Raw genomic sequence first — 72,089 nt, 5'->3', positions numbered from 1 at the left:
TGGATGAAATAACAGATTCATCTGTAGATCCAACAGACGAAAATATCCTCTTTAAAACGCTTCAGAAAAATGCCTACATAGTTGTACATTATTTTGATCTCAGAAATCAGTCATACTTCAAAAACGTAATGGGACCTGTGTTTGGTGTTGACTCCTTCTACTGGTACAGGCAAGAGTTTGCTAAATCGAGAGGTATGATCCACTGGCATGGACTTCGTTGGAGGTCAGATAAGCAGCCTCATGAATTGATACATACTGCTATTTCAGCTATTTAATGAACAATGTACTGTAAAGCTTTCTCAATGGGCAGCTGAAAATTTTAGTATGACTGCCTCTCATCCTCCTGGTAAGGATGAAAATGGTTCTTTAAACAGATATTTGTGGCCTCCACGTGAAGGTAATGCCCTCATCCTCCCGAAGGAAATAACCCCCTTTTTAAACTTCTCCTGGATGTAAGTATTTCCCAAGAAAGCCTTCTGGAAGATCACTTACTTTTTACTAATAGATTCAAGGTGCATCGTTGTTCTGATTACTGCCTACGAGAATTACGACCAAATAATTCACAAAAAAGTTGTAGAATGGAATTTCCAAAACAAATACGTTCATTACCAGCAAAAGTGAAAGACCGAAATTGATCTCATCGCCTAGAAATGGAAAGAGATCATCCAGTTCTTGTTAAGCACTCTCGCTTCCATACGCAAGGCTGGAATGCAAATGGGGATATATCATTAATTCTTTCCAAAAGTGATCCTGAAATCATTGCAACTGAAAAATACATTACAGGTTATGCCTGCAAGGTTACCAACTGGTGCTCTTTCAGATCTCTTCTCTGATATAGTTAACTGTGCAGATAAACTTCTATAACTGGTAAATCACTTTGTACTAAACTTTTAATGGGCACAGTTAAAAGGGACATTTCCTCTGTTTTAGCATGATATAAGCTTTCTTTAATTCCTCTGTATCGATCAAATCACTGCTTTCAATCAGTAAGTCTATCAGGGTGTCGGGTACTTGAACAATCTGGAATGGACAATAACAAAGAGTACAATCATTCATTAGTACATCTCCAGAAATCAAAATGATACTTCTTCACTTTATCAATATATATATATCAAGAGGCCCATGGGTCTTATAGGTCACCTGAGCATTATGCAACAACTTTCCAGTTATTGAATTCGATTCATGTTTTAAGCAAGATGCTACGGCTTTCACAATTTTGAAAGAGGCACCATTGATCATCATAACAATACACTCAGCAGTTGCTTAGCTTGGTTACTTAATACCCATAGGCAGGGTAGGGGAACAAAAAATGCATTTCAACTAATCAGTAATATTCAGCAATAATCAGTAGTGCCCATACCACACATGAACCCCTGACCCTTAGGCCTAGATCCACACACTGCACAATTTTTGAAAAGGCATCCTTGCTTTTCAAAAATATTTGATTAATATCAAGGAGCAGATTTCAAACAATTTCATACCACACATGAACCCCTGACCCATAGGCCTAGATCCACACACTGAACAATTTTTGAAAAGGAAGCCTTGCTTTTCAAAAACATTTGATTAATATCAAGGAGGAGAGTTCAAACTATTCATTCATTTTCAGTATACAAGTACAGCCCCCACCCTCTATGGTAACCCTGATCCTGAAGCCTTGAAATTCACAATTCTGCAAGGGCCCTTGCTCATCATAACTATATAGGTAGTTCATCTGCTTCATACCCAGAGACAGAGAAGAAGATTTAATGCATTTTCACTATATAATCAATAGAGCCCCGCCCCAACACCTGACCCTGGGGCCATAAAATTCACAATTTTGGTAGAGGCACTCTTGCTCATCATAACTACGCACTTAGTTAGTTTATTTAATACCCAGGAGCAGAGAAGAAGATTTTCAAAGAATTCATGTATTTTCACTTTATAATCAATAGAGCCCCGCCCTAACACCAGATCCCCTGACCCTGGGGCCATAAAAATCACAATTTTGGTAGAAGCACTCTTGTTCATCATAACTATGTACTTAGTTGGTTTATTTATTACCCAGGAGCAGAGAAGAAGATTTTCAAAGAAATAATGCATTTTCACTATATACTTATTTAGCCCCGCCCTCGCACTAGAACCCCTGACCCTAGGGCCATGAATTCCACAATTTTGGTAGAGGACTCAATGCGGATTACAATCATGCAAACAGTTTGACTGCTTGATGTCCAGGAGTAAAGAAGATTTTTAAAGATTGCATTTATTTTAGTGGTTTTGGCCCCACCCCTCAGGCCCCAGGGGGGCAGGGATCATAAAATTCACCATTTTTGTTTCCCTTCACCCATAGATGCTTTGTGCCAAATTTTGTTGAAATTGGTTCAGTGGTTGCAGAGAAGGAGCTGAAAATGTTCAAATGTTAACACACGACGGACGACGCACGACAATGGACGAAAACGAATAGCAATAGGTCACCTGAGTTTACTCAGGTGACCTAAAAATGGCAAAGTCTCTGTTATATCTGGTCCTACTTTAGCCAAGTAGTCTTTAGATGAAAATTATTGTGAAACTTCTTTATTTCTTCATTGGCTAAACTGGAGAATGCTTTCTGTAATCAAAGATCAAAATTTGTCCTGGACATTAAAATTTCTTTCCTTCTTAGAACTTGATTCTTGCCCAAATAATACAAAATCAGAAGTTAATAGAGCCAAGTACAAACAACTTGATGATTCCCCTTTTGAAGAAGATGTCTCTACCAATGATGTGGACCAACCTGAATGGATGGAAGTTATACGTCCAGAGCCATATTTTGATGAGTTGTCCGAGATTTTGAAGATGGTGGTTCTGAACATGACTGGAGTAAAACATCCAATGATTACCCTGCTTACTTCGGTGCAGAATGTTTAGACAACATTACCAAAGCTGCCAGCATAGATGAATCTTTAAATATACCCCAGGTGGATCTGGAAACTAGAAGTCTGTCGAGATGTAAGCTCTGCTCGTTCTTACTAATAGCAAAGGAAGAGAAAAGTAGCAGTTGGGACCTAAAACTTTACAACAGCAATAAATAGAATAACGATCCTTGATTAAGTCTCTTTATGTTCTTAGTGTAGTCTACTTGCATGCCACATTGTATTATAATCAGACTAAAACTGTATTTGGAATAGCATTTTGAGAGCATTTAACATAAATTTCTATTTTTAGTAACCACGGCAACACTGTTCATCGAAATCAAAAACGGATACATAGAAATATGAATCTCAGGGTAGTCTACTTGCATGCTACATTATATTACAATCAGACAAAAACCGATATAGAGAATTATATATCTTGGTGTAGTCTACTTGTGTGCAAAGTTATATTGAAATCAGACAAAAACTGTAGGAGGAGTAGCATTTTGAAAGAATTTCACAGAAATTTCTATTTTCAGTAACCATGACAACACCATTCATCGAAATCAAAAACATATATAAAACTATGTATCTTAGTGTAATCTACCTGTGTGCAAAGTTATATTGAAATCATACTGAAACTGTAGGAGGAGTAGCATTTGGAGAGTATTTAACAGAAATTTCTATTTTTAGTAACCACGGCAACACCATTCATCGAAATCAAAAACCGATATACAGAATTATGTACCTTAGTGTAGTCTACTTGTGTGCCAAGTTATAGTGAAATCAGACTAAAACTGTAGGAGACGTAACATTTTGAAAGAATTTCACAGAAATTTCTATTTTTAGTAACAACGGCAACACAGTTCATCGAATTCAAAAACCGATAAACAGAATTATGTATCTTAGTGTAGTCTACTTGTTTGCCAAGTTATATTGAAATCTCACTTAAACTGTAGGAGGAGTAGCATTTTGAAAGAATTTCACAGAAATTTCTATTTTTAGTAACCACGGCAACATCGTTCATCGAAATCAAAAACCGATATACAGAATTATGTATCTTAGTGTAGTCTACTTGTTTGCCAAGTTATATTGAAATCTCACTTAAACTGTAGGAGGAGTAGCATTTTGAAAGAATTTCACAGAAATTTCTAGTGTAGTCTACTTAGTGTAGTCTACTTGTGTGCCAAGTTATACTGAAATCAGACCGAAACTGTAGGTGGAGTAGCATTTTGAAAAATTGTTTACAGACAGACGGACGGACGCCGGACGCATTACTATCGCAGAAGCTCTTCTGGTCTCTGACCAGTAGAGCTAAAAATGAACGAGCAAAGATTAGCTTTCAATATTATGAAAACACTTTTTAATTATACCAACAAAATGGATGATTATAAGTCCCTTTGTATGATTGTAATTGGTACAGCAGATTCTGGAGAATCTTTTGTTATAAATTGTCTTGTAAAAACTATACGTCTTTTCTTCCAATCTAATAAATCTGTTCAAGTAATGTGCCCAACAGGTAGTAGTGCTAATTTAATCTCTGGAGTTACACTCCATACAATGTAGCTTCTTGAAAACACCTATTCAGTTAAGAGGAAAAAAAATTAAAGCACCCGTCCCGAGGCTTCTACTGGGGAAGCCTCAAGGAGAATCACTGGTTGGATCAACAACACTTGCAAGGGTGGATATAGTTTCACTATAGATGTTGCACTTGCGTTTCTGATCAGACTTGGGAAGGTATCCCAGTAGTTGTTTTCTTAGGTGATGATGTCCAACTTCCACCAGTTTTAGATAACCCTGTTTCCCATTCTACAAATACATCACCAGCATCTATGCATGGTGTCCTTGTCTGGCAGAACTCTCAAACAGCTGTTGCATTTAATACAATTATCCGTCATGGAGAACAAGAAAAAGGGCTTAGACATGTTCTCTCCAATCTAAGCCAGTATACAGTTACACCATCTCAGGCTGTATGGTTACAACAGTTTTAATGGAACAATCTAAAAAAGGGAGACACTTTTCTTAAAATGCTCTAAGACAGCGAGACTCTTTGTTTTTCCAACTCATGATGAAGAATGGTCGCACAATCGTAATTACTTGAAGTTAACAAGTTGTTCCCGGTTGCAAAAATAACTGCTGCTTTAAATTTAGAGTTCTCATTCTAAATCTGATGAAAGTGAAATGGCAGGTGGTCTTCTTCATACGCTTTACATCTGCTTTCAGTAAATCAGTGTAATAAATTTGGTCTTTTTAATGGTGCTTTTGGCATTGTTGAAGACATTTTGTATTGTAATGAAAGGAGATCACTTCCTTATGTTGTCATAGTACGTTTACCTAGCTATAGTGGTCCCCCATTTATACCATCTAATCCAAAACTTGTTGATTCGGTGAGGGGGAAGTAAAGATATATTATCATAAACCCTGGATCGAGGGCTTTTGGATCAAGAAATCCAGGTGCCCTTTTTGATGCTTTATCCACCTCATGGGTAAGTGTCTATCCTTTTCAAACCTGGGGGATCTATTGGAAAATTAACTCATGAGACTCAACGCTTTATCAAATCTTCCTCTGATAAAACTGCACCTTGTCATGTGGTGCTCATTGGAGGAATATGTAACTTAATTGACAAACTTAAACACCAATCTGGAACTGAAATCGTCAGACAAAGTTGAAACACTGCCTCACTTTATTGAAAAATCATTTCATCAAATCTCAAATCTAAAACTAGAATACATACCAGGGTGCTTTTTAAAGAATCATCTCTATCAGTTAATATCATCATCTCACCTGTCACACCATAAAAAACAAGCCAAAAAAAAAAGAAGTGTCGTTCACATAAGTAATTCAATGCAATAGAAGTTAGAAGCAAGTATGTACTGACAACCATTACATTAAATATGTAACAAAAAATTATTTTACAAATTGAAACAGTTTTTATGTTTATAATCATACATTTGTAACCAAGACACACATGTATATGGTATATATCATCGTGTCGATCGATGTCTTGCTGCGCTCGCCCCAACGGTTGCACCATATGACACATTATTTTAGTTATATAATTATTCTTATACAGATTTGCATTTTTCTTAATTAGGTGGAAAATCAAACACTTTCAATCGAGTGATTCAGCCAGTAATAGACAACATTCATCGCCATCGCCATTATGTTCATATATCTGGAAAACTACACTACAGCTGGCTCTGATTACCGGTGACGGGGGTCCTCACTTCCTTTCCTTCATTTGTTTGAATCAAAGCAAAGGCGAAGCTGAAAAGGCATTTTCATGTTAACTTTGGGGAGGTCGTTGCGACAGCAACATACTTGCTAAAGTGACAAGATGGTTTGGCAAGACATCAATGTGGGTCTGTATTTTTTTTTATTCAGTTAGAATCACTATTTCAGGAATTTAAGAGGGTTTTTTTTTTATTCATCTCTTACAAATCATTCCACCAATAGATCTAATTCTATCACATTTAATATACATGTGTATAGAATTAACATTAATTTCCATTTCTAAAAAAAGTGCATGAGGAATTACTGTTAAGAAAAAGAAAATCAGACATGCTTACAACTATAAATTTATTATTTTGAAATTTGTTTAACTTTAAAGTCTTCTTTTTTGTTGCAGACTATAATGAAAGAAATAGATGCTTGTAAGCTGACATTGAGAAAACTCCACTATGAGCTCCTTGTGAGTAGACAAAATCACTTCTTCATATTATTGTACATAAATTAATTTGATTCTTATTATATGATTAAAAGATATTCTTTTAAGGGTTACATTTTTTCCGTATATAAAAATAGAAGAGAGGAGAGCAATTCAAACAATGCGGGACAAACTGCACGACGAGCTACTCGTCCAAAAAATCAAATTCGACTTTATTATTTACATCCAATAATTAAATAAATTCGTTATCTAGCAACTGAAAGCTATTTTATTTGTGAATGTTTTACATTTATTTTTTATTTTGCTTAAGTTCAAGGTTTTTTTTTCTATTTCAGACAAAATTGAAAGAAAGTGAGGCTCTTAAACTGACAATGAGAAAACTCCACAGAGATTCATGGTACATATATTATTATTTTCTATTTCATAATATGATTAACACCGGCCGGGTACATTTATATCGATTATCTTTCAATGTTATTTTTCCTTGGGTAAAACTAGAAGAAAAGATGGTTTCAACTGATGCTGCACAAACTTAATAGTGAAAGAAATTCGTTTTATAGTAACTAGAACCGTTTTATTAGTGAATGCGTTTTCAAAGTATTCTCTTTTCCAGAACAAAAGCAAAGAGAAGAAAATCCGTCATCAGCTTTTCAATTTGTTACTGTTACTCGAAGAAATACCGGTAAGAAATGTAAAACAAGTATATTTTTCTTTATTTAAACATTCATTCATTTTGTAATTGTCTTCAGTTTGTTTCTTTTCTTTCAGACAAAATTGAAAGAAAGGAAAGCTCTTATACTGACAATGAGAAAACTCCACAATGGGCTCTCGGTAAGTAGATCTTTATCTATCTTTAAGTCGTGGTACATTAATTATTATTTTCAATTTTATAATATGAATATATTGATATTCTTTTAAATTAATTTTCCGTGGATAAGAAAGAAGATAAGAGGGTTTCAACTGATTCTGCACAAACTGCACGACAAGCTACTGGTACATTAATTTAATCATACTTTAACATTTACAAATAATGATTTAAAAAATTAATGTTTAGCATAAATTTGTAACTGAAGTCTTTTGTGAACGATATCTAACAATATGCTCTTTTCCAGAACAAAGTAAGAGATAGAAATCCGCCATCATCTTTTGTTACAAATACACGACGAACTCCTGGTAAGAAAAGTAAAGAAAATTGCTCCTATTAATGTATTTTTATATATATCCATTTATTGTATACAAGGAAATTTTCACCCCTTTCGCCCTACCCTCATTTGGGCGAATTTAAAACGGAGCGAATTCAAAGAATACAGTAGTATTTCTTAAACAAAACGTTGACTGGGCGAATTAAAAACGGGGTAAAATTGTTTGCAAGTGTGAAAGGCGAAAATAAGACGGGGCGAAAATAACCCTGTATACAGCACATACATATACATGTGTGTATAAACTGTATATCGTTAAAAATTCAAAGATCATCTCTTTCCAGACAAGTAAAGATGGTACGCCGAAAATGTCTTCAAAGGTTCACAAAGAAGTTTGATAAGTGATTAAATTGTTTCTAGCAGACATACCTGCTTAATAAGGTGTGGACTTCAATAAAACTTCTGAGTTCAAGAAAAAGTGAAAATCAAAGAGATTATGAAAACAATTTATAAAGAACTACTGATAAGCATGTGTCGTTATAAAAATGTGATTATTTATCGCTTTCATTGTAAACTGTAGAGTACAATAAACGAAAGAAAGGTGGTGCCAAGTGATTCAGAATAATCCCGTTGATGTCACAGAAAACAATATTATGAGTATAACCTTCACTGCAGACTTGGTTACACGTTCTTTCAATGGTGATGGCGAGGAAGGATGCTTCCAAATTGAATTTTGTTGTTTACTTTCTGGTTCATAGAAATGTACCTATAATTCATTGCATTTAAATTTCCTGATTCTAGTAATGATTTCTTAAATTTCCTATAATTCATTGCATTTAAATTTCTTGATTCTATTAATGAAGGAATTTCTTTCTTAAATTTTACATATCTTCTAACGTTTCAATTACTTATTCAAGTTATTGTACTTTTTGGCACACATCACCCATCGTACTGTCCTGTTCCATATGGGAAATCCAAATACATGTACCTGCTGAAATATTCGGTTGGTTGATAAAATTACAAAACTGCTTGAATGCAGGCAGAACTTCCACCGAGTACTTTATCATTATTGTTTGTATACATGTATTTGAAATAATAGTATAAAAAAAAAGAGACTTGTGTTTTACAGAGCCGCCATGCAAAGAAAGAATCAGAACGAGAACATTTTGTACCGAGAAGACTGTTCATGTTCAATGTTGTCACAAATTCAAGACTCCCTCAAAGGTGTTTTATATAAAATTTTAAACCATTTGAAATAACTACAAATGCTTATCATTGAATGACTGTCCAGGGAGATTACTTTTACTTATGAAAGCCAACAACACTGTTATCAGTAAATTTAGTGTTCCCTAAAATATAGTCTATAAATGTAGTAGGTTAAATGGCAGAGGAAGAGGAACAAAACTTGAAAGTGAAATAATTGTCATTTATTTATTTTAATTGTCGGCATATTAATATTAAGGGCCATTTTATAATTTTTTTTTTCCATTAAATTTTCATTTCTTCAGAGTGAACTGAAAATAGAAGGAAAAGAAAGTAAGCCAACTGGGTAACGTAATGATGACAGAACAGACTGAAGCTGATGTCAAAGGAACAAATGAAGTACCACATGAGATAGATAGCAGCGCTTCATCTCATACACAAGAGGTACAAATTTAAACAACATATTAAGTAATATACTAATACATTATAAAATCATACTTAGCAAGATAATTTTTTGATGCTGGTGTTCTTGTAGGCAAGAAAAGGAAAGATGAACCTGAAGAATCGATTTAAAAAGTTCCTCAGCTTGAGATAAATACCGACAGAAGCAAGAAACCAGGATGTTTTTTTTTCTCAAAAACATTGTTGAATGCAAATTTTTGCCATTTAAATTGAACATTAATTAATATTGCATTTTAATCCAAATCATGATATACGAGGGGCATTTCAAAAGTTCTGAGAACTGGTGTGCGGTAAATTATCATAAATTAGAGGGAGGGATTCTTTAATAACGGCATTCAACCAAAAATCGCATGGCGCTAGGTCAGGACTGTAGGGTGGATGTGGTAAAACGACAATACCATTTTCCTTTAAATAATTGGTTACTACCTCTAATCCATGTGCAGGTGCATTGTCATGGAGGAGCTTTATTCCTCTAGTACCGGTTGTTGGTCGGGTCATTTTATAGTGCTCTACAACCTGAGACAAGACATTCTCTGCATAAAATTGACCAGTAACACTGCTGTGTTCTGGAACCGGAACTTGAGTAACAGGGCCTTTAGAATCATAAAATAAGGCGTACATTACTCTCCGGACAGAACGGTTTCTGCGTGCAATTTGAGGCCTTGTGTCATTTTCACCGATCCAAACTTTATTATCGAGCTTAGTTTCCGGTTCACAAAAATATATCCATGTTTCATCACCAGTTACAATCTCATTTATTCGCCTTTGGTGACAATGTTCATAAATTGTTAGTAACTGTGAAGCCATTTCTACCCGGATGCGCTTTTGCTCTTCCGAGAGAAATGCGGCACCCATCTAGCGCAGACTTTCCTTAGCTTTAAGTCTTCCTTTAAAATACGAAAAACTGCTGACGAATTAATATTAGTTAAGTTTGCTACTTCCTCAGCTGTATATCTAGCATCATCAGGTATTGTGTTTTGAACAGCGACGATTTCTTTTTCGCCATATGCACAAACTGGACGCCCCGAACGGGGGTCATCTTCAATTGATTTTCTACCCTCTTTAAATCGAACTACCCATCTTTCTATTGTTCGATCTATGTGAAAGAGCATGCTCTCTATATACTAGTTCTAAATCGGCTTTTATGTCTGTTGCCGTAAAGCCAAGCAATGAGCGAATTTTGCAATACGCTCTTTGCTCAACAAAAAAATTGTTCTCCTTATCAGTCATTTTTATGCCCAGTATACAGAGTATACCTAATTATGACGTCATTTTAGCAGACCTATACGTCATTTTGAATGTAAAATAACGTCACTACGTAAGCATACTTGCCTAAGCTTTACAGTGGTATATAGAGTAATTTTAATCCGTAAAGTAGTTAAAATTTAATATACCATTTCTCAGAACTTTTGTTGAAATGCCCCTCTATTTTTAGATAAAATAAATAATTTTTAGAATTTTGATTGATTGTTTTGATTCCAACACCGGGTTTAACCTACGGATAAATTGTACATAACGTAAGTGTCACCCAAAAAAAGAAAGACGTCTATACCTCAATTTAAATAGCTGGTATTATTTTTCCGCCCAAATGCATTAAATTACCCAATAAAACTTTTATTATAGATAAGTCTTCAAAAACTAAAAATGATGCTAAATCGCTGGAGAATTGTGGAGCTTTTGGACGAGAGTTTTGACAAGTTTGTATGTTGTTTAACGCCCCTCTTGCCATTTTATTATTATATGTAGACATCACTACTTGCCTGTAGAGAGCTGCAAATTTTGTGCTATGCTCGGCACTTATGAGCATCGAGCAGTGAGGAATCTTTTGCGTGCCAGCATCTACTACGACACGGGACCTCGGTTTATACGTCTTATCCGACATCCGGACCGGTCTCCACGTCCAACAGTGGGATTCGAACCCACGAAGTAAGGAACATACAACTCCTTACTTCGCGACTCAAGAGTAAACTCTATTATTTATCTTTTATTTAAATGGCCTGTACTCGACACTTCGGGCAATTGAGGAGTGAGGTATCTTTTTCTTGCCAGCATCTACTGCGACACGGGATCTTGGGTTATACGGCCTCATCCACAGGACCGGTCTCCACGTCCAACAGTGGAATTCGAACCCAGGACGTTAGGATCAACTCCGTACGTCGCAAATTCAGAGCAGACTTTCTAACCACTGTATAAAAAACCAGAAGTCTCTGTCGAGACTGAAGCTCTACTGGTTTGTACTTATAGCAAAGGAAGAGAAAAGTACTTTACTTAAGCAGTTGGGAGTTGAAACTTTACAACAGCAATAAATAGAATAATGATCCTTGATAAAGTCTCTTTATGTTCTTAGTGTAGTGTACTTGTGTGCCAAGTTATATTGAAATCAGACCAAAACTGTAGGAGGAGTAGCATTTTGAAACAATTTATAGACATTTTTATTTTTAGTTACCACGGCAACACCATTCATGGAAATCAAAAACCGATCTACACAATTATGGATCTTAGTGTAGTCTACTTGTGTGCCAAGTTATATTGAAATCAGAACAAAACTGTAGGAGGAGTAGCATTTTGAAACAATTTTACAGAAATTTCTATTTTTAGTAACCACGAAAACACCGTTCATGGAAATCAAAAACCGATAAACCTAATTATGTATCTTAGTGCAGTCTACTTTTGTGCCAAATTATATTGAAATCAGACCAAAACTGTAGGAAGAGTAGCATTTTGAAACCATTTTAATGAAATTTCTATTTTTAGTAACCACGACAACACCTTTCATGGAAATCAAAAACCGATACACAGAATTATGTATCTTAGTGTAGTCTACTTGTGTGCCGAGTTATATTGAAATCAGACCACAACTGTAGGAGGAGTAGCATTTCGAAAGAATTTCACAGAAATTTCTATTTTTAGTAACCACGGCAACACCGTTTATCGAAATCAAAAACCGATACACAGAATTATGTATCTTAGTGTAGTCTACTTGTGTGCCAAGTTATATTGAAATTAGACCAAAACTGTAGGAGGAGTAGCATTTTGAAAAATTGTTTACAGACAGACGGAGAGACAGACGGACGGACGTCGGACGCATTACTATCGCATAAGCTCTTCTGGTCTCTGACCAGTAGAGCTAATAACTCCATGCCGATAACTATGGACAGAAATGGTCAACAGTGTGAATACATGTAGTTTAGTCAAGTCGATTATACACTAAAAGTCAAAATTTCATATGGATCCTTTTTGTCCCTTACGAACACCGATAAAGACTGAGAAATATATATATATATTATTTTTTTTATAAAATATCTCGGTTTTACATCACAGAAACAAGTTGTACAAATATATATTTGGTATACTAAACAATGGTATAATATTGAATAAAATCGCAATATGATAAATTCATTTGACAAGGTAAAAATACTATCTTCTACCAAATTTAGAAATTATTCCATATAAATTTGCAAACTATCTTATAATAATTCCAAATTTGATAGAGAGTGTTTCCAGTAAAACAAAGCATGTATGCAACAAATGGAGGAAGTCAAAATTGACCGTAGGCATTTGGGGAAAGTTATGAGTACACGAATTATATTAGGGGTAGTATATATGTATACACAATGTAAATGTAAAGAAAATGGGGTCCCAAATTCTGTTCAAAAGAAAGAACAATAAAGATTAAATAGGAAAAAATCCATAAGGGAATAAATGTTTTCAAACACAAAAGAAATATTAATTGAATTAATTATAAGAGACGTATCTATGAAAAATTGATTAGCAAGCATTTAACCAATCAGAAGCACTAGGACAAATCTCGCATTTACACTGCTATCATTTAATACAATAAATGGTTTTAAAATTCTATTATATATAATTTCTAACATGATGTTTGAAACTCTTTCTAAATCAAAACTAAATTTGTGTCTTCCTCTTCACAATCATCAAAAATTCAAAGAAAATAGGAATAGCACCTTTTAACAAACTGGGTGATTTCTACCATTTCTATATAATATTTAAGTATTATCCTAAAAAGAAAATTAGGGCAAAATGAGAAATGAAAATTACTAGTAGTTACAAAATCTATTTGTTTTTTCACATTCCAAATTAAAAAGTTTTTTTTTAAAGAAATATTCTTTTAAAATGCTGATTGAGTTTTAGTAAACTGAATAAAAATTCCAATTTTTGCTCAGAAGCAGGCATACAAAAACATTTTTATCTTTAAATTAAAAAAAAATAATTACAAATAAACCAATTTTAAAAAGAATTTCTGCGAGCTTTATATTACGGGTATGTACTTGAGTTTTAAACTACGAATGTAATTAATTTATGATAATTCATACACAACATCATGTAAAAGAATCATATCCTACCTGTAAGAAAAATATTCAATAAAATAATATTGAAGTAAACAAAATGTTAAAAGACATTGTATGCAATAATCTAGACCAAAGTTTAAGCACTTTCAAAATTCTTCATTTGGCAACATCTAATACATGTCTCATGTCTCTTGAATATCCGCACATGCATTTGAAAACTTCTACAACACATCATTTTCTATACTCTTCCACGTCAGTAAATTTTATGAATGAAGATATCTTTTTTCTAAGTACTAAGTATCTTATATTATGGAATTGGAGGGGGTGGCGGTGGGGGTGGGGGAGGAGGGGGTGGTGGGGGTGCTCCGCTTTGTGGAATATTCATGGAGGTCCGTGGACTATTTGGTTCTGATCGCGGGATGATTTCCGGTGGCGCTGCTGAGAAGTTTACTGCGCGTGAATTACTCGGGTCATCATCATCATCATCGTCTACGGAAGCCCCTCTTTGCCTTTGCTGTAATTCACGAAGAACCTGGTTTGAAAATGCTGCCTTCATATCTGGAGGTCCTCTCGATTCTGTAGGTGGGGAGAGCGGTGACTTTTTCTCCTTTGTTGACCTGTCAGTTTCAGCGTCAAAAGGAGGCGTAGGAGGTCGCTCTGTTGTTGAAACACGAGGCGTCTCAACAGCATCAAAAGGGGGTGTTTCGGGGCGTTTGGGGTAAACGGAAGACCTTTCTGGTCTGTTGAAGGATTCTCTCGGAGTTACTGGTTCACTGGGTATATCAACTGGCGGCGTCACGGGCCGGTCTCTCGTGTAATCTCGATCAAATGTGAAATCATCTCGATCGTCCCTATATGGTCTAGTCGATTTTGACAACTGAGCGCTTTGTGAAAAGCCTCGAGAAGAAATGTCACGTCTCTCTGACTGAGAAAGACTGTAAGATTTTCTAGGATACTCTGAAATATTTCTCACTTCTCTATCATCGTCTTCATCATATTTTTTGTCAAATTCTGTAGATTGACCGTCATGTCTGCTTTGAATAATATCTTCCAACTGGTCCGACATGGACTGTCGCAGAGGGTTTCCTCTACTTCCATCATATCCAACGGAAGTTGTTGGTTTGACGACAGAAGCATAGAGTGCCGCAGTATCGTCTTCCGTTGACCTCCTAATGTCTCCCACTGGTTCGCTTGGTTTTATAACCTTAGCATATTCAGTAGTGGAATATTCCATCACCACATTTCTTTCCTCCTCTGTATATGATTTTCTTGGAGTCGTCTGCTTCGATGAACTTTCACCGCCATCTCTAAATATGATGTCTCCAGGCGTTGGTTCAGCATTCAGTCCGCTGAACATGTCATCAATTTGTCTGACTTCGTCATTGGATTCCTTGGACATCCTTGGGGACAAATCTCGTCTTGCTGACTGTCTCAGAGATGGAACATTTTCGGGAGATTTGGACCGAGATCTCCTCTGTTCTGTCGTCTGCTTCTCGGGAGATTTCGATCTTCTTCTTCTTTCAGGAGACTTTTTACTTGTCTCTTCATCAGAAAATTTCATCTGTAATATATATGAATGCTAGTTATCGAAGTTAAAGGTCCAAAATCATTCTTCTGTTACATGTGATGAGTATGATTTTGCATTTTAAAAAGATATTTACCTGCTCTTCAGCACTTTCAACTTCCCTGGAAGAAAATAAATAGACTTTGATTAAAATACATGTAAATTATACGAACTTATTAACTACTGAAAAAAATTGAAGTGTTTAGAATTACATAATCGAATATACGGGAAATATAAGTTTTCTCTAAATAGTGACTAAGGGTTAGGGTTCTTATACTTTTTGACATTTTTAAGCTGGTTTATGTTTTGTTTATTGTTTTATGTTTTTTATTAAAGTTTGCTCCATATTTGAATGTTATCATTTACCAAAGCGTGTGTCTCAATCCACCCCACCAATAATGAAATATATAGAAAAAAAATGAAAACCAATAAAATAATAAAACCTTCAGATCATGAATTCAATTGTATGAAATCATCACTTGATATTTTGGTCCAAAATGAAGACGAGTATCCTTAAAGAACACGGACAGTATACTATTTTTTGTCCAAAATTTCAGTATTTTTTTTTCAAATATCATCTTTTCAGGGTAGGATTACTAATGTGTCATTTCAACTTACAAGAAACTAACATAAATTGTAAAACTTTCACTTTGGGAGGTTCTTGCTGACAATATATTTCAATTTCAATCTTTTAATCTGCAATGTTATATATAATTTACACAATTGTATGTAGGTGATTGTAATTATTAATGCTTTTCTTCTCACAAATTCTCCATGATGTTAAGCAGGGATATCATGAACGAATGCAGGCTTTAATGAATTATAATGTCTCGCTGTCTAGAAATTGGTCGACTGTATGACGTACCAATAAAAACACGACCTAAATTCGTGTACTCTAAGTACAGACATTAGCTGAACAGAGAAGTCTCTCACGGCCTGCAATAATCCTTGGGAGAGTAGGAAAATGCCTGCAATAGTCCTTGGGAGAGTAGGAAAATACCTGCAATAGTTCTTGAGAGAGTAGGAAAATGTTTCAGACAATACTTGCATTGACTTATTTGAAATCATTCCATTGCCTGCCTTGGTCCTTGAGTGAGTCTCCCAATACCTGAGATTGACCTTTAGATTTTCTCCCAATGCCTGTATAATTGTTTCACAACACCTAATACCTGTGTTGATATACAGAGTCTCTCCCTATGCCTGTATTGATGCATGAGAGTCTCAATGTCTGTATTAGATCTGGAGAAAGTCTCCCAATGCCTGCCTTATTCCTTGAGAGAGTCTTCCAGTGCCTAAATTAGTCATTGAGAGGGTCGCCTAATGCTTGTCTCTGTCCTTCATAGAGTCGCCTAATACATATCTTGGTCTCTAAGAAAGTCTCCCAATGCCTAAAGTGGACCTTGAGAGTGTCTTACATTGGCTACTTTGGTCCTTCAGAAATCTCTAAATGCCTGAATTGGTCTTGAGAGAGTTTGACAAAGCATGCATTGTTTCTTGAGAGAGTCTCTCAATGACTGTATTGGGTCTTGAGAAAGTGTCCCAAGTCCTGAATTTGTCCTTGAAATAGTCTCCCTATGCCTGCATTGGTGCTTCAGAAAGGTTTCCATATGCCTGCATTGGACCTTGAAAGAGTCTCTCTATGCCTACATTGGTCCTTGAGATGGTCTCTCTATGCCTCCATTGGTTGTTGAGATAGTCTCCCTATGCCTACATTGGGCCGTGAAAGAGTCTCCCTATGCCTGCATAGGTCCTTGAGATAGTCGCTCTATGCCTACATTGGTTCTTGAAATAGTCTCTCTATGCCTACGTTAGTCCTTGAAAGAATCTCCCTATGCCTGCATTGGACCAACCTTGGGAGAGTCTCCCTATGCCTGCATTGAACCATCCTTGGGAGAATCTCCCTATGCCTGCATTGAACCATCCTTGGGAGAGTCTCCCTATGCCTGCATTGAACCTTTCGAAAATCTACCTATGCCTGCATTGGACCTTACGATAGTCCCTCTATGCCTACTCTCTATGCCTACAATGTCCTTGAGAGAGTAGGATAAAGGATAGTTATTTTACCTTCTGAACTTTATATAGGAAACATTTTAACAGAAGTATAATAATATCTTAAAGAAATTTTCTCAATGCGATTTTGGAAATACTATTACATGCAAGTAGTTAAGACAATGAAGTTAATAACATTTTTCACAGTCTTTTAAAATTTCATTCCCTTTGATAATAAAAGCAGATTTCTATATTACTCAAATCATTTATCTAATATTGAGACCAATAAAAAAATTGGAGTTGAATTCTTATGAATGAACAAAGGTCTTCAAAATGTTTCTTTTAAGTCGGAGCATCCTTTTGTCTACATAAAAGATTCTATGTAATAAAGCAACAAAATCATTCAAAAACCCACACCAAACAAGCAAAACACGGGTAAACAATCGTAAAATATTTTCATCAATAGTTTATTTCTCATGCACGGAGACTCATAAGCGAACACAATGTTGTATAGAAATAGTATGATCCTGTTTCTTAATAACCACATTCATTATAAGCCTCTCCCAAAACCGCTTGCCATAACAGACTTGAACAAAACCCTATAACATAAACATGCAATAGCCTATATACTAGTATACCCTGCAACGAACTGAGGACAAACAAAAACAATTGCCTAGGAATGTTGCGCTTTCTGCAAATGTAGCAAAAGCTGATATTTCGTCATCAGAGAGTTGGACATTGATCTCATTTCCAAGATACCGACCATATACTGCATTCCTTCTCCTGACATGTTTTGCACGTACATAAACTTTTTTTTACATTTTCAAACACATTCACCGATTCCTTCACTCCTCGGAGCTCAACAACAGTTATAAAAGACATCATGCAGGCACGTGCAACATGTACCACAACCAAGGAGCATACGACCACCGATCTTACCCTTCCTTATTTGTGGAGCTAGAGGAAGAACTAGAGCTAGAACTAGAGGAGTTTGACGAACTAGAAGAACGACTCGACCCACTAGAAGTTGAATCCCGTCTTTGTTCTTCCTTTGTTTCTTCTTCGATGTTCCTGGGTTTTGTATTCTTTTCATTCTGGTCTCTGTGATATAGCATAATTTTATTGTCTACTCAGAATCAACCGTTGATAAAATGGATTTCTTATTAAACTCACTCGAGATATTTTGGAAAATGTCCAAATTAAGATACTTTTTCGATGTCCGAGTACATGTAACTTGATTAAATATTATCAAACTCTAAAGGACAACGTATATCTGATGAACAGAACAAAACAATCCTCGTCGTATTTTGTGAACTACCATGCAGTGATTAAGGCCTATGTACAGCAAACCAGTCAAGAAAAAAACAAAGGCAACGTTCTGAAACTAAAGTTTGTGCATAGAAACATTTGATATCTTTCATCACATTCTCTAACTTTGTTAATTATTAGCATGCAGGTTAACAAATCACCATGCACTGTTCACACCCACTTCACAAGAACCCTAGGCTTACCGAACTGACCAAGCTATTGAGCTTGTGGTGCTAGACCTTGGCGTTCTAGCTTTACGACTAGTGCGTTTTTGTTTTGTTCCTTTTCTGAAAAAGTGACAATGTGGTGATATACATTTTTTTAACAAACGATTTGTGCGAGGAATCATGCTTGCAGCTTCACACATGCGCCTAGAATGGAAATATTTTATTGACTCTCTATATATTTTCTAGAACTACATGTACATGTAATAAACTAATGCATCACTATCAATGATTATTATACATTTATATCTGGTGCAAGAATGTAACCATACCGGGCCAAATTATTGCTCGCTTTTGAAAGAGAGCTCGAAGAATTGGATTTAGTTTCACCTCTGGCCTTCTCCATAGTCTCTCTGTAAAATGATTCTTCTATTTTAAACGTCTACGTCTTCAATGTTATGTTACCAAGGAAACATTTAAAAACAATGATAAACTCAATCTAGAACGAAGTGAGATTCAACAAAAACAGCAGCACTAACATGCAACACACGGATCTTTGTAGCGTAGCTTTGTGTGAAGCTCTACAGAATCTTACCCTGGAGGGTTTGAATGAAGAAAATCGCGAAGTTTTGGATGTGGTCTTCTAGACCTTTTTCTGCAATTAATATATAGAGCTGAAAACTTGAAGCTCTTCTTTACTTTATCGCTGACAACCAAAACATTTTGAAGAGTGCACAGAGTAGAGTAAAAGATCAGAGATAGTCAATTTTAGCATGGATATAATTAAAGAATTCCGCAGCCACAACTTTATTACACAGATTTTTACCCGTGAAAATGAAAAAAAGATTAGTTAAGTATTCAATTTTATGAACACAGTTGTATACGTACTTAATCTCCACTTTGGACGAGGCATCTTTACTGGCTGAAAAGTATGATCTTCTGTATCTCTTTTTGTGTTCTCGCATTGTGGATCGAACCGAACGATCATCGTCATCCGACTCGTCAATGTAGATGATCTGCTGATACGGAGGATGCATGAAATATGGCGGCATCATTGACCTGTAGAGACCTGGTGGGGCAGCGGCAAACCTTAAGGGACCGGGGGGTCCTCTATGACTCCCTATCTGCCTGCTGAGGTTGCTTCTCTGTGTTCCATGCGGGGACCTCATGACCCCATTTGGCACTCGTGTTTGCAGTGGAATACCATTTGGCGCGTTCCCGTTCATGTCATATTTTGGTTTTGGTGGCGGTTTCCTGTGACGGGGCTTTGCAGGTTCACTTGGTGGTGTCAACCTTTATAATGAGAAGGAGCCATTAAGTCATGCAGATAATAATGAAAAAATGTATTGGGGCTGTTCATAAATTCTCGAAGTCTGAGAATACGGACAAAACAGGTTTACGCAATATCAGTTTATTTTTTATCATCATAAAATGACTTACATGGAACACGATGTACAATCGAACATAAGATTTATCTATGTCAATTTTTGTTTCTCTTCAATTAGTGGGGTTTATTTTTGTCAATATTACGAGAAAGATAACAGGGGCCCAATCTGTTACATACACTGACGCATACAGGACTTTTTTGACATTAGATTTGTTGGAAATCAATCTTTTGTGACGACCAACATCAGGAAGTATTTCACTGGTGAAAAATCATCAATTATTGCATTATTATATGAATAACCACCCAAAAAGAATTCAGTAATTAATTAGGTCTTTTCATACAAGATTTTTTTTGGTATATATACATGTATTATTATTTTCTTTTTAAGGTTTTTCTTTCTTAATTATTTGTGTGTTTCACAAATAAAAAATGTGAACGGCTGCATTGACATTAATGTTATCTATTCAAGCAATACTTTAAATGTCAAATAAAATCAATTGCACAGAACCATCACTTCCTGGTCTAATGTTTTGCTGCGATCCACTTATTAAACTATTTGAGTATAATGCAGTTAACCATTAAAAAAATATACTTTGATAATACATAATCATCTTTCATTTTCAAGGTTCCATGCAGTTACTGTAACAGAATGGCACAAATGAGTTGTTACATATCCAATTTCGACGGTGAGAATTGTTTTATGGATGGAATTTTTTAATAACATATTCTAATTTAATTTTACATATCTTTCTTTCATTTACTTCATTCTAGTTTTCGCTATAAAGTATAAATTATTTTTTAACTAAATTGATTTCCTCTAGCCAATGAAACTTATCAATTTAGTGCAAAACCAATACATGTTTTTTTTCTGGTCACATTTTTGTTGCAATACTAGTAAAATGTCATTTTCGAAAATATAAAGTAAATTAAGGATCATACAAATTCTGATTCATTGAGCTAATTACATATTAGTAAAAAAAAATAGAATTTATATTGTTTTTAGGAAAATTAACTTCCAAGCCATGCATATATATTTTGATCACTTACATGTAAATTTTGAACTATGCTGCCGATGCCTTTGCAAAAATTGTACTCACCGGTAACAGAGAATGGCCGACACGATCACTATGGCAACCAACATGAGGCCCGCTGCTATGGTTGCCCCTATGATGCCATCTAACCCGACATCCAGAGCAGAAGCACCTGAGAATTAGAATATAGATGTTAAAGAGGGGAAGCTGCAGACACCAAAGCAACCAGGTGTGTTGATGGCTTAAAAAAGTCCTTTATTTAACTATAATTTAGTACTTAGTTTTGTATATAGCACTAATAATACAAAATGTGAAGATAGCATGTAGTAAAATACTGAAAAGGCAATTTAACACAACAAACTGTAAAATCATGGATGTTTCATCCGTAACTTTCCCGGAAAACTCTTTGTTCGTACTTTTTTTCCAACTTGGATTGACAATACACTTGGATTGAAATTATTAAGTTATAAACTCTTTCATTTCAACAAATATTCTTTCGCTCTTTAAAGATGTGTTTTACAAGTATAGAACGTATAACATACAATATTTTTTACTGGAGAATTTAAGAGAAATTCATGACAAATCGGAATACTATGGGTCAAATAAGTTTTATTGCAACAATTAGTCAAAATTTGAAACATTTGAACAACAGTCATCAATTTTTATGGACATTTTATGAAAAAAATGTATGATGCATTATCCGATTGAAATATATAGCGATGACAAATAAAATTTACCCAAAAAGTAGAAGCTTCTTCATAAAAGAAAAAAAAGGATCAGGGTTTAACTTTTATCTTTTTCATTGGTCTGTACGCCTACATGGGATGACTATCGTTTCTCTAACAAGTATCGACAAGATTGATTGATTGTGCATTGTTTAACGTCCCTCTCGAGAATTTTTCACTCATATGGAGACGCCACCACTTGCCGGTGGAGAGCTGCAAATCTTTTCTTATACTCGGCACTTACGGTCATTTAGCAATGAGGGATCTTTTTCGTGCCAGCACCTAGTGCGACATGGGACCTGGGTTTATACGGTCTCATCCGAAGGACCGGTCCACGTCCCACAGTCGATTCGAACCCGCGACGTAAGGATCAACTCCTTACTTCGCGACTCTAGAGCAGACGCTCTTACCACTGCGCCACGCGGGCGACACTATCGACAAGAAACAAAACAAATCATACTGAGTACTTAAACAAACTGGGCAGGTACGAGAACTGGGATAGAGCAACGTTTTGATAGATTTCATTCTTTGTCTTGAAAACACTGCATCTTTCGGAGGATAAAATGGGGACTTTCTCATGATTTTATACCTATACATTTATAGCACATTATTTATTCAAACAAATTACATTTTGGATTGACTCAGACCAGAAAAGAGGAGAAATAAAAGTTTATTCTGTACAACCTCTTGGAAAGTTTTAATAGAATTTATGAAAGATTACTTTCCTTATAAATCATATCTTGCAATTCATATACTACAGTATACTTTCGCATGCTTGGTTAAGTCCCTGGTATGTATAGGCTTATAATGTCATTGCAGTCTTGGAGTTACTTCCAATTGTGTTCGCATAAAGATTTGAGCCTTCATCAGATGACCCTGAAGTTCTGATTTACTCCTGTATTTGCATTAAACACATTACTGTATAGTAAAATATCAAAAGAGGATTTCTTGTTTATCGATCACTTTTAATTTGTACCTTTTTTAAGATATTCAGTATGCTGTATATATTATATATTTTAATAAGATTTGTATATCCTTAGATTCTATCATATCAATATTATTCTTTCACGTTTTATGTAGCAAATAAGCACGTGTATGCCACAAACTTATATGCAAATTGTGGTTAGAAATATTAACATAAAAATGCAATTTAACATAAAGTAGAGTATTCAGTTTACTTAACTGTAAATTGAACGTTAATCTAATTTAAAAATACAATTTATCTATGTAGCTACATTTACAACATGCAAAAGAAAGAAAAGTGTCTGAAGTTTCGAGCCACATGAAGCCAGGCGCAAATTAATATTAAACTATATATCACAAAGGGTGTATTAAAAAGTTTCTTTTGTAACAAATTAATATATATTTCTTCCTGGTTTCCTCTGATCTATTTTTACTGGGGGATAGTGGAATTTTCCTATGTCTGGTATCATCTCTACGACAGCTCTCATGAATAAATCACAATATCAACGCAACGCCATTAAGGAATTATTCATAAGTAAACATACACATGTAAATCATTTTAAAAAAACCGGTTTTCTTCTTTTCATTATCTTAGTCCTTGGTCTATGATAAGAATCTCTGAGATGACCATTATTTATTGATCTAGATCATTATTTCTGCGGTTGATCAACTAAATCCACGAGTCGGTTATGGAAATATTTCGCACCTGTTGATTTTAACAAAAACTTGATCAGAGGAATTAAAGAGACGTAGGTTAAACCTCATCAAATGTGGCTTGAAGATGCATAATTCACGTTTTAGTACGCGTATATAATGAATTGAGTCATGCATAACAGATAAATTATATATGTATACATTACTTTAAATCCTTTTGGTCTAAAATTCTACTTAAAGAAGTATTGGAAATGTAATTCAAATCGTTAAGGAAGTGGCTTGCACTTATAGGCCAAATAGTGCATTTCTGAATAAGAATACACATGCAATTGCAAACTGACCTGCATATTTAATTTAAAAAAGTAAACTGCACAATTTGCCCAAGGAAATAACAATTCAAAAATTACGTGCAACTTTGATTGCAGAGTTTCGATTTTTAGGAAATTAGCCTTAAGGGGGGAAGTCTGCGCTGAATAGTGCATAAATTGATATAAAATATTGAAAGTTTGTTGCAGTTAAAACTTTCTGGTATTTTTCGAAATTACTGATGGTAGGCTATAGCTACCCGTGGCCATATTCAATACATGTCCATTCAATCCCCTTCCTTACAATACATTTGTGTTTCTTTCCAGGTAATGAATGCTTAAGGTGTCCGGATAAAGACCTGATTTTCCGGTCATTAATTCCTGTTTATTAAGGTGGTTTAACACCTAGTTGTGCCATACTGTAAAAACAATTAACGCTTTTCTACAATAAAAAAGAACCACAACCAATACTGTAGAATCTGTGATATACAGTCATAATTTTATGCCCTCTGCTTTTAAAGTTCAGAAAGCGGTTTTTTGCAGGACGAACGACACTTGCACTTGCCATTGTCCGAATAATGTCGTAAAACTCCCCTTTACACGCTGTCCGTGCCCTAAGGTCCCCGCCGGTCTGGCAGACATAATTAAAGAGAAGTAAACCAAAAAGGCCCAAAATGGAACTTTTACAATAGATGTATATGTCGATCAAATAACTGACCAATGTATCATTGATCGGTTAAGTCCTAACTCCGGTTTGAGTCAACCTGTCGACAGAATCAAAACCAACATTATACAACACGGCTTAGTAGACCACATTGTGTTCTTTTGTGTTTGTGTGTCAAATAGGGGTGGATAATAAAGTGTTACACCATACATAGACAGAAATTCAATGCAATGCTTCTTAATCTTTAAAGATCTTAAATCCACCCTCAGCTTTTAATTTTTGCACCTTGGTCGGTTCACATATTAAATACTTTTTTCAATGTTTTGACCTTTTGGTCTATTGGTCTTCTTTAAAAGTCCACATCACTTCTTGATCAGTCTTGCAATCATGCATGGAACCGTTCATTTACATATCAAATATTTTCGCTGATATTGTTAACGCCTCCAAAATAAACATGAATTGCAATATGTGTACCCCTTTTGAATACCGTAAAGTTCCTTTCTTTTGAAGACAAGTGGAGCATTCATTGGATCAGCTTACACTACGTTTTGTCGTAATTGGGAATCCAGACAGAGCTATGCAGAATTATTCTATAAATAATAGTCTTAGAGGAAAAGAGGAAAACCACCAATGGTGATTTAATCATATGATATAAATAGACAAAAATCAGAGGTTCCTGGCCCCACCCTATTTCATATGAACTTTTAATACTGAATTTTTAACTAAGACTTGTTGATTATAAGCTGATTATCAAATTGTTTGTATACAATTAAAGACTGACTTTAAATTTTAAAATGCTTATAAGGGTCAAAAAGTTACACCATAGGTATTGACACGACTACACAGGGAAAGGAGGCAAAAAGAAACTTACCTGGCAAAGTGATCAGAAGGCATAAAAATATGCCAGAAACAGAGGGAAAGTCCATTTTTGCGTCCGATCCTTGAGAAATCCGAAATTTTGTGACCGAAGAAGACAGACCAACAGACTAGGAAGTTACATTCTGCTGTTAAGAACAAAACCGGCCTCTTCCACACTCCTAGGTTCAGCTCTTTACAATATTTGCTTTTTAAACAGGCGTAAGTTGGGTCGACGATTCACGGCTGAACGATCGCTTAAGAAAGAGGCACTTCATAACTAATCGTCTCAAACTATGAATATACACACAAAAACTGTAGACAACACTTTTTGTGGTTTCATTAATGTACTTCGTTACATTTTTGACAAAAAAAGCTAAGGCGTCCTTGAATCTAAAAGGTGAAATGAGGTAGAAGTATGCAAGGATCAATACGATGAAAATCAATTAATAGAGTCGCATAATAAAATGTGAATGTGTACGGTGGAATCCATCTATTTCATTGTATTAACTAATCAATGTCAAATTCAGTTATCATACATACGTTATAAATAATTCATTTTTGCGTCTTTCAAACAATTGATTTCATTAAGATTTTGAAGTCAGCATAATTTACTATGGCGATACTTAGTAATTAGAATACGGTCACTCTTTTATTTTCCTGACGTAAAACTTAAAAATTAGAATGCATAAAGGTGGTCACAATTCACCAATGCATCAGGAACAACGATGCAATTTACGTCATTGCAACTGCTATTTTCAAAATTCGGGGAAAGTATCAAGCTGCTTCGCAGAAGTTGGAAAACATTTAATCCTTGACAGGTACCAGCTACCGATACTCTTCACTAGTCTTTTTAATTCAATCCTCACTTTGTTCGAGGATTATCCTTTTATTAGTATTTCTTTCCTAACTAGTACTTATAGGCAGCAATCTTTCAATTCTTGGGCTGAAATGTTTTAGTTAAATATTCTGTCAATGCAATGAAATGACGAGTATATTCTCGGCATATTTATAGCGTACATGCTATGATTTTTTTAAGCACTGCTATACAAAACATTGAATTTCATACCTTCTAAGGCTTCTTATTCAAAGGATTCTAGACAAAGTATTGTTATACCCGCACTTTCAAAAAATAAAGTTCAGATATATTGTTGTTACACTGGTCCGTCCGTCTGTCACACTCTCTTCCTCCTCAAAATCCTCCTTTATTTTAAGCAGTAGACAGTTAATCTTTTTGGAATATGATAGATATTTTCCTGTGATAAGATTCTGGAATTTCCATATTTATCCTTGGGACCAATTTCGGCTAAACGGGGGTCAACAATGATGTTTTTCTACAAAATCCTGGTTCCCTGAACTCCTTCTACATTTTATATAGTGAACGCAAATCATCTATTTTATGCCGATTGGTGGTGCTCTGTAGATGTGAAATAAGGTTTCGGAATTTTCATTTTAATCCTGGAGTCTCATGAGGTTCAACAAATGAGTTTTTTTTATTTATTTACAAAAAGACCCTGGTCCCTTGAACTTCTACATTTTATGCGGTAACATAAACATCTTTCGGAAGATGATGATTATGCCTTTCAGATGTGTTAAAATGTTTAAACCCGGAGGAAAAAAAAAATTAAATTAATTTTTTTTCCTCCTTTAAAGCTGAACACGACTCGTAAATAGGCATACGCCATTTTCGATATCATCTACGGGTATATTCGATTAAGCGACACGGGTTACACGAGTCACTAGAGTTGTAAATAAAACAACCTATCTTCGACACGGGTGATCAACCCGTGTTACGCGAGTATACTCCTCAGTTTACCTGGAGTAACAGGTAAAAAAAATGGCGGGAAGTGAAGTCGCATTGTTAATGCGAAAACAGTTTCTGCATAAATATGTCAGTGTTTGTTTAAAAATTCGGATGTCTGCGCTTACATTATCCCGTATAACTTTTTAAAAATTAATTTAGGTCCTCACTAACAAATTAATGCTATACTAATTCATTCCTAATATAGCTATATATTTTGTCCCTGCATGAAACCGTACTAAAGAATTGGAAAGGTTTGATTTTTTATTATTTCTGTTGCCATGGGAACAGGGGTCCATAGCAACTAATGAAATAATCACCGCTTTCAGTTTGCAGACGCATTCCTGCGTGATCGACTGTCAAAAAATTTGAAGACCATATTCCAAATAGCAAAACTATTTTTATGCATAAATAGAATGTCTGATCAAAAGGAGATTTATTCGCATTTTCGAACAAATATTGGGTTTTTGGTAATCGGAAAAAAAAATATTTTTTCTAGAGTTTTGATATATCAAACGGCACATTATTAATAACAAAATTCCACTGGAATCATTTCTGTTGCAATTTGTTTGAAGTTTGGGTGTTTTTGAGTTAGATTGACTGGATTAACTGAAACTGCTCTCGCATTTGATCCTGTAATTATCTTAAAACTAAATTATTGATATTAATCATTTAACTTCATAAAGTAATTAACACGACATGTTATGTGTAAAGTAATTAACAAGACATGTCTATTTTTCAATTGATAAATCTAAAAAAAAAATAATTTTAGTGAATCAATATGAATCTAATAGACAATTTTAAAATCAGGGGGCCCGTTTACAAAAGAACTTACACCTAAGACCAAAATTAATTCTGCAATTTTATTCTTCTTGAAAAGATATAGAATGATTTACATTGTACAATGAAATCTTAGAAATATGGAGGTCGGGTCCCCAGAACCAACTGGTTCTTTGTTTACAATAAATGTTACAAGTATATAGAAATACCTTTTCAGCCTTTAATTACTATCGTAATAATTATCGAACATTTTCACGCGTTTAGTTGAAATATTGAACATTATTTTTACAAAGTCAAAATTAACATCCACAGCCATGTAAGACGATGAAAAACACATTAGCTCAAGCTTTCTTTCCAACCGACGTCACATTTTTGTAAAAGTATTTGTCTCTCACATCCTATGACTTGCACTATATAAATGAAAAATGTCAGCTACGGTACATTTCTGACCAATTATACCCCGTCCAAAATGTTACCGGGGGGGGAGAGAGAATACAAGCACGCAGCAGCTGATGGAAGCGCTCCCCACACTTCTTTTTCCAAGCATCTCTTTACGTTTGAAAAATCTTCATTGAAAGACCACCGACAGCCTCCCTCTTTTTGTTACAATAAAGCCAATCACGGGTCTAGTTTTGTATGAATAACATTTGGTACTGTAGGAAGTGGGACCTACATCCCCTTCCTCCAAGTAAATAGAAGTTGTTTTTTTTTCTCTGGCTTGTCCCCCCCTTTCAAACACGATGGCACGTCACTATTATATTTAATACTATTGACATGTATGTATGTGAAGACATTCTTATTCTACTTTTTTAATTTAACAAGAGGAGGTATTGACTTGTTAAATAATATTGCAAGGATAAATAATCTACAAAATACATGTTATAACTGTAAAAAAAAATACATTTTGTTAAACAATCAATTCAGCTTTGAGGTCTTGTATAAAATTATCTGCTATTCAGTATTTGATATTGTTTGTTAATCAGTTGTTTGTCCTGATTAGACCAAAAAAAAAATACAGGAAATATACTGTTTTCCCGCCATATTTATACAAACACTAAACAACACGAGATGTTTTATTTAGATCACTCGAGTTCGTTACACCTGACTGCTTTATTGTCACGAGTATCGGCGTGGAATGGCGACCGTGTTCGTGCTGGTTATCTTGCATTACCTTTCTTTACATTTTATTGCAGTTACATTTATCTTTGTTGTTTGTATACTGCACTACTATAATTGTAAATTTATTTGGTATCTTTCTTTCCTGCATTAGACGAAGTTTTACGAACTATTCTCGCTACCAAGTGCTGCATAGTATACGTCCGTCTGCTCCGGTGTCGACTGATTACACTAAACAGTGACCAAGTCTTGCTCTATTTATAGGGGTATGCAGAGTAGCGAGAATCGGGAGCAAAAATGGCGGACTTATTCCTTTTACGAATCGTGTTCAGCTTTAAATCCTGGTCCCCTATACACTTCTTACACTTTAAGCAGTAGCCAAATCACCTTTTCGAAGATGAAATGTGGTGTACTGTTCATGTGAAATAAGATTTCGGTATTTTCATTTTCACCCTAGGGGGGTAATCTTTATTAGCAAGACTGAACAACGTTGAACAGAAGTTGAATTTTGGTTGCATATGAAAGTTGAGGCGTTGAACTACAACGGTGTTTCAATGTCAGATATCAATGTTAAATAGACGCGTTGATAATTGGTTGAAATGAGGTTGATTTTTAGTTGAAAAAACCGTTGATATTGGGTTAATACAATGGTGAGGAGAGAATGCAATAAGGTTTAAAATTAAAATTGGGTTTCAGAAAATAACAGATTATAGACAGTCTAATTTAATGGAGAGAAAAAATTGTATGGCCCTACACAAAAATATTACTTTTCCTCTTTATTGCACGCGTGCACAGAAAAACTGAAAACGTTACCAAGGTGTCGTACCAAATAGTGAATGTCAGTAGACCAAGAATTTTGATACATTCTTCAAAAAGATTATTAAACCATATTTTTCTCCTTTGCATGCTTCAATTGTTGGTTACATTTTTACATATTTTTTTTTACAATTTGATAAAATCCACATACTAGATACACATGTCTTATTATGGGGGTTGGTTCACTGAATGCTGCAGAGAATGAACGTCTCTCTTCTTTTGTTCACACATTTATTAAGGATTCTGGTAGATTTCCTTGTTAAATACTGTACCAATATTAATATGTGAATTTGTTCAACTTTTTATATATTTATACGTACCAGGTATATGCAAAATGCATCAATTTGTTTACAAATACTGAATACTTTATCATATAGCATGTTTAACTGTGACAATAAAAATGTGTAATTTACATGTATAGGGAGAGGGCGTTATAAGTTTTCAGAACTTGTGCTCAATCCCTTTGTAATTATATTACAATAAAACATGTTCAAAATCACATTTTTACGCAAAAGTTGCGTGACCTTGACATGCTCGATAACAACGAAACGGTACGTATATTTTCTTGATTTACAGTGCAGCTTATTTGTCGCATCTTTGCTATGCTCAGAATATTCATAAATTAAAAACATTTGCTTTATGATACATACGTATATCTTCAAAGAAACACATGATTTTTCAGTTTTTTACTCATTGTGTAACTTCGATTCTATCAAGAACATCCAGAATACTTTGCATGTTCTAGCTACAGTTTTGAAAGTAAGGTTTATATGTTTGTATGTTGTTGAACTCCCCTTTCGAAATTTTTTCACTCAAACGAAGACACCACAGCCACTTGTAAATGCAGCTGCAAATTGTAATAAATTTATGCTCGGCACTAATTAGGGCTAATGAGCAGTAAGGGATCTTTTTCGTGCCAGCACCTACTGCGACACACGCGGGGCCTCGGTTTATATGGTCTCATCCGAAGGACTAGCTGCAGAACTGTAGCTCTCCGGAAAAAAAAGATATTGACAGACCGGAGAGCTACAGTGCCACCCATTGAAAAATCTGTGTATTCATTGCGCACAAAAATGTGCGCTCGATTCTAGATTAAATCTTCAAATTTTTTACTTTAATTCCAAAAAAGTTAGATTTAAAATAGTTCTTTACTCTTCTATCTTAAGCACTCCCGTAGTTGACATCTGTTCGAATCGCATTGGACCAAATTATCCTGCAAACCGAATGGCAGTATAAATACTAGTAGGTAAAATTTTCAATGATCTTAATTTCAGGGCTAGGACGGCTATTAATGATAATTGTAAGGAATGTGTTGTTGTGCAAACAGTGAAAGAATATATTAGGAACACACAGTTAGCAATACTTTGAGATGACAGTTTTAAAAACATGGAGAAATAAATCGAGAAACAGCGGATAGCTAGAATCGGAGAGCTATAGAGTTCTGCAGCGAAGCAATTTTAGTTTGCAATACGCTCAATTTTTTTCAAACGGTCATCTGGTCCGACGATTTCTTAAATGTTATCGGTCCAGACAAATTTTTACCGGCCTTGCCGACAGGACCGACGGATTTCGACAAGTCTGGTTTGGGGAGCACAGCAAAACATTTTAAGTTGGGGGCACTATCAACTACCAAAAAATCCTTGCAATCCATGCAAAAAAATCATAAGACGCTTTTATAGAGGGGGCATAAGCGTGTAGTAGCTTAAAGTTATGCCATCCTTCGAAGAAGGGAAGGTAATTGCTTTGCTGCTGTCTGTCGGTCGGTACTCCGTCGGTCCACCGTCAGTTTCCGTTCATTTTCTTTGCAGAGGTTGCACATATTTTAAAATGAAATTTGATGTACAGATTAATTATAAGAATATCTAGGACTAGGTCAAGTTTTGTTTTGGGTTCGATCGAGCCTTTTTTGACAGAGACATGCCCCTAGACTTGGAAAAATTCCAATTATTTGCAGTTTCCGTTCATTTCATCTTCACACAAGTTGCACAGATTGAGATAAAATTTGGTATACAATAAGTCTTTTATAAACATCTCTTGTTTTCTATAGTATTCTATATCGGTAAAATTATTGGGGGCACCCCCCCCCCCCCTGCGGTCCCAACGGCCATGTATGTAATATTCACAGTCTTATGAATCTCACCCAAAGAAGATTGTTTGTTTGTCTGTTTAACGTCCCTCCGAGATCTTTTTATTGATATTGAAAAATTTCAGGTTTTCAGAATTTTAGAGTACTTTTTGATGCATGATTATCTGTTACGTTTTTATCAATAATTATAATTCAAATTCATTATGCAGTCTTTATACATGTAAAATTGAATTAATTATGCTACATTTTCCTTACAACAAAAATAATTTATGAAAATGAAGTAAGCGCATTTGCACAAAAGTAATTTGTCGCGATATTAGATTTTAATGAAACATCTGTCTTAGAGACAATGCTGTGCAGTACTTTTGACACATTCCATTTACTCATAAACTATATATCAACACAAAATATCAGTTTTGTTAACTATAATTGACGCGTTTTTATATTTGATTAGAATGAAAAATTTATATACTTGTATTCCACATCTTCAGGAAAATGGAGATTGAAATACATTTGATTACCAATATAAATAAATGCATTTGATAAACTCTAATTGTAACTTGAGCGACAATTAAAACAATGTAAACCCGGTTTTTCTATTCAAATTATTACGGACTAATGTCTTGAAACCCATTATTATTTGATTAACATCAATACTTCTGATTGTCATTAAACCTCGTACATTTGAACATCATGGTAAAGGTAATGGCAGCTATTGATTGTTAGGTCAAAAGTTCACCTGGCTTTTCCCACTACACCAAAAACTAATTTCTGGTATCCTGAAAAATTATGCTTACTGGTTAGTCATGGTTTACAGGAATAGGCAGGGAAAAATTTACCTTAGATCCCAACCTCTCCTGGTAAAAATGACAATGAGAGTAATTTATACACACTTAGGAAATACCCCCTCCACGTGTTTTTGAACGATGTATTATTTTTAATAGGTCTTTCCATCTTTACAGTTGGCCCTGCATATTTGAACTTTGACACCCCAGGGAATTAAAACCTATTCCTCAATAAAAGGTTATGACTTTTTCTCCTAAACCGTGTAGATACCAAACCATCACCAATGAGACAAGGGACTATCTGCATTAGAGTTTTCAACTTTGACCTGGAAATTTTGGTCAAAGTCGTTCAAAATATAAAGAAATACGCTGTTTTTACTTGTCTTTCGCGCTCAACAAAAATGAACAAGTCAATTAAAATAAAAAATAAAACCTGTAAAATCCAGAAAAATGAACAAATAAAGTTGAAAATTCCAGGTGCACACCTTCATATATGGTCAATAATAAGTGTACAAATTTTCAGAAAAACCCTTGCAATAGTTTCTGAGAAACGATCTGTACATAACCACAAAATAAAAATGAGAAAAAAAACACACCTGTAAAATTCAAAATAATCATACAATTAAGATGAAAATACCAGGTGCACACCTTCATATGGTGAATAATGTGTACAAATATTCAGACAAATCCTACCAATAGTTTCTGAGTAATGGTCCGGACAAAATCTCGTCTACAGACAGACGGACATGGTGATTCCAATATACCCCCCCTAAATTTCGTTTGCGGGGGGGGGGGGGGTATAAAAGGTATAAATATGCCCTTGCATCAATTCTCTGAAAGTAAGCTGAAATGGTTGTTTTTATGAGACCTTCCATTTAATGTCAATATTTTAAATTTCTTATGAGTAAGTACATATACCTGTAAAATAGGCAGTGACAAGAAGAAGAACATTACTCAGGTAACTTTTTATTCCTGATTCTTCATAAAAAATTTTAAGAATAAAGTACTCCTTCCTTGAACAATAAATCAGTATCATTATCTGTAACATGACAACACTGTTAAGTACACATACAGATCTGACAGTGTAGTGATACATAGGAAATATTGCTATTGTGTGTGTGTGTGTGTGACTGTGTGTGTGCATTTGCCATTTGGTGAAAGCTCATAGGAAAAAAATATATAAGACAATGAAATATTATATACAAAAAAAAAAGGAGGGGAGAGGAAGGGAGTGAGAGAGCATGTTTATCTACAATATAATGGTAGTATGTATTTACAGGATAACATTAAAAATTAAATTTTAATAAAAAGTAGACTAATTGTAAAATATCTGACACAATTCTACTTTTAAAAAAGATAAATAAAACATAATTTGAAATATCTTTTATGTTGAACAGACATTGGAGAGCCCTAAAAGAGTTGTACATGAAGTTGCTGTATTAGTAGTGATGCAACATTGTTTACATAAAAATAATAGTTCCAAAGTTTTTTTGCAAAAGAATATTTTAGGAAATATACAATAGCTTTCTACAATTTTTTAAAGTTCTGTACTTGTTATGTACTGATACCAATCTAAAACTTTCCTTATAATAATAGCACTTTAATGAAAACATATATTACGTAAGTTATGTGGTGCACATACATGTTGGAGTAATATATTACATAAGTCATACAGTCTGTATTTCTTGACAGGGTAAATAAACAAGAGGTCAATAAGCCACAATGCTCACCTGAATAACTTTAGCCCTGCTGTTCATCTTTAGATAATCGAAAGAGTTGTGATCATAATAACTGTAGTCCCACTCAAACTCTACGAGATAACCAAAGAAATATGGTTTATCTTGTTAACCCAAAACTACTTTGTGCTTTGTTTGATTGAAATTGGCCCTGGGTTCTTGATAAATAGAAAATGTAAAAATTTTACAGACATTAGACGGATGGACAACAGGTGATTAGAAATCGTCACTTGAGCTTACAGTTCAAATGAACTAAAAATATGATTGAAATAAAATGAGGTAAATATCATTCACAATACCAATAATCTTTCATACATAAAACCTAAATATGATTTTTCTACATTAGTTTTAATGTGAGTATCAAATTACAATTTTGATCAAATTTAATAAAATATTCCATAAGCACCGTTTTGCAGAAAGCATTCACAGTATAAAATCACAGTAATGACGGATCTTAATTCCTGCCGTTCCTTCCCTTGGGTCCTATCTGTTTCCCACTTTGTAGAGAACTGAGATTAATCACAACCAAGTTTTATTTCCTGAAAAATAAAAACCACAGTATATTTCAAATATATACATTTCATAACTATAAAAATGATGAATGATCAGCAAATGTCTGCAGGTGATAATTGCATACATGTATATTGTGATACATATTAGTAGTTCAATATCTAGGAATAAAGTGCCCCGCCACAGCATGATACGCCCGTCAAATATTGTTCAATAATCATAAATTGGTTAGGATGCAAGAAAATCAGGTAGCCATGATTAACAGATTGACACAGATTTCAATTATCTATTTTCCATTTCTTATTATCATGATTATACATCTCTAAGAGACTTACAGTGTAAGGATTGATTATAACAAATAATACTAGTGAGACATGACTGCAATTTGTAGCAAATATATAAAAATTGAAATATAATTTTTTTTTTTCAATTAACACATGTATAATTAGTTTTGATCATATTGTACAGTACTAGTTTAGTTTTAATCATACACTAAAACATCAATTTGTTTTAATTAATTACACCAATTGAAAGATTTTTATCTGGACTAGCCATCAAGAACTCTTAATTAACACAACAACTATGAGGCAATTTCTTTTTGCCCAACTCCCAAGAGATAAATTAAGATAACTGCTGCACCAGATCTAGAGGTGCTCTTAGCTCCTGACAATAAACTCATTAATTTCTCTCTAATTTGACATGCAAATTACTGCTATCAAAATTCTTCTTGCAGTGCTTGATAATTAAGCCCATGGGACAAACTGAATTCCTCTCAAAGCATAAACATTTGTTACAGATTGCTGTAAAGTATATAATGAAAAAATAAGTTTTTACTTAATTTAATGTTTTTTAATAAGGATACAACTATATTTTTACATTTTTTAGGATTATGAAATTTAGAATTTAAAAGACATAGTTTTTAAAAAAATTCATTTTAATTAAAGGTCACAGTGACCTTGAAATAGGCCGCGACACACCTTCTACTTTAGATGTATACTTTTGCTAAGTTTGAAAGCTCTAGGTCTAATAGTTTTCTAGTTATGAGCCGGACAGGATTTTTCCATATTTTGCTATAGCATCGTTGTCGAAATATATAAAAATTGAAATATATATATATTTTTTTTAAATGAACACATATATAATTAGTTTTAATCATATTATACAATACTAATTTAGTTTTAATCATACACTAAAACATCAATTCGTTTTAATTTCATTACACCTATTGAAAGATCTTTATCTGGACTAGCCATCAAGAACTCTTAATTAGCACAAGCAACTATGAGGCCATTTCTTTTTGCCCAACTCCTAAGAGATGAATTAAGATAACATCTGCATCAGATCTAGAGGTGCTCTTAGCTCCTGACAATAAACTCATTAATTTCTCTCTAATTTGACATGCAAATTTCTGCTATCAAAATTCTTCTTGACCAGTGCTTGATAATTAAGCCCATGGGACAAACTGAATTCCTCTCAAAGCATAAACATTTGTTACAGATTGCTGTATAGTATATAATGAAAAAACAAGTTTTTACTTAATTTAACGTTTTTTAATAAGCATACAACTATATTTTTACATTTTTTAGGATTATGAAATTTAGAATTTAAAAGACTTAGTTTTTTAAAAAAATTCACTATAATTTAAGGTCACAGTGACCTTGAATTAGGCCGCGACACACCTTCTACTTTAGATGTATACTTTTGCCAAGTTTGAAAGCTCTAGGTCTAATAGTTTTCTAGTTATGAGCCGGACAGGATTTTTCCATATTTGGCTATAGCATCTTTATTAAAGGTCAGAGCGACCTACTTTTTGTGCGCGACACACCTTCTACCCAAGAAGTATGAGTTGACAAAGTTTGATAATCCTAGGCCTAATAGTATTCAAGTTATGAGCCGGACAGGAATGGACAGACGGACAGACGGACACGAAGCCTATAACATAATACGTCCCGTCTTAAGACGGGTGTATAAAAAGGAGTAAAGAATAGAGAAATTAGAAGAAAAAAAAAATAAAATTGTTCATGTTCATCTTCTTGAGATCTTGCAATCTACACAAACAGATCAAAGGATATTAATCAACCAAATTAAACAACTGTTAAAAATTCATAATAGAAAATCCTATCCCAATAAGTAATATCACCCCACCAAAACGCTGATTAGGTCTGTTAATTAACATTTACCTATGACCCTGTTAGTTCAATCTGTTCAGTTATCTACCACCCATGCTTAGGAATAAAATTCTGCCCACCTTGCAGGAAACTTACCAGGATAAGACTTACAGTTTACAGGAAGCTAGTATATCTTCACAGAGCTTCTTATAATGCCAGGTGTCTCCTTTTACCCTCTTCCTACAGATTCCTATGTAAGGAACCTTGGGTAAAGTACAGATCTCAAGGTCAAAGGCCAGTTGTACGCGGGACCAGTCACTCATCACTGTGCAGCGAAGTGTGTAACTGAAATAAATTTTTTCATATCATATAATTTTTCTGCTATTATGATAAAAATTTAGTACAATAACAGTAAAATTTGAAATTAAAAAAATTAGATGTTTGTAAACACAGATGCCCCTCATGTGGCATCTCAGGATCACAGTAATAGTCTTTCAAAAGATTAATAGGTCAAGCTACAAGGTCAACATCAATTTCTAAAAAATTATGATCCCCAGAGTATTTATAACTTACTCGCTCTGTTTGTAGGGTATACATTTCTCCTCCACCACCTCCTTTAGTCTTCCTAACACAAACTCAGAATTGGTTTCATTTGTTCGGAATATGTTGTGTAAAGCCTAAAATATACAACAACAAAAAAATCATTTGGAGGGAAAAAAATTCTAATCTTTTCACAAAGAAAGCAATAAAATATTGCATACTGTATTCTTTTTTTATCAGATGTGAGCATCACATTTCACTTGAACTTTAAATACATCTTCATCAACAGCTGCCTGCAAAACTCAGTTAACTTTTAATGACTAAAACATATAAATGTTGAGGACAGAAGACATGAGACAAACCTTGACTTTCCTAGGGCCATCAGAAGTTGACTTGTTCTGTTTTTTGGGGGTCAGCATATTAAACATCCTCTCTAAACTTCCGAACACCGAGGCTTTCCTGGATTTGGGGGTGAAATCGCCTTCTAGTCCGTCAGCAGAGGCAGCCCTATTAGAGTTTATCACACGTTTTCTAAAATTTCACAATTTATGGAAGTGTAAACCTTCATGACCTTTGACCTTGGTGGCCCTGTAATTGCCAAGCCAAGCTACTGAAGCTCATGATATGGTTTCTTTAAATTTATTCAACGCCACTAGCCAAAATTTTCAGAAATAAGTTATATTTCAAATTCACCAAATTGAAATGGGTGATTTTTAGATATCAGTCAAATCTTGGAGATTTTAGTTTTAAAATTCTAACAGAGATGGTTACAAAAAGAATGATTGTCATTTCTTAATATTTTTTTTTTAATTCAGATATTTTTGATTATTATCCATGGTTATGTAAATGTATTTTTTACTTTCAGCTTCAATTCATTATTCTACCGAATAATATTCCTTTAACTTCAAATAAACTAGCCCTTCCAGTTGAAAGATGAAAGCTTGCATAGCAGCAAAAAAGCAGAAAAAAATCAAATACATTGTGTTTAATTGTAAGTCAAAGTGAATGATACTGGAAAATTGGAAATGGAAACCAGCATCATTCTTGCCTTACAAAGTGTATTTTTTACTTAACAAATTCCGGATCAGCTTCAATTCATCCTATGTTTCTTGTTTATCTTTTTTTATAAGTTAAAAAAATGATCGTAAAGCTAAAAGTAAAGCAAATTCTCAAATGTGTTAAGTAAAAAGGTGAGTTTGTTGGCGTTAAAATACCCACAAAACAATAACGTTTAATAATACAATCCGTCTTTTTATTTTCCGTTGCGATTAGACTTTGCTTTTAAATTTCTCATGTTTCCTCCTATATAACAAACGGCAATGAGTTTGTTAAATTTCGGTTTTAGCTGTGACTTACAGCACATTCTAATTTTTATTTATTGTAACAGATGGTTTATTCAATAGTGAAAAAAGTTATTGTAATGTACAAATCTATCAGTCTGGTATGTGTTGAAATACTCATGTATGACTATATGACAGTTTATGGAGGTAAAATAAAAATTAAAACATATTTTAATACATATAGTCTTTGTTCATTCAATGCAACAAATGAAAATAAATTACAAGTAACATAAATTTAATGATGTATATAGGTAAATATGGACTCTGAAATTTCTTCCTCGGACTTGCCTAAAATTTACTCTTTAAGTCCTGGACTTGACCATGACAAAAAAAATTTTGAACTCCTGGTATAACAAAGTACATTTGAAAATAAAATTTAATTGTTGTGTTTAAAAATCTACCACAGATACTAGAAGAAGAAAAACAAACCTTTTGTTTGCACTAAGTGGTGTTAGTTGCTCTGGTAGTCTATTGAGCTGAGAATCATAAGATCGAGAGGGAGAAAGGGTTGTATTTATTACTGAACTGTCTGCTTTACCTGGGGATACTGAAAAATAAATAATCAGTTCTTAGAGAAATAATCATATTTTTTGTCAGGAAACAGAACCTAGCATTTCAAATCTGACATCTATATTAAATTGTTCAGTCTATTAATATATCTGTTTTACAATATATAGAACAAAATAACATTTTATGGAGCAAGTCCAAGATATTATGATCTTCACTATTATTTTCAGTTATATATATACAGTAAATAAAAAAAATCAGTTGCTTGTACGTACATGTATCATCAAGTGATGTGGGTATTAACTGTTTGGCCATTAGAGGTGACCTAGGTTTAGATGGTGGTATCAGCAGCTGTTGATAAGGCGTCTTTGCAGTTTTTGGTTTCGGAGTCTTTATACCTGGAGTCAGAGGAACAGCAAAGTTTTCTTTGTCATCTTTACTCTTCTGTCTAGAAATAACAGAGTTTTTCTCATTTTCCTGTTCCTCTTTAGATGAGAATGGAAGTCTCTCTCGGGCTCTAATTCTTCCCCTGTCCTCACAGCCCCCGTAGGTTGTGGGGCGGGGCCCGAGGTCTTTTCTGTTGCTGTGGTTCACAGGAGATTCTATTCTTTCTGATGCTGCCAGTCTTGGCGAATACACAAGTTCATAACAGGCTGCATCATCCGCACTGTGACTTCTCTTTTCCTAAATCATAAAAAAAATTACAGAAAGGTTAGATCATATACCATTTGAACTAAAATCACTAAAATGAAGGTATGGTGGTCAGCAATAAAATGTGCGTTACCCGGCTTGATCCATCATGCCTGACTTTATTTAGAAGTCTGACAGGTCGTCCTTTCATTTTCTTTTCAAGAAGGAGGAAGTATGTGGCTGTTAGGTAATCAAACTTAAACTACAAAACAAAGCAAAACCTATTCAGACATTAGAATACAGAAATTGGATTTATTACTAAAGGAGATGGGTGAACTTAGCGTGCAGAAAGCCCACTACCTTCAGATATATAACAAGAGGCCCATGGGCCACATCGCTCACCTGAGTAACTTGGGTGATGCAGTTCTTTACCACTTTTGCTATACCTATCATGCCCCACTACCCCCTTCCCTTTTATGATTTTAAAACTTTAGAATCTACACTACCCCAGGATGCTTCCACATAAGTTTCAGCTTTCCAGGCCCAGTGGTTCTTGAGAAGAAGATTTTTAAAGATTTGTTCTATATATTTCTATGTAAAACTTGGATTCCCTATTGTGGCCCTGCCCTACCCCCAGGGGTAATGAATTTCAGAATTTAATATCTACACTACCCAAGGATGCTTCCACATAAGTTTCAGCTTTCCAGGACCAGTGGTTCTTGAGAAGAAGATTTTTAAAGATTTGTTCTATATATTTCTATGTAAAACTTGGATTCCCTATTGTGACCCCGCTCTACACCCGGGGGTCATGATTTTGATAATTTAATATCTACACTACCCAAGGATGCTTCCACATAAGTTTCAGCTTTCCTGGCCCACTGGTTCTTGAGAAGAAGATTTTTAAAGATTTTTCCTATATATTCCTATGTAAAACTTTGATCGACCATATTGGCCCCACCCTACACCCGGGGGTCATGATTTTAACAATTTAATATCTACACTACCCAAGGATGCTTCCACATAAGTTTAAGCTTCCCTAGCCCAGTGGTTCTTGAGAAGAAGATTTTTAAAGATTTGTTCTATATATTTCTATGTAAAACTTGGATTCCCTATTGTGGGCACCCCCTACTCCCGGGGGTCATGATTTTAACAATTTAATATCTACACTACCTAAAGATGCTTCCACTAAGTTTCAGCTTTCCTGGCCCACTGGTTCTTGAGAAGAAGATTTTTAAAGATTTGTTCTATATATTTCTATGTAAAATTTGGATTCCCTATTGTGGCCCCGCCCTATTCCCAGGGGTCATGATTTTTACAGTTTAATATCTACACTACCCAAGGATGCTTCCACATAAGTTTCAGCTTCCCTGGCCCAGTCGTTCTTGAGAAGAAGATTTTTAAAGATTTGTTGTATACATTTCTATGTAAAACTTGGATTCCCTATTGTGGCCCCAACCTACCCCCGGGGGTCATGATTTTAACAATTTAATATCTACACTACCTAAGAATGCTTCCACATAAGTTTAAGCTTCCCTAGCCCAGTGGTTCTTGAGAAGAAGATTTTTTTAGTGACCCCACCCTATTTTTGTCTTTTCTTGATTATCTCCCCTTGTAAGGGGACTTGGCCCTTCATTTTAACAAACTCCCCTTCACCCAAGGATGTTTTGTACCAAGTTTGGTTAAAATTGGCCCATTGGTTCTTGAGAAGAAGTCGAAAATGTGAAAAGTTTACAGACGGACGGACGGATGGACGGACAGCTAGACAGACGGACGGACGGACGCGAACAAAATGTGATCAGAAAAGCTCACTTGAGCCTTCAGCTCAGGTGAGCTAAAAATCATATTCAAATTGTTAATTTAGTATTGAAGTAAAGTTCTTATCATTCGTGAAGTCAAGATAAACAAAAAAATATTTCATTAAAATTTATTCTTTTATTAAAAAAAATAATGTGGTATCCATTGGGTTAAAACCCTGGCAATAAAAATCCTCAGTTGCATTCTCTATTGCGACTAGCATGCTAACCACTACGCCAAGTCCTGATGAAGTGTCACATTTAAATCATGTTTGTGATATGGCCCTTGACTTAAGGGACTTCAAGCATTTCTCGAAAAGATACGAAAGTTATGTCATAAAATTATAATTTTAAGGTATAGTGGGTCTTTGCTCCATGATTTTGGAAATCAAAATGTGTATATTTGTATGCAAACTTTGAGGATTAACTCTCAAAAAAATGGAGAGAAGACCCACTCATATCGAAAAATAGTGTTATAGTGTGAAACCAGAAGTCTCTGTCGAGACTGTACCTCTACTGGTTTATACTTAAAACAAAGGAAGAGAAAAGTAGCAGTTGTGACTTGACTTCAAAACAGGAATCAATAGAAAAATGATCCTTGACACTCAACAAAATAAAAACTGATGCACAGAATTATGTATCTTAGTGTAGTCTACTTGTGTGCCAAGTTATATTAAAATCAGACCAAAACTAAAGGAGGAGTAGCATTTGAAAGAATTTCACAGAAATTTCTATTTTTAGCAACCATGGCAACACTGTTCATCAAAATCAAAAACCGATGCACAGAATTATGTATCTTAGTGTAGTCTACTTGTGTGCCACATTATATTGAAATCAAAACAAAACTGGTGGACGAGTAGTATTTAAAATAAAATTTCACAGAAATTTCTATTTTTAGTAAACATGGCAACACTGTTCATCGAAATCAAAAACCGTTGCACAGAATTATGTATCTTAGTGTAGTCTACTTGTGTGCCAAGTTATATTGAAATCGGACCAAAACTGTAAGAGGAGTAGCATTTTGAAAGAAGTTCACAGAAATTTCTATTTTTAGTAACCATGGCAACACCATACATCGAAATCAAAAACTGATGCACAGAATTATGTATCTTAGTGTAGTCTGTTTGTGTGCCAAGTTATATTGAAATCGGACCAAAACTGTAAGAGGAGTAGCATTTTGAAAGAAGTTCACAGAAATTTCTATTTTTAGTAACCATGGTAACACCATACATCAAAATCAAAAACCGATGCATAGAATTATGTATCTTAGTGTAGTCTACTTGTGTGCCAAGTTATATTGAAATCGGACCAAAATTGTAAGAGGAGTAGCATTTTGAAAGAAGTTCAAAGAAATTTCTGTTTTTAGTAACCATGGCAACACTGTTCATCGAAATCAAAAACCGATGCACAGAATTATGTATCTTAGTGTAGTCTACTTGTGTGCCAAGTTATATTGAAATCGGACCAAAACTCTAATAGGAGTAGCATTTTGAAAAATTGTTTACAGACAGACAGACAGACAGACGGACGGACGACGGACGCATTACTATCGCATAAGCTCTTCTGGTCTCTGACCAGTAGAGCTAAAAATTACTCGTTTTGTCCTCTTTCATGTGTGTATAATATTTCATAGGTAAATAATTTCAATTTTCATGAGATTTGTGCAAGTTGTAGAGATTTAACATAAAGTATACTTTAATGTTAGATGAAATATTAAGGAAAATTTTGATGTAATTGAGATTTAATTTTTCACCTTCATGTTTGTTGCGCTATGGGCTTATCTCTCGTCATGTTCACCCATCTCATTTTTCTAAAATATGTCTACATCTTTGCACATGTCAATAATTTTAATAAGTATATGAAGACAATTATTTATATATAAATATGCAACACTAAACCTCAGAAACAGCTGCTTCCATTTCTTTCTTTGTCTTTCCATAATGCACAGCCAACTCTGTAATGCAGTCTTCATCAAGGCACCTCTGTTCAACATGTTAAATACCATTATTGAATGATAATGACAAAGTAACGCACTAAAACAGCAGTTAATTAAGATTTTGTAAAGAATCAATCCAGTCATCACACACTTAAAAAATCTTTTCACATTAATATACCTTATATTTACTTTGCCATTCCACGGGGCACTGAACCTCACTCATAAGCCAGGAGTGGTTGAGAAGGTTTCGTATCGTGACTCGTTTTTTAGGGTCGACTTGTAACATTGAGGTTATCAGCGATTTACTTTCCTCTGACAACCATGATGGAGTCTCATATTTCCCACTCTGAAATATATTGTACATTTCAAAAATGTTCGAATTTGCATGTATTTCCAGTGTTATTACAATGTAAATGTATATATTTTAAACATGCTGAAATAAACACATTTTATACTTAGTACAAGTACATGTACATGTTGTGTACTTCAAATCTCTTTTCAGACAATAACATACAGGAATTTAAAAACGTAAGGCCATATAAAATTGAAATCTTGGTTCTCAGGCCCACGCGCATCCGTTTTGAGGTAGCCGCATTGCCGATTTTATTGTATGTTTCATAAAATAAAAAGTTGGTATTGCATTTTCCGACCTCATTTGTTTCGTAGTTTAGTATTCAAATATCACTTCCGGTAGCCATTTACAATGAGATTTTGGCTATTTCGTTTGAAAATACATTCGAGGACATTACCTACGATGTTTACATGCTGTTAAGCAATGGATAAAGCAGAATCTGGAAAGTATATCTGTGATTAAAAAAAATTATCTTTATGTTAAAGAAAATTCGGAAATTAAAATTAAAAAAATACCTCCCTCATCTACTTTATTGCCAATAAAATGAAAAATAAAATGCCGCCCTCCCGCATCTGTTTTGGAGAAAATTGGCCTGAGAACCAGGGAATTAAATTTAGATAGCCTAATATTGCTTTGAACAAAGCTTCAGCATATGCAACAAATGGAGAATATTTCCCTTCAAGTGTGAACCACTAGTGATGACCAGCATTTTTTCCCCTTATATAACTCGTACCGACAAACGTTACCATTACCAGTGCCAAAAAACGTTAATTTCTCCCAATTTTAAGAAAGATATTCACAATTCAACTGCCAAGGAACAGACTACGATGACAACGTAACTCTTTTTTTTATATGAAACATTGTATAGTTAACTAAATGCTTAACTTCCTCTTAAATCCAAAGTAGAGTAGGCAATATGGCGGGACATGTGTTATTGACAGCGTAGTCATGCTATAGGTCTTAGATACCTAACCAACAATGCTGTTATAGCTGGAGTTGAAAATGAATCTCAAAGATGTTATGTGAACTTTAACCAATACCAGTCTTCTTTTCACATTACCTGTATCTTTTTATACAAGGATGGGATTTTATCATCATCAAAGGGAAGATAACCACAGAGTAAGGCATACAGTAAAATTCCCATACTCCACAGATCAGCCTGAAAACAAAAACAAAACTCCAGTATTCTGCAGCAATAAGTTTCCTTTAAGAAAGAATTGATCAATTAATATCTAGCACATATAAATAAGCAAAGCTCTTTCTTTGATCAAAGAAATTTTCAACACAGTAGATCTTGCTTGTGGCTTCGTTAATTAACAACCAACATGAATTGAGCACCTGATCTCAGACAAGCCTCACTGTCTCACCTCAGATCCCAGATACTCCCTCCCCGACACAAGCTCTGGGGCAGCGTAAGCTGGACTTCCACAACAGGTGTATAGCTGACTGTCCATACCTCCCTGTAAACGATGCCAACAAGTATTTTACATTTTCTTTTTAGTTACATGGACATATATTTAGATGTGTATGTACTTTTAGTTTTCTGCTAATATTATCTCATCTAGTTATCAAATAAAACTTTTTGTTTTGAGTCTAATATTTGATCACTGGGTAAATTGAACTTAATTCTAAAACAATATAATTTCATTGGAATATTTAAAATTATGATTTTATAAAAATTTTATATGAACTTGCATTCTGAATAAGCAATGACATACATGTATATGCCTACCTTAGGTTTTGCACATAAACCGAAGTCGATAAGTTTTAAATTCTGATCCTCGTCTAATAACAAATTTTCCTACAAAAAAATTAAATGGCAGCATTAGAAGTGTGAAAATTTTGAATAAAAAAAAGGTCATGTAGATATTTTCAATGACAGAAATTAAAATTCCCTAACTTCACAATTTTTTTAAAACCATTTTAGGGTGAGAACATAATGTTGAAATTATTGTCATAAAAATATGTAGGATAAAACGTTAGAAAGGAAGGGGGATTCTTATGTCGCCCTTCAATTGTCAAATTTGATAATGATTTTAATTACATTGTATATAAAACAAGCAATACTTCTGAACAATCATAAATCTGCTGCAGGTGATACTAAACTAAAATTCAGACTCCTTGTTTTTTCCGTCTACAGACTTACTGGTTTCAGATCCCGGTGGGCATATCCTCGATTGTGTATGTATGCTACAGCAGAAACAATTTGTCTGAAGAATATCCTGGCCTCTTCCTCTGACAGCTTGTCTTTAGATACAATGTAATCAAACAGCTCTCCCTCCGGACAATACTGCAAAAATAGAAAATAGAAAAGTCTCATTAAGCATGCAATACAAATGTGCATTTGTATGTAATCCATACACATGCCTATTCAAAATAAGCTGATAAATGCACATTAAACGTTCTTCACTTGATTATAGATATTTCTTCTTTATCTTGGTAATGATGCTTTTCTGTCTTTAAAATTGAATTTTTTATTTAGATATAAATATATGCTGAAAAATATCAAATGAAATATCACAATCCAAAATTTGCGACACTGAATGAATAAAAGCGAAGCATAAATAAATGAAAGATTAAATGTTTTGATTCTACAGCTAGGGTCAGGCTGAACAATAATTTGTTTGTATTAGAGAACAGTTTTTTTTTCCACAAATGTAGTCTTATCCGTATTTTACTCAATCAAACATCAAAACAAAAACTTGACAACATTTAAGTCAAAGAAATATGACTTATAAATTGAGAATTTAGTTTTTTAAACAAGGCAACAGTTTGATTTGTTTAAATTACCTCTAAAATCATGAAAAACTTGGTCTCTGTCTCAATCACTTGGTAAAGTTTACAAATGTGTTGATGACATAGGTCCTTCATGGCTTCTATCTCGGTTTTCACTCTCGGTAAATCTTCCTAGGAATACAAAAATAATTATCATTTTGTTAAACGTAATGCTTTTAACACATTCAGTTACATTTTGCTTTATACAGACTTGAACAGGTACAGGTAATTCAACATGTACATGTGTTTACTGACTATTAAGTTGAAGAAGACACTTACTCCAAGAGATCGTTTGTCCATGATCTTGATGGCAACTTTTTCTCCAGTGAGTGCATGGTATGCTAACTTCACCTTTGCAAATCCACCTGAAAAATCAAGCATGGCATCATTTCAACATGAACATTTTAAATTGAAACTTGCAATCACATCCCTTATTTATTTTAGCAGCACATTGTAAAATGTTAATATGAAATATTACAGTACATGTAGTAGCTTAACTCATCAATAAGATTTTGGTTTTTTTTTTTAAATATATATTAAACATTTCTAAATAATTCAAATAGTTTAACACAGTGTTTCATCTAGGATCTGAAAATGGAGGGGTGCAAGTGAAGAGAAGGGCACTTCTCCAGTCATGGACTGTTTGTCGCGGGCTTTTGCTACATAAACATATCTCATTACTTCACCTTTTAATAATGAATTCCTTCAAATATTGAAGTTAAACATCTGTTACTCAACCAATTTGCTGCCAAGATGTCCAGAAACAAATTACCTTGATACTTACTGATACTTACATGCATTAAGATTTCAAAACAATCTAAAATATAAAGTTATCTACAAGTTATCATGTGTGTGTACCTGATCCAATGGTTTCCCTAAGGTGGTACAAACCACGCAGCTCTGTGAACTGACTCATGGTAGATCAGAACTGGCACCACAATGACATATAAGTAGTCAGGTAGTTATAATCAATCTGAAAAAGTACAATACGTAATTATATCACTATCATCAAATATGTGCGGAACGATTGATTGATTGTTGTTTTATGCCCATTTTAGAATTTTTCACTTAAGGAAAGACGTCACAATAAACACCTGAAGGGCTTAAAATTTACACCAATACTCGGCGCTCAGGACTGATTAATTAAAGGTTCTGAGTCAGTGTGGTTTGAAGGGACAGATCTAAATTAAAACTGAAAAGGTATTTGCACCCGCCCTAATGGTTGCACCATCGACATATTATCCCAAATAGCCCACAGGTACTGTAAAACAGAAAACATGACGCACTACTAATTTTAGTGCCTTTGACACAAGAGCTCCTGAAAGCTAAAATTTATTGTGTGCTAACAGATTTCTAAATATTAAACCTTTTGTGTTCAATGTATGCAAATCGGAACACACAGTTGCGTACAAGTCATGTTACATGTATGTCGTAGGGTCACTGTACCCGCACTCGTTAACTGTAGGATGGATCAAGAGAGTAGTGCCAATTTATGACTTAATTAAACTATTGTAAGTTGTTACCCGGTATTTATCATTAGCATCTTTAAAGTTTGGCTATGAATCATCTATAACACTTATATATTTTAAAAAGCAAGTGCTAAATTCTATTTGCGGCAATCCATTCATACTTGCTGCCTCGCATTTGCGTTTTATAGTGTTTAGGCAATATTGGTCCCAACCAGACTAAAGTTAGGGACTCAACTTGTGCAGGGATATGAATGTTAAAGAAACAGATGAATTACTGGTCCCTTAAGGCCTTTTCAAGCTACAGTCAATACACTACACCAATTTTTACACTTTTCAATGCTACATGTATAAAATCATGCTAATGTAATGGTTTGGAATGTGATTATCAGCAAAGGTAGTTCAAGCGGCAGAGCACCTGACAAGTGATGAAAAGGTCCAGGTTTCATTCCCTGTTTATCTATATGTTTCCCATTTTCCTTTCACGCAAAATTACAGTAAATCTAGTAATCTACACTTTCAATGAACATCAAGCACTGTCAGTCATTAAAAAACAATAATTACTTATGAAATGAATCAAAATGGTTTCCTCTTAACTTAACGGATGTCTTTACGACACACCTTACTCCTATGCAACAATTTGCAATGTTACCTAAGGATAACATGAACTCGTTAACAGATCTTGTTTTCCTTGGGGCACCTGCGAAGTTTGAAAATGGCTCCTCTTTCTGCTAGCCAATGAAATGTCGTGTTAGAGAACGATAGATAAAAAAAAATTATAATGAGAAAAAGCATATACAAAGACTTTATTTTTCTAATTTTTACTCATAAAAGAATAAAAATATAAAAAAAAATACACAACTCTAACATTTTTATTAATATCTCGTGCATGCGAGAGTTCATTTTTATCCAAGATGGCGTCCGACGATGAGGTGAAACATTTGATTTGATATTTTATACATTATATAGTGCGATAAGCATAGTATGAAGCATTACTCATTGTTGAATCTTTTTGGTCGACAATGAAGTGTTTATATTTTGCATACAGGGAGGAAATAAAGTTTTTAAAGATGTTGAAACTGCTTATCCATTTCACATATAAACCTGCTGTTTATCATGCGTATGTTCAAACATTCTAGCTCTAGCATAAGCTCTTCTCGGGCTTTAAACGTAGTCACTGGGGAGTTTAGTTGCAGAGTTAAAATATGTTCAAGCGTTTTAATTTGATTGAATTTATTATAGTATAATCAATTGGCAATGCTCTAGATAAGTTAGAAAAATTAAATTACAAAAGTATCAGATCCAGTACAATATATTGAAAGCAATTTAAATAATTTCATAGCTTGATTTCTATACATATTAACCTACTGAGAAAAAAAATAAGGATATTCATTCCAAGATAATTATATGTTGACAGTGCGACCGTTAGGGAGAGCGCAGATACTTATCCAGTTTTCATTTAGATCATGCTCGTCAAACCGCACAACATTTGGTGCGTATAAGACTCTGACAACACATGACATCGTATGCATGTTGCTTTAACAAACCGAAGCCTGAACAGGGCTGGTTTTAATGAAGAACCGTTTTCATGACTTTTTTTGCAATATTAAATTCATGAAATCAAGGCAAGTTTATTATCATGATTATTCGTTTAACTTTTGTTTTTGTTCATGCGAGAACATTGCTGTAGCTTTTGTGTACGAAGTGATGCATTATGGGTCCAAATTACTGCTGAAAAAATTTTATCGAATGAATGTGCAGTAGTCCGAATTTTCTCATAGCAGCAATAAATAGATCATATCGATTATGTAGGCTCATTATATTAGGATAATTGTATCATATATGTATCAGGATCAGAGACATCTGACACAAGGCCATCTTTAGAAAATTGTTTATTTGGAATTGCCGCCTGAAGGGTTTCAGACACAGGAGGGAGGGAGGGAAGTTTGTTTTTTTTTTAAATTGAAGATAAATTTTAAATTTTTGATAAAAATCTCAGTAAACAGTTAAATACATTTTCTGATTTTTAAAAAAAAAAAGTATCTACAATCAACAAAAATAACCTAATTTTACATAGATCTGACACTATATTTCAGTGTATCAGTGATTGGGAAGGCCAAAATGGTCAATGGGACTATGGCGCAACTGTCAACATTTTTGATGGGCCATTTCGAAAATGAATGGGCCATCAATATAATCTGAAGGGCCATTTTAAGAAATAACAAAGTGACTAACAAATATGAAATATGAGAGAAAACACGTTTTTAATTAACCGAATCCGATTTTTAACGCATGAAATGCAGTAAATTTAAAGAAACTTTCTTAGAATATAACTGACCCGTATTTTGTGTTAAAATTACGACAGTTTTGGAAAGGGAACAGCCCTACCATACAAATGAATGAAGTATTGTACCTCATGTAAGTGCTTCGTTTAACCGGAAGTATTTTTTGACAGGTTTCAACCAATGAGATTTGTTGTTTTAAATTGACTGCATTTAAAATGAAAGTAAAACAAGAAAAAAAGTAGTACACAAAATATTTCCAAATAGCATCGCTAAAAATTGAATGCGCACTTTGGCGCCATGACGATTGATTTAATGCGCCATTTTTCACTTCAATGCGACTATGGCGCGTGGCGCAAGCCCTTCCCAATCACTGGTGTATTGTATGATGCATGTAATACATGTAATGGGCCAAAAAAATTGATTAAACTAGAGCAAAGCTCATTGCAAAGCAACAAGTACGTCTTCCGTCCTGTTTGACCGGAAGTAACTTTTATTTTTAAAAAAAAGAGAAATGACGTCTCTAATGATTTAAATCTTCCAAATTTATGTTGAAAATTGCAAAAGTAAGCCATTTTTTGCTACTTCCTGTTTGACTGGAAGTGACGTTGACGGACGGAAAATTAAGTTTCATGCTTCCAGTGACAAATATTTCCCCAAAACATGTCAAAAATGGCAGAAATATGCAGTTTCGGACTACTTCCAGTTTGGCCGAAGTGACGTCACAGGACGTATTTTGATGACATCAGTAGATTTTACCAGAGATTTTCAACAACTTTGCTTCTTTGATGTATAACAAATTCTCAATACTTTTTGAGATATCTGGAAAAAACTTTTGGCCCCTCTAGATCCCTTAATTTAGGGGTCAACCCTTTTTCTGAGATATCATTTGAAAGATCTTCTAATTCTGCACAAATTATGTTCTATATATTTTAACAAAATATTTTAAGTTTAGAAGATAAAAAGCAAAATATGAGTAATTTTTGGCTCTTTTAAGCTTTCTAATTTTTGACCCCTATATAGCGCCATTTTGAATAGAGAAATCGAAAAACAAAAACCGATGTGCACAACTTCAATCCTTCTATTATCTAAAATCAGTAGAACTTCTGTTCCAGCTTTAGTCGTCTCTGAGCCTTTGTCTGGAAACGAAAGCCTAAAAATTTTCGTTTAAAGGGAAATAACTCAAAACCGGAAGTGACTTTTTGAAATTTTCGACAGCATTCTGCTAGAGTTTAGTAACTTCTAGTACCTCTGAAAATTTGAGCGAAATCAATTGAGAAATGAGTGAGATATGAGGCTTCAAAGTTGGCGTCTAGGAAGTAGAAGAAAAAAAAGAATAATAATCTTTACCAACAGAATCAGTAGAAGGTCTTCCGTTGGAAACGGAAGACCTTAATAAAAAAATATCTTCCTACTTTTGGTCAATAAAATTTTTTCAGGAGGGGGCATTTCAATGAGGCGGGAGGCAATTCCAAACAAACTATAATTTTATTTTGGCTCAAGTTGAGCTAAGAAATGTTTTTGCATGTGCTGATTGTGTACTTTTTCTTGTAGGATGATTTGGAAGCTCTGAGACTTGCAGCTTTAGCTTCTTTGAAAAGGAATAAGGATGTTTCCTCAGAAAGCCAAATAAAGCAGGAGTCCCCGTCACTACCATCATCTAGTCAGGTATGTAGAGGGTTGTCAAAAGGCTAGTAAATACTCATATTTCCTAGGATGGTGGGAAATACAGTGAACCCTCAGATATCCGGATGCTTCAGTATCCGGATGATTTTTCATCGGAACGAAATTTTTAAATGTTATTTTGTCTTGTTTAACTGGTGATTCAGATATCCAATTTTTTGGTCACATATCCGACAAATTTAGTCGCAACTTGGAACCAAAGTGTCCGGATAAATGAGGGTCCACTGTACTAGGAAGCAAGAAATAACTTAATATTTCTTAATTTTAATCGTAAGTGTCATATTAGACAAATGTCACAATTTTTTGTTTAAATGCTTATTTCACAAAGTTGCCAAATGTATAAAGATATATTTTTGTTCAAATGTTCAGGTTACTTCACAACAAAGTACAAGTTACTCAACATACCAGCCCCTTAATCATCCTCCATCCGCCCTGCCCCAGCCTAACCAGTTCTACCAGGGCAATGTGAGAGGGAGGGGGAGCAATAGACGTCCATTTAGGGGTGGTAAGGGTAGAGGAGGAAGCTGGAGCAATGCTCAGTCAGGGCCCAGGTCTTGTTTGATTGTCTTGACTCAGGAAGAGCCAAAAAAGGAGGAGTTCAGGGCAGGCTTACCTGAAAATACAGGGCCTCTGGATTCAGGTCAACCAACCAAGCCAAAGCTGTTACTGCCACAGGATAAATGGGCATCCTTAGGACTTTCTGATGAAAACAGTCAATCCTCTCTGTCAAGCCGACCAAAAGGTTACAGGAATATTTTTATATCTTATTAAGATTTGATTTTCATTTATATTTCTACTTTTACATTTCTTCTACAATTCTTTGTTTTAATATTTGAGTTTCATTTATATTTTTCTTCTACATACTCCTGGCAACAAAGTTGTAGAGGGTGTATTCTAGAAATACTGTGTCCAGCATGTATTTATCCATCTATTGGTTAAAATAAAATAAATCCTTTTTTTTCTCATATAGATAAGTTTTCAAGATATGATGACACAGACACCGACTCAGATGAAGGATCAGAGGTCCAGGATTCATCTGACGAGGAAGAAAAGGACAATCACAGTGACAAAGAAAATCAGAAAAGTCTCTCGAATGTAGAGGAGGCAGAAAATAGCCCTGAAAACGGACATAATGATTCAAGGTCACCTTCTCCAGACCACACAAGAAGAAGGCGTGGGTCTGACTCTTCAGAGAAAAGGCGTTCAGAGTCACCTAAATCTGCCAAGAATCAAACAGAGGATAATTCCTCAAGCTCAACTGAGAGGTCCACTAGCAGCAATTCTTCAAGATCAAACTCCCCGGCTAGTTCACGAGAGAGTTCTCCTTCAAAATCAAGACCAAGTTCTCGTGCTAGTAGGTGTTCTAAAAGTAGTTCACAATCTGCTGCCAGACCAAGTTCACCAATTGGAAGACATTCTAAAGACAGTTCACATTCAGAATCAAGATCTGCCCAGATAAGATCTCGAAAAGACTCGAGAGGATCTCATAAAAGTGCCTCATTATCACCCTCTCAAAGACAAAAGAATGTGACTTCATCATCACCAGTGTCAGGAGATATCAAAAGTGCAGACAGAAGCCTGGAGAGGCAGGGAACTTCAAGAAATTTATCTCTTAAATCTACTTCTCCGTCTTCTTCACCACTGAGAAAGAGATCAGGGTCACCAAAACCATACACAGCAAGATCAAGATCAAAATCAAGAAGTCACTCTAGAGGACCTTCCCCAAGAAAAATTCCTAGAGGCAGAAGTAGGAGTAGGTCATACTCTCCTAGAAGAAGAACAAATGATAGGTCCCCGTCTCCATATAAGAGACAAAAGTCATTTTCAAGAAGTCGATCACGTTCACCTTACAGAAGACCATTATCTCCATTTCAAAGATACTCAAGCAGATCAAGGTCAAGGACACCTAAGGGTGTTTATAGACGAAGCAGAAGTCCATCACCCAGAAGAAGCAGGGACAGATCCTTTTCTCCTAGAAGGTACTCTCCAAGGCACCGTAGACAGAACAGATCTCTCACACCTAGACGAGGGAGCAGGTCTCCAACTTTGTCTAGACAGAGGAATAGATCTCCTATGGCACGAAAGAGAGGGAGATCTAGAAGTAGAACAAGAAGTCCATCTTTGTCTCCTGCTAGAAGAGAAAGACGGCCATTAAAAAGGACCAGAAGTCGATCAAGGTCATTTTCACCTAGTAGGCAAGGAAAACCTTTTAGACGGTCTAGAAGTAGGTCATTTTCACCAAGACAATCTCAGTATTCACCTTTTAAGTCAAGGTCACCTTTAAGAAGGTTCCCATCTCCAAGGAGAAGGTCAAGGTCACCATTACCAGTGAGTGAGAGAAGTTCTTATCGCAGATCTCCTTCTCCCAGGTACAGACGATCCTTATCACCTCAAAGAAGAAGAGACAGGTCACTATCACCTGCAAGGAGAAACAACTGGTCTCCACGTTCAAGCAGGAATAGGTCCTTAACTCCCCAAAAGGACAGACGTCGTTCTCCCAACACTTACTCTACATCTCCGTGGAAACAGGAGCCAAGGTGGAAAGAGAGTGATCAGAGAGAAAAATCAAAGACGAGCATTGTTGATAAAATGTTAGAGATTGCCGGGCAGCCTCAAAGAGGAAAAATGGATGTGAAAGATTTGTATGATGTATCAAAAAGAGATGATAGAAGAGGAGAAGATAGGAAGTATGCAAAAGAAAAAGACCAGAGAAAATCAGTTCATGAAAGAATCAGTGTTTCTAAAAGTATTAGTGAAAGAAGTATTACTGGTCAGGGCAAGCGAGTAAGTGAAAGAGTTAGTGTTACCAAAAGTGTCAGTGAGAGAAATGTGAGTGACAGGGAAGTTGTTGGGAGGAGCACAAGTGAAAGGGCATATGTAAGTAAAAGTGCTACTGAAATTTCAGACCCAAAGGACATGGAATTGTTTGAGGCCAGGAAAAGAAAATTCGGAAGGTCATCAGAGGTTGGTGCTGAAAAGAAAACGATATCTTTGAAAGGTATCTTACCTAAGAAAAAAGACAAAAATAAGAGAGAAAAGGGGGAAGAAAATGGATCTAGAAAGACAAAATCATCTGATTCAAAGGAGGAAAAAAGCTCCAGGGACCATAAACATGAGAAAAGTGCCAAAAAGACCAGAAGTGAGCTTAGTAGAAGTGCCAAAATTACAGTGGATAAACGCAAAAGTAGGGAATCGGTGAAGTCTAATAAGACAAGTGACGATGAGGATTCAGATGAAAGTGTTGGAGGACATCCAATGACAGATGACTCTGAAAGTGAATCAGATGAGGAGACATGGAGGAGCAAAAAATCGGCTAATTCTGAGCGGAATCGGGATGATATAGAGCTTGAGCGGCGGAAAAGATTGCTGGCAGCTCGGGAGAAAGAAAGGGAAGAATACAGAGCACAGAGAGAGGAAAGAAGGAAAAAAGAGGAAGAGGAAAGAAAGAAAAAAGAGGAAGAGGAGAGGAAAAAAGAGGAAGAGAGAAGAAAGGAGAAAATGAAGCGGCAAAAAGCAAGAGAAGAAAGAGATGATGTTGAAAAAACACGGGGAAGGGAAAGATCCCAAGAAAGTGCAATGGTGAACACAGATTCTAAAGTGAAGGAGCACAGGCGAAAAAAATTTATAGAAGGAAGTGATGATGAGGGAGATGACACAGCATCTAAATTGAGACTTAAAACAAGTGTTGTGTTACCCAGCAGAAAAGCTGATGTTTCTAAAGGCCAAATGTCTTCAAGAACAATTGTAACTCGTGACAGTGAGGAGACTGGTGATGTTGCTAAAATCAGTCTGTCTAAGACTGACGCTAGGCATTTAATTCGATCTGTCAACAGAGGAAATAAAGAGGATGACATGGAGGAAGATGAAAATGAGGAAGGCATGAAACCATCATCCAAGACTGAAGGCAAAGCAAGTCCAGTGGTGATATTCCAGTATGACACAGGTAAACATTAATTTTTCTTTGTCTTAAAAAAGGCTTTTATATATTGGGATGTCCATGAGTTTTCAATTAGTCAATCAATTGAGAAATGATTGACTAATTGAAAACTCATGGACATCTCAATTACCATAAGCATTCATTTGATCTATAAATTTTTACTTAATTTATACATCATCATAAGAACAAGATTGTGACAAATTTCAGTTTTATTTAAGCATTGATTTCTTGTTTTGTCTGTGCTGACAAAGTGTATACTGCAAGTTAAAATATGCTTAATTATTTCATTTTGGCAGTGAAAGACAAAGCTAGTCTTTCTGAGGAAGGCTCTTCAAGACGGTCAGTCCATGCTCGCCTTGGTCTTCCAGTTGATGTTAAAAAGGTAAAAAAGAGCAAGAGAACAGTGCGTGAAGTATCCCCTGAAGTACAGAGGAAGACATCTACACACAAGAGAGCAGTGCGGGAGGCCTCTCCTGAACTGCAGAGGAAAACATCTTCACACAAAAGAGCAGCCTTTATCAGTACCAAAGAAGATGCTTCAGGTAAATTTTATTGCCATCTAACTGCAATAAAGATACAGAATATCCATTCCAATTATTGTTTGATCTTTGCCTGATGTTGTCTTAGTTTATCTCTTTTGGTTGTAAATTTGAACTCTATGAAAGACGTGCAAAGCATTACAATTCTAGCAAAGAATACTGTATAGGGGGAAAATAACTCGCGGTGTTAATATTCGCTATATTCACGGTGTTAATAAATCCGTGAATTCAAGAAACAGTGAATAAATTTTCAATAATTTCCAGGTTTTATTTGGAAATTTGAGAATAGACAACGATAGGGCTACACACTTGTACGCGCAGTACATGGTCATTTCGGCCGGTAATTACGAGTAGTACTCGTCATTCAATTAATTTAATTATCACGCTTTACTTAAATTCAAATCAGCAGATAATAACCCGTATTTGTTAAACAAGCTGTTTTAATAGCCAACGCTACATGTTTCATCAATCAAAACACGTGGGTCATGGGTTTTGATTATCCGTGCGTAACTAATGTTACCACGTGTATTTGTTACTGCATTATCATGAATGCATTTGAGTTTTTATCGACATTTTGGTTTTATAAAATCTGTTAAATAACTATAAAACTTACTGAGGATATGGAAGGATATTTCGTCGACCTTTTCCAACATTAACACATTTATTACCGTCCAGTGCTTTTTCGTTGCGTTGTATCGAAGATCTTAGGGTGTACACGCGCTCATTGTAATAGCATATAGGAAAGACATTTGATGTCTAGAGTCAAGGACTTTTGATAACTGCACTTGTTTTAATTAATCTTCAATTTTTTTTTATATCAAATCTAATCATTTTATTTAAACCTACCCCGTTGTTCGTGAAATAAAGTCATAACACTGATAATTAATATCGTTTACATGTAGCTATGGTATGGATAAACGGATATAGACAAGGGAGGTAACTTTTATTATGTACCAATTCCGCGAATTCAAGAAACCGTGATCTTGTCAGATGAGAGAAAAACGTGAAAATTACAACCCATGAAATTAATCCCCTATCGATAAAGTCTCATAAAGAAGCAAGATCATACTTACAGATCAGAGATTAAATTTGACCATTACCATTGTAATTTTGCCACCACTGTTAGATTTGTACTGTTTTAAACCTATCCTACTCGTATACGTAACACACTATCTGATGCTATTAATAAGTTTGGTCATTAAAATTAATTGTTAATGCAGATTACTAAATAGTTATTAGCTCACCTGAGCCTAAGGCTCAAGTGAGCTTTTCTGATCAAAATTGGTCCGTCGTCTGTCTTTGTCGTTGTTGTTGTCGTAAACTTTTCACATTTTCCTCTTCTTCTCAAGATCCGCTGGGCCAATTTCAACCAAACTTGCCACAAAGTATCCTTGGGTGAAGGGGACTCAAGTTTGTTCAAATGAAGGGCCATGTCCTTTTCCAAGGGGAGATAATTATGAATTAGAGAAAAATTGGCATTTTTTTAAAATTCTCAAGAACCACTTGGCCAGGAAAGATGAAACTCATATGGAATCATCCTCAGGTAGTGTAGATTCAAGTTTGTTCAAATCATGACCCCCGGGGGTAGGGTGGGGCCAAAATGGCCGATCAAAGTTTTACATAGGAATATATAGGAAAAATCTTTAAAAATCTTCTCTAGAACCACTGGGCCAGGAAAGATGAAACTCATGTGGAATCATCCTCAGGTAGTGTAGATTCAATTTTGTTCATATCATGACCCCCAGGGGTAGGGTGGGACCAAAATCAAAGTTTTACATAGGAATATATAGGGCAACCTTTTAAAATCTTCTTTTCAAGTATTTCAAAGCCATGATTAGTAATATTTTTATGGAATCATCCTCAGGTAGTGTAGATTCTAGTTCGTTCAAATTATGATCCCATGGGGGGTTAAAATTCAAGCCCACCCCCACCCCACCTCAGTAAACTTTCAGTTCTGATCTGATATGTGCTTTTTCCAAGCTGATGTGCTCAGGTGAGCGCTGTGGCCCCTGGGCCTCTTGTTGATTTGTGAACTAGAGTGTTTACAAATCATTGGTCAAATTAACAGCCTTGAACTGATTGGTCAGTATGTATAAATGATATTTTATAGGAGTAATAGGTTCTTTTTTACCTCTTTTCAGGTGGAAGTGGTGACTTGGATGCTAGAATCAAACTCATCAAAAGGAGGAATGCAGAGATTGAGAGAAGAGAAAGGGAAATCAAAAAGGACAAAGAGATTTATGGGTAACATACCTTGGTATTGAAGTTTAACTGTTATTGTTTGACAATGTAAATCATGAATTTTGGAAAAGACATCATAAAAGCACATGGTGTTGACATTAATACACCGAGTGTATGTAAACTATGAATTTGTGGAGAATGAGTGAATATACATGTAGCTTGATTATATTAAAATTGTTAGTTTGCTTAATGTGTACATGTATATATATATATATATGAATAATGATACTTAAAGATTGTCTCCATTAGAATTTCTGTTCTCAAAGTGTAAATAAATGTAACAGTGCTACTGAAGTTGGTTGTTAATGTTCATGTTGGCTTGAAGGTGTTAATATTTGATGACTTAAATTTATGCTTGAAAGTTGAACAGCATGAAAAGGGACAAAACTGTTTAATATCAAAGGTACACTTATGGAAACGAGATACGCACATTGTAAATGTTTCTGCATGTTATCTGTATATTTCTGTGTAATTTGTATATATGTTTTTCTAGCTGGCTTGACACACAGTAGCAAGTTATTTTATCAATATGTTAGTATTCAAAAAAGTAAACTTTGTCTGATTAAAGATTTTTTTTTCTGATTCCAAATTTTGATTTTGAATTTTTTAAAAAATTATGCCCTAGCCTGTTTATTTTTCTTAATTTAAAAAAAAAGAAATATTTCAAGTGTTTCAAGTCAGCTTTAATGTTAGAGTAAAGGGTTAATGAAAAGTTTTAACATTAGATAAGAAGTAATTCAGTACAGTAAATAAAGACATCAATTATCAAGTTATAATCATCATGGTGTACATTTCTCACTATTATTACTTAATTGTATTTCAAATTGTATGAAAGATATTCATACTAGAATTTAAGGTGCCAATTTTTTTTTAATGGGGCAGCATGTGAAATATGTGAATTTTTTAGAGACATATTTCTTGCACATTATATCCATAGTATTTCAGTTTTAAGGTTTAATTCATCATGTTCACTATTCAATAATGTTTACCTTTAATGTGTTCTCATTAATTATCAGTTTAAACAAGACGGAATATGTGTACTGAGATTTTGTTAAAAGTAGATTTTTAGATAACATATTCCGCCCATATATATTAAATAAAATTCCTGTACCAAGGTAATTTTATTTGAGGCTTTGTGCAAAAGTGAATGACGATACATTCATATTTCATCTTTGACATAAGTTGTGTCTTTTACAGAATAAATGTTAATCTACCGAAATATTTTACTTTTTAGACATTTCATTGTTTCTAGTTTAAAAAAAGAAGGGTTTCTCTAAGTGCTAGTAATTTTATAAGAATATTTATTTAAATGATGGTTTACATTTTTGTAAATAGATTAATGTAATAGAGATTCTTCACAGTGATTTTGATTTTTTTCAAATATGACACCAAGTTTAAAGAAGACTAAACTATTGAGTTTTTGAAAAGGAGTACTTCCTAGATACATATTTAATTGTTTTTATGTTTTTCATGTCTAATTATATTTTCTAACTCTGGCAGTTTGCCTGAGTTTCAGTTCCAGCAGGGGTTTCAAATATTAAGGTGTTTTTTTGGTTTTAAAAAAGGTTCTATTTCTGCTAGATGTAGACTTTAAAGTTTCTTTCATCAGAACTTTATTTAAATTATTGTTCATGAACATATTATCACTTAGGATTATGTTATACCTCCTAAAATGTAATATGGCAGCACAGGTGCTTGTCTTTATACATGAACCTGTAAGATAATTTGTTGTTGCAGTTTAGAGTTTCATGAAATATGGTGACATATAACAGTTTGCAAGAAAATTATTGAACAAATATTTCTGTTTCTTGTATTGTTTTGTATTTATAAATATGTATTTCAAAAGATTAAAGCACATTTCTTGTCAAGCATTAGCAGTTTATATTTAGATGTCTTCTGGATGTTCATACATGTCATTCAACATTAATCGGTGCACTGTTTTTAGCCATGTAGCATATCAAATTGTATAGCTTTTTTTCAGAATCAAAGAAATTCTTGGACTAATTGACAGTTTGCAGCATATCAAAGTTGACTTTAAGCCATTCTTAGTTTTGTCTTTGTGTAGCGTCCTTCCTAAATTCAAAAATCTATCTATCTGTAAAAAACACACAAACCAAAAGGGAAAAGAGAAATTTTTAGCACAATTCCAGAATTATCATCATTTGAGGATTTTCCTTGCATTGTAACTAGATACAACTATGGGTTATTGAAACAAAAATGTTTGTTACACCACCTTAAAAAAAAGGATATTGTGATCCCAAAAAGAGTAAATTGTGTTTCAAAGATTAGTATTGGTTAATTATATTTTATGTTTGTTTTTAATTTCAAAACCCTAAAACCAATCCATCCATCATGCATGGACGCTAAACATAGAAAAAAAACTTGGAATGGCCTTATATAATTTCAGTTTATCTTAATGATGAGTAATAACAATGTTTTATTGCTATATTGCAGAGCAGTCGTATCAGCAGAGGGTTATCCAGAAATGGATGTGGACATTATTTCATTTATCCCCATTTGTCTTTCAGAATCCCCAATTGTCTTTCAGGAGGAATGAGTCCAAATATGAAAACTACACACGAGCAGGGCAACATGTCTTGTCTGTAATTGCATAATTTGTTTTTACCAGGTGGAAGAATAACCTGCAATTCATTAAAAGTTCCATTTCTATCCTAACTGTAGGTTAACTATTAATTGGTTTGTTGCATTTAATATTTGTGAGTTAAAGTAGGTTGTGAAACTCGCTGATATTTCTTGCACGCAAATAAGAGTTGGTTTAAAGTATTATGATTAGGGTAAAGGAGATACAGGTTTTTGTCATTAATTCGAACCAAGATTGAAATTCTCCATAAGTGCAAGAACATTGTGTTTTCTAAACAGATAAATGCTATTGGATGTACAATTCAGTAATATATAGGAGTGAAGCTTTACACCATTCCATCACAACCGACATTAAAGCAGTCTTGGAAAATTTTTATGTTCATTTGTTGATTTCTATTTTACAAATGTTTTCAACTTTATACATTGTTTTGTTTCAGGAATAAAATATTTTTATACAAAAATGTGTTTTTCCTCTTTTATGCAAGAATTCAATAGAAGCCCCCCCCCTATGCTGAACCCCCCTTGATCCTGGAAGCATAATTTTCACAATTTTGGAAGAAGCACCCTTTCATCAATAGGGGTGGAAATATAACTTTTTTTGCTTTTGGGTACTTAACAAACAAGATGTGTTTGTGAAACACTGGTGCCATTTGTATGGCAGCTTTTGGCAAAGGTTGGAGTTAATTTCTTAAATGCAAGTCAAACTCCAAGAGATAAAGCATTTTGTTACCCCCAAAAGACTGTAAATGAATGAATAATTAATGTACCAGTGAAATATGAAAATCCAAGTACTAACCATTCAAAAGTTATGTCAAATGTTAAAAGTTTTTGAAAGTGGATTAAGCTCATAGGTCAAGGTTAAAGGGTCAAATAGAAAGGATACAGAGGAAGGCCATGTAGAAACTTATATGTGAAATATTGAACCCAAAGCACCAACTATTCAAAAGTTATGGCCAAGGTTGAAATTTTTCAGAAGTCAGACTCTTAGACTAAGGTCAAAATTGTTTGCATACAAAGGAAGGCATTGTCACTAGAAATCAATTTTTGAAATATGAAGGCCCTACTACTTACTGTTCAAAAGTTATGTCAAAGGTTAAAGTATTTCAAAAGTGTTCAATGTCAACAGGAAATATTTCTAATTTTTTATTCATGGAAAGGCCCTGTCTGTGTAATTACAAGGTGAAGTGTGAAAGCCCTGGCCCGACTGCTCGAAAGTTATGGCCAAGGTTAAAGTTTGGTAAATTTTTGCATAATGGGTAAAACTCCAAGGTCAAGAGGTCACATTTGTTGGTATCCAAAGAAAAGTCTTGTCACAAGAATTATCTATGTGCAACGTGAAGGTCATTGCTCCAACCAATCAAAAGTTACGGGAAATGTTTAAGTTTTTGTGGACAAACAGAAAGAGGGATGGAGAGGACAAAAACAATATACCCCTGAATATCAATAACGGGGGCATAAAAATCTAAGTGTACTGTAATTTTTTTGTTTAATGTCCCTGTGAGAAATTTTTACTTGTATTTAGATGCTCTAACCAGCAGAGGACTGCAAAGAACAAGGTTCACTTCTGGCCTCTTTTGACCCTGTGAAACTCCCAAAAAAAAAATGAAACTGCTTAATTTTAATTAACAATGCATTAGATATTATTGAGACCTTTGGTGATTGCGTATCTATCAAAAATGAAGTAGTATTCTGACTAGTCAACGTATTATGACGTCATGAAATGCGTCATTTCCCTCATATTTTGAAAAAGTCTACAAAAGCGGCCATAGAATTTAAAGCTATTTTTCGATATTTAATAAAGAGCGCAACCTCTGATCTAAAATATGCAACTATTAAATGATAGACCTGTTTCTTAGGATTACAAAGCAACGTTTTATTTTTTAGATCAGAGGGTGCATGTATTGGACAGATAAAGTGTTTGGTTATGATAAGCAAGTGAGAGTCAGAGGTTCATTGTGGGGGGAGGGTTAATCATTGCTGTCTGTTTTCGTCCATCTTGTGTTAACATCTAAACTTTTAAACTTCTTTAAAAACCATAGATTCAATTTCAACCAATTTTTGCATAGAGTACTAATATCAATAAGTGAAAGGTTGTTAAAATTAGGAAATTACTGGCCCTGTCCTCCTGAGGCCTAAACAGTGGGACTAAAACTATAAAATTATTGCAGTCTTTAAAACTATTCATTTCTCCTGGAATCAAACCGTCAAACAGATGGATGTAACAAGAACGACATCATCATTATTCATTATCATGGGATACCTCAACGCCAAACTAGGAAGTGACAATAATGGATTCGAAAGAACTATGGGTATACGAGGACTGGGAACACAAATCGAGAACGGAGAAAGACTGTGCATTTTGTCAGACCAACGGACTTGTAATCACAGGAACATTACTCCCCTATAAAGACATACATAGACACACACAAAAACACGGATGCATGTCTGCTAATGGAACAGCGAAAAACCAGATTGACTAGGTACCTTCTCATTAGTACTAGTGGTCAGTGGAGGTCATCTGTTCTTGACACTAAGGTCTAGAGGGGAGCTGATGCCAACAGCGACCTCTACCTGGTGAAGACCCCAATCAGACTACGCCTCAGCACACATAAGAACAAGTGAAACCAAGACTGAATGTAGAACACCTCAAAAATAGAAAAGTAAAAACAAAGTTCAATGACTGCATGCGAAATAAATTAAGAGAGCGCATGGAGGACTGAAAATATTGAGAAGATGTGGGAACAATAGGAGATGACATCTGTGAATTTAGCAGAGGAAGTACTTGGCTGTAGGAAAGACAAAACAAGCCTTGGATTAACGAAACCACTTGGAAGTTGCATGATAAATGAAAGAAAAGACATCAAGACAAAAAGAGTGGAAAGATACCATGTTTATCTATTTTGTGGACTTTGAGAAAGCTTTCGATTCGGTTCACAGAGACAGCCTTTGGATTTTCATTTTTTCATAAAGAAATATGGAATACCCCAAAAACTGATTAAGATGGTTCGAGTCCTATATGACGATTTTTAGTGTTCTGTGATTGATTCCAACGAGACTACAGACCCTTTTTCTGTAATGACTGGTGTCAAACATGGATGCTGCATGTCAGAATATTTGTTTCTCAAACATGGATCCTGCATGTCAAGTTATTTGTTTCTCCTAGTGATAGAGTGGATGATGCAACAGACCGTGAGAGGAAAGAGTACAGGAATTAGTTGGGACTTCTAAGCGTGAAAACCTTGACTTTGCACGACGTTGTCCTACTCTCATTAGCAATAAACCATATTTAGTTCAAGACAGCAAAACTAGAAGAAAACTCAGCAAAAGCTGGGATGAAGCTGAATGCTGAATGAATGAAGCTGAGGAAAATGCAAGGATGTGTAAATTAAACACGTCCCAAAATTGATGTATTCAATAATTTCCAGATAAAATAAGTTTGTTATCAAATATTTCCGTGTATGATATTAAACCGAAAATTTGAAAAAATATTAAAGATATAAACAATAATGTTTAATGGAACTTCTGAGCCAAACGAAGACTGAAAGAGCTAACGCTATGGACCAAAACTTTTCGGAATACGGGCCATATCTCAAGAACCCCTAGGCACATTTTTGCCGGGGTATCGTCAGCCCAAGGACACTCATTCATATAAAAAATAGACATGTTACCCTTAAACAAGGGGAGGTGATTATTAGCGATATAAAATCTTAATTATTGATCGCTAGAAAAATCTTCTGAAGAACCACTGGGATAGAATGTGTATCAACTTTAACCTAAATACTAAATATCTTGAGTATCAACTTTAACCTAAATACTAAATATCTTGGGTGAGTGCCTGACTATCCAAATAAGTCGAATAGTGTGCGAGGACTAACCCTAAATCTTTCAGATGGGTTCACATTATCAGTCCAAAAGTATTCAAGGATTGATGTCGGATTATTGTGACATAAACGTTGATTGTTCCTCCGCACCGAACCATTTGACCTTGGCTTATCATACCATCGCACTTTATCGCATCGCATCTCGTTGGAAACGAGCCATCGGACCATCGAACTTTGGCGTCCGTAAAGACAGCGAGCCATCGGGGTTTTGCGCAGGCCATCGGACTATGGGGAGGCCATTGCACTTTTGCATCACTTTGGTCTCTCACATATGTATATAAAGGCCTTTTAGAGGGCAAGGTTCATTGATACTCCGGACATCTACAGTTGTAACTTAATACGTTTCTTTTATAATAAATAAATAGTAAGAAATGTTTATGATATCATTTAAGAGTTTTTATGCACATTTTAAATATACTTAATGTGGTATAATCTCCAATGTTGAACTGTTTTAATGCAGGAATCGTGAATAAGTTCTGATGACAAGCAGTTTTCAATACCTCTTCATCTTCACGCCTTGAAGAGTCTCTCACCTTTGTTTCGTTTTTGTTTGTTTTTTGTTGTTTTTAAGTCCATACGTCTGACTTGAAAAAGATCTAATCATTTGGGAGTCTCTCTTACTTTTTGCTTTCTCGTATATTTTATTGTCATGAACAAGTCATCATTAATTTGGTATGTCATGTCTGGTTTATCACCTTTGCGAAGCTAAGACAAGAGTTAGCACTGTGACTCCTTCTGATCATGGTATAATGAAGATAGAGTTCATGTAATTTTCTCCACTATTATGAATGGTGATAAAATGAAAATAAAATGTAGATCTCAAGAAACACACTCAATCCAAGATTTTGAGGACACCTTCAAGGAAGTTTATTCAGAATACAGTAAAAATGTTGATATACTCGAGAGAGCAATGTTAAGAGAAACAAAAGTGTGTTGTAAAATAAACGAATCATCTATCCCCAGAAAACAGAAACGATACAGAGGCTAAAGAGAGAGCCCAAACTTTTAAGCACTTACCTAAGGTAGAAAATACGAGGTGAATAACTCCTTCCCAAAAAGTTTTGTAATGCGATAAGAGAATCTACACCATCATGGTGAAATAGGTAAAACTAAACATAAATACTTCTATTATCTCCAATATTTTGATCATGCTATATAAAACAAATGATACATCTTTGACAAACTATAAATGCTGAGAAACATTGATCTGATTGTCTTGATTGAAACCGATGCTTCTTTTCACCGTAAGTTAACTGCATGAGGTATAATTAGACTTCTTTAATTAAGGTTTAAATGTATCTGATGTATCTAAATATATTTCTATGTTTTATGCACTAAAAATTCAAACCTGTATCTTATTTTGCAACGTTTTTTTGTAGATATTATTTTCTACAAATTTCTAGTAGAGAAGAAGAAATTTCTTAAAGAAGAAAAAATTCCATTGTAGTGCTTGCATATTTAAATATTATCAGAAAAAATGTCGATAGTTTAAATTAATAAACAACTGTGATTCTATGAATTCAAGAAATTTTATTGATATATAACAATTTTCCTGACTTTCAGATTTTTCAAAGACATTAAGTGAAGAAGACATTATGTATCCATTAATGTCAAACCTGATTTTTATGTTTTTACTTCCTACAACTTGCACAACTTCAAAGTTGAACCTTACCAGACTTATGGGTATATACATCAATGGTTGTGGTGAGCAAGGCCTTTGCAAAGACTGGCCCGGATTGACAGGGTACCAGAAGAATTCAATACAAACACGATGCCCGCCATGTTCCTGTGAGGATACGTGTGTTCGAAAGAAAAATTGTTGTCCTGACAAATTTTTCCAAGGAAAATTGACACGATTCCATGATGCGGTTTTTCAACGTTCTCCCTTTAGTAAAATAGAACCAGAACTTCCAAAGTATCACGTTGTAGATACCTGCCCTGAATTTGCAGAAAAGCCTGAAAAATGCCACAGTCCCTCTGATCACTTTGAAGACAGAATTTTCGTTACCTCGCTTGCGAGTAATTATACGTACTCTAATATTCACTGTGCTTTATGTAACGGTGAAAAGGAATCAGACATTGAAAAGTGGGATATATCTATTGACGGGGATGCTAATTTTATCAATTTCATAGAATCTAATGAAGATATGCTATTTATTGTCAAAGAATGGAAGAGTTTAACTCTATTTTTGCCGTCCTCGAGGCTTAAAGACATTGTTTTCCCTAGCTATTTCCAGGATAATCACTATTTCACGGAACCTTGTCCACATGATGAGGATTTACAGAGAGCGTGTTCTTCGTCCTATGTGAACGAGATTAGACTGTATAAAAACGTGTTTTGTTACTTGTGCAAACTGAAAAGCATAAAAAGAATTCAACAATCCATCAATACTTGTCACAAATTTATTAATAACAAAATACAAAAATTATGTAAAGAAAATCCGGTATCGGATTTGACCTATCCTTATCGGAATTTTTATTGTTTTCTTTGCAATATTCCGACAATAAACAATACTGAGAATCAACAGGATGACCCAAAGAAATTCGTTTTTCTTGACTTTTCTAGTAAAATAGACGAAACCATCGACTACCGGAGTACAGGGTTACCTAGACGGCGTTTAATTTTCTCAAAAAATGTGTTGAATGATGTATCAATTGTCAACAAAATCTTGAATTCAAAACCATTGAAGAACCAAACTGTGAGTCACTTGTATCCATCCAGCTACAAGACAGATCAGTTGAAACCCTTTCTATCCAAAATGGCTGCTGCTTATCCCCAGCGCTTCTGTAACCAAGACATCTTGCCAGACATCGTAAGAAACAGCACCACCAGAAACTGTGATTGTTCCTTTTCATGTTTATTCAAAAACCCCTGTAGTTGTTGTTTAGACACCGCTATCATACATCCAGTCGATTGCGTCAGTGACATACGGGCAATTTTTTCCGAAGAAAAGATATTGTCCGAACATAAGGAAATAGAGAGAAAGATACAAGTTGTGAATGTTTGTTATGAAGAGAGAATGAATATTGCGAACATGGAGTTACATCAGAAGATAACGCAACTGTGTGTGACAGAATTGAATGATTTTGACTTTCCTGTTTTATCAAACAGAGTTACATACAGAAACATATTTTGTTTCCTCTGTAACACTAATTATACGTTTGAAAACGGCTCTCTTTCTTCTGATCCATATACAGTTTTGGAAATCAACATTGTTTGTGATAGTCTATTACAGTATGATTTCTTCATGAACTTTAGCGAAGTTATTACACATGCCCTCAAGAACAAATGTGATATGGTTTACGGTTTGAATGATATAGTCTTATGTCATCGGGATGAAGTTAAGATTAAAGAAACTAAGAATGAATGTAAATCTGAAGACCAACGAGCCTGCGCACATGTTGATCAGGTTGAACATTTGGCGTATGAAAATAAAAGTATTCAGTCCTTCCTCCTTTCTGAAAAAAGTTATAAACATGATCTTTGCCAGCTCTGCAATTTGCCTGATAACCCGAACATGCTGAAAGCATTTGACAAAAAAGTGATCTGTAAGGAATCTAACATCCAACACGTCGTGCTCAGGAATGCGTGCTTATCACTGCCAAACGAAAAGTACGAGGATCTTCTTCATCCTTACAGGAACATATTTTGTTCTTTTTGTATGGAAGAATATAATGAATCACAGAAACTTCGTGCTTCCAAGGCCTGCCAACCTGTCTTAGGGGTTAAACAGCCACAGAAAGACCACTCGATGAGGGATTTATTTGTTCCTACGATGAAGCTGAGTATTTCTACATTCAAAGTACAGTTCAAGGCAAGTTAACCAGGCATAAAACTTGAAATTATATAATCTTTTTAATTTTGGGAAAAAGCTGGGAACGTAAATCCCTAAAATCAGCATTAAATGATCAAGGGTTTCATCTTTCTATGAAATGGTAATTTCCCTTTCCTTCAATCCCTACTCCTCGAGCGGCAAATAACAAAAGGTCAACTTCTATATGCAACATTTTATATACCTAATTTATAATACGAAAGAACTCTGACGAGCTCCTTCAGCTGTTACAAAGGAAAAGGTTTCTCCCTATGTATAGTAATTTTGACTTTAAGGTTCCTTCGAACTCACGCCCCAAATTTCAAACAACGATATCCTGATCACATGAAATTCTACATTACTGTATTACTGTATTCCTTTTATATTAAAAGTCCTCATGAGTGACATTTGACTCCACAAAAATAAGTGATTTTTAAGACAGTATTGACGAAAACGCACTATGGAAAACTAGCATGTAATTCAATTTAAATTTTGATAAATGTGAAGACCCTAAAGGTTCAGAAGCCTGAAGGAACTAAGGTGTTGTCATGTTGTAAGTTTTGAATTAATTACTAGATGTCAGTAAGCACAAAATTTACAATATTTCTTTTTATTTACTCCTCTCGGTGAATTTACAACATAACAGTGTTTAGAAATTTCAAAAGAAAGGGCACATTGCATAAATCGAAAAAAAGTAGATTGGAACAAATTTGGAGAAGGTGTTTCATTTCCATGATATGAAGCAGTTTTATGATCATTCTGTTTAAATTTGTTGTAGACGTCAGAACATGCCTGCTACCCGGGTCGAGCATTAATTGATGGAGCCTGCAAACCAATCATCGCTTCCCCTGGCATGATGAAGTATCATCTACATATTCGTTGTAGTCTTCAAGTAACTTCCTCGACAAAAAGCACAGAACAAACTTTATCATCAACCAGGTCTGCTGTTTGGGAAATTTTATCAAATTCAACCTACATTTACGATTGTCGGCTTCAAAGATTGTATCTTCTAGCTAATCCAAGTGATATAAAGGTTTATCAGCAAGGGTTACATGTATTTCACTTAGAATCGGAAATCACTCTACATTATTTTTTGTTTTGTAGCAAGAAAATTAAGCCTTTTGTTAGAGATTCTGTTGAGAACAGTCTGCTGCAAACTCCTCATATGTTACAAATAAACCAAACCGTTGATGGTCCCAAGAGAATATCATTCTTCTTAAAAGGTATTAGTTTTTGTAATATAAGTAAAACACTAACAAGCTCGAAATTAATACCAGAAAATGACTACCGCTCACTTAAAAATTATTATAATTTGGTTGTTTTTCACCGCCCTGGTGATGGAATTATTGTTAGCAAATTACTAATGTGTCTTCAGCGCGTTATTGATGCCAATGATGTAACCTTTGACAGTGATAATTACCGTATCTTTGTTAAAGACTCCAACGAAGTTTTCTATCTTGGAGAATACGTCATGGATTATAATTATAAAATCAGAGTTTGTGCCAAAGTCCAGTCTGAACCTTTGGTGGTGAACGATATTTCTGATATACTAGAAATCTTCACAAATGTTCTCAATATTATCAGTATATTATCCATTTTCCTCTTACTTGTCGTTTATCTGAAATTCCCAGGTTTGCGAACACTTCCAGGACTGAATGTGATGAGTGCATCATTTTCTCTAATGTGCATGCAGCTGACCTATACTGTCGGCAATGTTTTAAACAAAGGTACCCTATCTTGTAGAATAGTTGGGGTTGTATTGCATTACTTTTGGTTGTGTCTGTGCTGTTGCCTTTTCATTTGCTGCCTTCACATGTTTTTAACTTTTAAAAGTAATTATATTAATAAGTCTTTGCATGGTAGCCACGCGAATAGGCTTTTTAGGAAGTATATTTTGTTTTCCTATCTCTTTCCATTTCTTGTTGTGTCCATTAATGTAATATTGTCTCACTATATAGAAGGTGGTATTGGTTATGGTAACAGGGTTTGTTTTGTTGAACAGTTTATTCAAAACATCGTCACCTTTATAGTTCCACTTCTTTTGACTTGTATTTCCAATGTTATAATGTTTATTCTCACCATCATCAATATAGATTTTGACAAGAATATTCAAAAGTCAAGGGAAAACAGGTCAGAACTGATTATTTTCACCAAGCTCTTTTGTTTGACCGGATCAGTCTGGATTCTACAAGTTATAGATAGTTTCCTGCAAATTTCATTTTTCTCCTTTATGGTAACTATTCTGACTTCTTCACAAGGGATTTTTATCTTTTTGAGTTTTTCCTCTTCTTCATATATCAAGGAATTCTTCAAATCTAAGGAAAAGGTACCTGACAGAAGGCAACACTGCCAGTGATTCTAAACAATTGTTTAAAAATAAGCCCAAATTAAAAATACATGTTGCGTCAGTATTTCTATTGCTTTAATAAACAAGAGGTATACATTTTACACAAAGAAACCCGACCTGTCTCTAGTTGTCTTATAGTTGAAGTATAATACATGTATATGTATATATATTACATAACTGTTGGTTGTGTTTACGCTATTGTCTCTACATTTGTTGTGCAAATAAACTTCACTGGTGCCAGAGTTGTTTGTTTTATATTTTTGCTGTCCTTTGTTTAACGTTCTCTCGAGAATTTTTCACCGTAGACGCCAACACTTGCCCACAGAGGACTGCAATTTTAGACCTATACTCGGTACACAGGGTCATTGAGCAAGGAAAGATCTTTCTCGTATCAGCACTTACTGCACTTATGGGACCTTGATTTGTAC

General features: G+C 34.7%; 3 protein-coding genes across 15 annotated transcripts; 1 reads left to right on the top strand and 2 right to left on the bottom strand.

Moving 5' to 3' along the window:
* Positions 1-12,651: 12,651 nt before the first annotated feature.
* LOC134266355 (serine/arginine repetitive matrix protein 2-like) lies at positions 12,652-25,690 on the bottom strand. Of its 10 annotated transcripts, none has more exons than XM_062748601.1 (8): positions 25,278-25,690; positions 21,162-21,267; positions 19,566-19,970; positions 19,273-19,332; positions 19,005-19,090; positions 18,145-18,304; positions 15,314-15,338; positions 12,652-15,213 (listed from the first exon to the last, which is right to left on the bottom strand). In XM_062748601.1, the coding sequence occupies exons 1-8, from the start codon at positions 25,330-25,332 to the stop codon at positions 13,960-13,962; spliced, it is 2,151 nt and encodes a 716-aa protein (XP_062604585.1). In that variant the 5' UTR covers positions 25,333-25,690; the 3' UTR covers positions 12,652-13,959. The 10 variants fall into 10 exon arrangements, with proteins under 10 accessions (XP_062604585.1, XP_062604586.1, XP_062604588.1 ...); XM_062748602.1 differs by having other exon boundaries at positions 18,145-18,306; positions 19,010-19,090; XM_062748604.1 differs by lacking the exon at positions 19,273-19,332 and having other exon boundaries at positions 25,278-25,689.
* A 9,153-nt stretch (positions 25,691-34,843) lies between these two features.
* Positions 34,844-49,067, bottom strand: LOC134266351 (maternal embryonic leucine zipper kinase-like). Of its 4 annotated transcripts, none has more exons than XM_062748598.1 (17): positions 48,991-49,067; positions 47,731-47,845; positions 47,152-47,237; positions 46,888-47,004; positions 46,244-46,387; positions 45,830-45,898; positions 45,465-45,557; positions 45,158-45,256; positions 43,924-44,091; positions 43,708-43,791; positions 40,171-40,278; positions 39,662-40,070; positions 39,309-39,426; positions 37,902-38,070; positions 37,573-37,676; positions 37,171-37,344; positions 34,844-34,920 (listed from the first exon to the last, which is right to left on the bottom strand). In XM_062748598.1, the coding sequence occupies exons 2-17, from the start codon at positions 47,786-47,788 to the stop codon at positions 34,914-34,916; spliced, it is 2,007 nt and encodes a 668-aa protein (XP_062604582.1). In that variant the 5' UTR covers positions 47,789-47,845; positions 48,991-49,067; the 3' UTR covers positions 34,844-34,913. The 4 variants fall into 4 exon arrangements, with proteins under 4 accessions (XP_062604582.1, XP_062604581.1, XP_062604584.1 ...); XM_062748597.1 differs by having other exon boundaries at positions 48,960-49,051; XM_062748600.1 differs by having other exon boundaries at positions 37,902-38,046; positions 48,960-49,051.
* Positions 49,068-49,252: 185 nt separating this feature from the next.
* LOC134266350 (serine/arginine repetitive matrix protein 2-like) lies at positions 49,253-62,082 on the top strand. The gene is made up of 6 exons (XM_062748596.1): positions 49,253-49,270; positions 52,175-52,288; positions 52,673-53,045; positions 53,274-56,246; positions 56,537-56,782; positions 58,921-62,082. The coding sequence occupies exons 1-6, from the start codon at positions 49,253-49,255 to the stop codon at positions 59,025-59,027; spliced, it is 3,831 nt and encodes a 1,276-aa protein (XP_062604580.1). The 3' UTR covers positions 59,028-62,082.
* The last annotated feature ends 10,007 nt before the right edge of the window (positions 62,083-72,089 follow it).

This window comes from Saccostrea cucullata, unplaced genomic scaffold (assembly GCF_032062105.1).
Source record: "Saccostrea cucullata isolate Sc308-1 unplaced genomic scaffold, CSIRO_AGI_Scuc_v1 ctg914, whole genome shotgun sequence".
Taxonomy (NCBI): domain Eukaryota; kingdom Metazoa; phylum Mollusca; class Bivalvia; order Ostreida; family Ostreidae; genus Saccostrea; species Saccostrea cuccullata.
This window is presented reverse-complemented; position numbering and strand designations above follow the sequence as displayed.

What these genes read in the sequence shown, in the direction of transcription:
- LOC134266351 (XM_062748598.1), bottom strand. Translation starts at nt 47,788, where the DNA reads ATGAGTCAGTTCACAGAGCTGCGTGGTTTGTACCACCTTAGGGAAACC. An exon ending in AGTTTTTCATGATTTTAGAG is followed by an intron (nt 46,388 to 46,887) that starts GTAATTTAAACA and finishes CTATTTTTGCAG; the next exon opens with TATTGTCCGGAGGGAGAGCT. An exon ending in GGCATGATGGATCAAGCCGG is followed by an intron (nt 40,071 to 40,170) that starts GTAACGCACATT and finishes TTTATGATTTAG; the next exon opens with GAAAAGAGAAGTCACAGTGC.
- LOC134266355 (XM_062748601.1), bottom strand. Translation starts at nt 25,332, where the DNA reads ATGGACTTTCCCTCTGTTTCTGGCATATTTTTATGCCTTCTGATCACT. An exon ending in CCTTCTGATCACTTTGCCAG is followed by an intron (nt 21,268 to 25,277) that starts GTAAGTTTCTTT and finishes TCTAATTCTCAG; the next exon opens with GTGCTTCTGCTCTGGATGTC. An exon ending in TCGTCCAAAGTGGAGATTAA is followed by an intron (nt 19,333 to 19,565) that starts GTACGTATACAA and finishes TATTAATTGCAG; the next exon opens with AAAAAGGTCTAGAAGACCAC.
- LOC134266350 (XM_062748596.1), top strand. An exon ending in TCTGTCAAGCCGACCAAAAG is followed by an intron (nt 53,046 to 53,273) that starts GTTACAGGAATA and finishes TTTCTCATATAG; the next exon opens with ATAAGTTTTCAAGATATGAT. An exon ending in TACCAAAGAAGATGCTTCAG is followed by an intron (nt 56,783 to 58,920) that starts GTAAATTTTATT and finishes ACCTCTTTTCAG; the next exon opens with GTGGAAGTGGTGACTTGGAT.